At 46.6% G+C, this 72089-nt stretch overlaps 1 protein-coding gene across 1 annotated transcript; it reads right to left on the bottom strand.

Moving 5' to 3' along the window:
- Positions 1–13666: 13666 nt before the first annotated feature.
- Positions 13667–41143, bottom strand: LOC141205568 (SH3 domain-containing kinase-binding protein 1-like). The gene is made up of 6 exons (XM_073664137.1): positions 41110–41143; positions 40924–41036; positions 32130–32255; positions 22546–22799; positions 19468–19531; positions 13667–13708 (listed from the first exon to the last, which is right to left on the bottom strand). The coding sequence occupies exons 1-6, from the start codon at positions 41141–41143 to the stop codon at positions 13667–13669; spliced, it is 633 nt and encodes a 210-aa protein (XP_073520238.1).
- Positions 41144–72089: the final 30946 nt, after the last annotated feature.

Below are 72089 nucleotides of genomic sequence, written 5' to 3'. Positions count from 1 at the left end.
TAGACAATAGATTCAGAGGTTACATTATAAAAGATATCGTCATTGTCAAAGATTTCCATTACCTTGTGCCATAAAGATAAGATCTAAGGCAGCGTGCACTAAGATGCTGGGGGGGTGTAGCAGCCGCAGGTGGAGCTTCCCTCCATTCACTACTGTTAGAAGCAGATGATAGCTGAATAACACAGCCGTCATCTGCCAGCTCAGTTCCCAAGTCCACATCAAAGAACAGGGATGTATGTTATTTTTTTTATAAACATTTTATTTTATTGTTTTACTTTTTTTATTTTAGTCCCTATACAGAACGTGAACCTGGTTGCTTCATTGCGCGATGCTGCGAGGCATGATTTAACATTGCAGCTGTGGGGGCCATTGTGTAGGTTTATTGACTAAGAAAGCCCCCTAACTTTATTTAACAACCTAGATGCCACTGTTACTATAGGTTGCGGCATCAAAGAGGTAAATTAAAGATAACAGCTAGGATCAAAGACATTGACTGCTCAGTTCCTGCAGGAGCCCCTCAGTGATCCAGCTGGAATGGCGCCACCACCGGAGGTGAGTATAGCTGCTATTACTTTACTTTGTGGAAACAGTAATTGAGAAGGGTTAGTCCTAGTAGTGGACAACCCTTATATAGACTAAGGGCTTGATTCATTAAGGGGTTTATGTTGAAATTGTGTAAAACTCCTTAACAGTGATGAGCGAGCGTGCTCACCACTGCTCGGTACTCGCCTGAGCATCACCCTGCTCGACATGCTCGGCGAGTATTTTCGGGGTTGCTCGGGCGGGAGCTCTGTTCCCCGCCATGCATGTTTGGCTCTCTTTAGAGAGCCAATGACCATGCAGGGATTGTTTGCCACACACTGTAATGTCGTAGCCATGTTGGTTGTGGCATTACAGTGATTGGCTGGCCGAATAGCGTCATCGAGTCTATATAAGACCGGGCGCCGCTATGCTCATCAAAGCCTATCCCGGAAACAGGCAGAGTAAGGAGAGGTCCTGCTGTGTGAGGGAGAGAATTGGCGGTGTAATAGTTACATATAGGTAGTGGTACTCCAGGAGTATGTATATATATATATCCATCTGAACTAACAGTTCTTCTGAGGACTAATCCAGCTGCATATATTAATCCTGATAGCACGAGTTAGGCAGGCAGGCAGGGTTTGTGGCAGTGTACACAGCACAAGAGGGTCCACTGCACGTTCTGTCTGCTCCTGCTGTTACAGATATCCGTAGACATAGCCCCAGATATCAGGGGCCAGAGCTATTTTTTTTTATGTTAATCCTGATCATTTGCTTAAAAAAGCAATCCAGAGTACACCATTTTACTTCTCCATTTGCTTGTTAGCACTGCAGAATACAGCCAGATCTTTTCCATCATCAGACGTGATCCCATATTACAGCGATAAAAATTCAGAAATGTGTAGTGAACGTGGAAAATATTATCCTTCATTTACAGTTTGTAGCAGTTTGTCAGTGAAGCTATTCACACGTGGTCGCTGTGAATAATAGGAAACTACAAGCCCGCTATTTAAAACAGTAGGCATCCATCAGACATATCACATATAACTGCGGTACAAATCCAGCCATTTGTAGCGATCGTGTAAAATATTGTCTTCCATTTACAGTTTGTAGCAGTGTGTCAGTTAAGCTATTCACAAGGGCGCATTGAGGAGCATTTTTGTTTTTGGTTATTTATTTTGCCTTATATACAAGTCATTACCTTGGAAAGGATGTTCCTTGACATTTTTCCCACGAAAATCCATTTTGGTTTAGTTTTTGTATGTTTCATTGTGAATCCGTAAAAGTGGGGTAATACTCTGACAACATTGTTCACAGCAGTGACCTGGGAGTCAGAGATGCTTCCAGGGGTCTTCCCCATGCTGTTCCCATGCCATTTGAGCATGGACAGTTTTTGGCCCCCTGCAGACCTCCGGGGTGGAGGGGGTGCCACCGAAAAAATGCTCGAGTTTCCCATAGACTTAAATTAGGCTCATTGCTGGGGTCGAGCACTCGAGCATTCCAATTTGCTTGATTCGAGCAACTAGAACCCGAGCATTTTAGTGCTCGCTCATCACTACTCCTTAATAAGTTGCAATGTTTAGCATAAACGCCAGCTCCACTATTATGAGATAGAATGTGCAGGATATGGACGGGGCGCGGCTACTCAAATCATGATACATTATGCCACTCTAGTGGTGTAACTTACTCCAGAAGTGTACTCCAGTCACTAATTGGAGGACACGTTTGGCTACAGCGCATGCTGGTTATCAGATACACCTAGTCCATGAAGAGTCATACTCTACTTAATGAATAAGGCACATTGTACTCCAGCAAGCCCCTTCATTAAAACTTATGTGCGTAACGCCAGTCTAAATGAATGTGCTTCTAAATGTACACAGAGAAGCCTCAACTGAATAAAACTTAAGGCACCAACAAAAAAGTATAACCAAATTTTAGTTTACAAGCAACTTATTACTTATATACACTATTAAAGGGAATCTGACGGCAGGTTTTTGCTATGTAATCTGAAAGCAGCATAATATAGAGCAAGAAAGCCTGATTCAAGCAATGTATCACTGACTGGACTGCTTGGTACAGTTTTGATATAATCCATGCTTTATCTGCTGTTGATATAGCAGCGCTATAAATGCTGAGCTCGATGTAACCCCTCCCCCACCGCTGATTGGCAGCTTCCTATGTACACTGTACAGTTTCAGAAAACTGCCAATCAGTGGTAGGGGCGGGGTTACACAGATTAACCTGACTGGCCTGCACATGAGACCTAGTCAGGCTGTGATAATCTCCTGCTGATAAATTAATAAAATTCAGTGAAACACATGTGGTGTCAACATGTGCACTATACCTCTAAATTCATTGAACGGTACAGTTTTTTTTAAAATGTGGTCACTTTGGGGGTTTCTGCTTTTCTGGTACATCAGGCGTTCTGCTGATGTGACATGGCACCCCAAACCATTCTGGCCACATACTGGAGATTTGTATTTTCAGGAGAAAATTGTATTATGATTTATAGGGTCCAATTTTTCTTGTCATCCTTGCAAAACGTTGGGGCTAAACCAACATTTTGGTTGAAAAAATGTCATCCTTCAATTTCACCTCCAAGTGTTTAGTGACTTGTCACCCGGCTTAAGATGCTCACTACACCCAGAAATGAATTCCTTGAGGGATACAGTTTCCAAAATGGGTTCAATTATGGGAGTTTTTGTGGGTTTCTCACCTTATGGGCTCTTGAAATGTGACATGTCATCTGCAATCTATTCCAGGTAAAATTGTGAGCCAAAAGTTTTATAGCGCTTCTTCCCTTCTGAGCCCAAAGAGTAGTCTCCGACCACATATGGAGTATTGATGTACTCAACGTTACCCTTGTAAAAATGAAAATTTGTGGCTTCTTCAACATCTTAGTGGAAAAAAACTTTTTTTTTCTTTTTCACAGCCTAGTGTTATAAAATTCTCTGAAATGCCTGTGGGTTCAAGATGCTCACCCCACCCCTAAATGAATTCATAGTGGGTGTAGTTTTTATAATTTGGGTAATTGTGGGAGGTTTTGGATTTTAGCACTTCAGGAGCTCCGCAAATGTAACATGATGTTTATAGTCTATCTCTTCCAAAATAGCTTAACAAAGGCCAAATAGCGCTCCTTTCCTTCTGAACCCAGCTATGGGCCCCAAAAATAGGTTTCAGCCTCTTATGGGATTTCAGTGTACTGAGACATTTGGGGCTAAAGTAACATTTTCATAGAAAACATTTTTCTTGTTCCAATGTTATAAACTTTTGTGAAGCATCTTTGGATCTAAAATGGCCAGCATACCCTTAGTTGAATTCCTTGAGGAATGCAGTAACTAACATGGGGCCTTTTCTAGGGGCTTTCCGTTCTTTGGGCACCTCAGGAGCTCTGCAAATGTGACATGGCATATGGAATCTATTCCAGCCAAAATTGTGCTCCAATGTAAAATTTTGCTCCTTGCCTTTCAAGCCCTGCCGTTTATCCAAAAAGTATCTTCCAGCCACATGTGGGGTGTTGGCCCAAAATTAATTGTCTATTTTCTTCTGCTCCGTTACTGAAATGACAAAATTGGGAGCTAAAGTAACATTTTTGTGCATAAAAAGTAATTTTTCATTTAACAGCATGAAGCCCTGTGGGGTATACAAAATTTCTCAATACAGTTTTGAATATCTTGAGGGGTACACGTGACATAGGCCCCTCAAAATCACTTCAAATGTGTAAAGGGCCCCTAAAAAAAGAGAGTTTGGAAATCTCATTGAGAAAAAGAAAAATTACTGCTAAACTTTTAACCCTTATAAAAAATCCTAACAAAAAAATATCAGTTAAAAATAGAGCGTATTTAATGTAGACATATGGTAAATGTTATTTATTTAAAAAAATTCTGCAGTATGGCACAAAAATAAAGTTTTTAGGGACATAAAAATTTCAAAGTTCAAAAATGGAGATTTTTTCAAAATATATGCATCAAATTTCTATTTCTTTAATATAAATGCCAATCATATTAACCTAAATCTACCACTAACATAAAATACAACGTGTCAAAAAAAAAATTATTACCACATAAAATAGCACATTGGTTTAAAAAATTTGGCCTGGTCAGGAAGGTGAAAACTACCTTAGACGGGAAAGGGTTATTCCCAATATATGTGATAACTCTGAAGTGGAGCAGACTCCACAATACAAGCTGTTCACATTATTACATAGATTTCTTAGACCCGATGAGGCTTGTTTAGTTACGTTGAAAATCCACTTGCTTTTGAGCTGAAGCATTTCCACCTGTTCACATGGGCCAATAAATACACCATTTTTGATGTAATTTTCTATAAAGTGCTACCCTCTTTTTCGCTGACTTATGTGCCATAGCTTGGTGGGTTGCAGTCTGTGTGCTGGAGCCTTTCTTTATGCTTTTCCAGCTCCTTTTTTTGTTAATCTATCTATCATCTACATTTTGTATTAGTAACCATCCTCCAAATCCCCTTGTCCGGCCACTTTCTGAATAGTTTGGATATTCTATTTGGACACATCACGGCTCATGGAAGAAATAAATCACACAATGACAGCACATCCATATAAAAAACATTCTGTTTCATTATGAAGCTTACAACAGAGTGGCAAGTGACAAGACATAAATACCAGAGATATTATCAAAATCCAAGTTAAAAACAGCATCACTAAATATGCAGGGAATCGATTGTACGAGCCAAGAGACTGTATTTTTATTTGCTCAAAATAGGAAAAGGGGAGCAAAAAATGTAAAACATAATTCACACTTAGTTTTGGGTGATGAGTAGTGTTGAGCGATACCTTCCGATATCAGGAAATATCGTATCGGATTGGATCGGGCCGATACCCAAAAAGTATCGGATATCGCCGATTCCGATACCGGAAACCAATGCAAGTCAATGGGACACAAATATCGGAATGAAAATAAACCCTTTCTTTCCTTGTAGGTTAATTCTACATGAAGTAAAACAACTAAGAATAATGTAGAATGACATGAAAAGCCGGCAATTCATCAGCGGCATACACCGGTACCCGACAATTTACAACAGAAAGAATAGAGCATCACACATATATTAGATAGATAGAAACATGTCAGTCACATATATATGAAGTACAGTGACAGTGTTGCTTACTGTACTTGTCATTTAGTGTAAAGGATTTATTAAAAAAAATATTAGTGTTTTCGTGCACCGTCTCTTTAAAAAAGCCGGCCGGCAATTCAGCAGCGGTACCCGACAATTTATAACAGAAAGAATAGAGCTTCACACATAGATTAGATAGATAGAAACATGTCAGTCACATATATATGAAGTACAGTGACAGTGTTGCTTACTGTACTTGTCATTTAGTGTAAAGGATTTATTTAAAAAAATAATAGTGTTTTCATGCACCGTCTCTTTAAGAAAGCCGGCCGGCAATTCAGCATCTGTACCCGACAATTTAGAACAGAAAGAATAGAGAATCACACATAGATTAGATAGATAGAAACATGTCAGTCACATATATATGAAGTACAGTGACAGTGTTGATTACTGTACTTGTCATTTAGTGTTAAAATAAAGGATTTATTTAAAAAAAAATTGGCGTGGGGTTCCCCTTAATTTTAGGCTCTAGCGGAGGTTAAGCAGACAGCTGGGGCAAATGTTTGAAGCCTGGGAAGGGGGTAATACCCACGGAGCTTCCCAGGCTACTAATATCAGCCCCCAGCTGAATACCTAGCCTTTACTAGCTATTAAAATGGGGGAACCCCCCCCAAAAAATAACGTGGGGTCCCCCCTAATTTAATAGCTAGCACAGGCTAGGCAGACAGCTGGGGGCTGATATTAATAGCCCAGGAAGGGTGCCATGAATATTGGCCCCCTCCCAGGCTAGAAACACCAGCCGTCAGCCGCCCCAGAAATGGCGCATCCATAGGATGCGCCAATTCTGGCACTTAGCCTCGCTCTTCCACGCTGCCCTGGTGCGGTGGCAGGGGGTAATAGGGTTGGGGTTGATGTCAGCTTATAATGCCAGCTGACATCAAGCCCAGGTTAGTAATGGAGAGGCGTCTATAAGACACCCCCATTACTAACCCCATAGTCAAAGTTAAAAGAAAACACAAACACCCAGAGTAAAGTCCTTTAATTGAAATAAAGACACAATTCTTTATTGTTCTAAATTAAACCATACTTACCATCACGCCCATTCCAGCTGAAGCCAACGATCTCCTGCAATAAAAGAAAAATAATAAAGCAACCTCATCCTTACCTTTCGATGGTTCCCAGGACAGCTCCAGCTCTGCTACATCGAGATGACAGGATGGACCGCAGCAGAAAGCTGCCATCCAGCCTGTCATCCCGCAGACACTGAGAAGCGCAGGCATGCTTGCGCTCCTCAGTGTCTCTCTGTGACGTCATCCAGATGAGCCGAGTTCATGTCCAATGAACTCAGCTCACCTCATGCACGTCACTGACAGCGTGGGAAAGTTCTCCTGCACTCAGCGCTTCAGCGTGAGAATTCTCCCACGCTGTCAGTGACATACATGAGGTGAGGTCATGTCCAATGAACTCAGCTCACCTCATGCACGTCACTGACAGTGTGGGAAAATTCTCACGCTGAAGTGCTGAGTGCAGGAGAATTTTCCCACGCTGTCAGTGACGTACATGAGGTGAGCTGAGTTCATTGGACATGACCTCGGCTCATCTTTATGCCGTCACAGCCAGACATTGAGGAGCACAAGCATGCCTGTGCTTCTCAGTGTCTGCGGGATGACAGGATGGATGGCAGCGTTCTGCTGCGGTCCAGCCTGTCATCTCGATGTAGCAGAGCTGAAGCTGTCGTGGGAGCCATGGAAAGGTAAGGATGAGGTTGCTTTATTATTTTACTTTTATTGCAGGAGATCGTTGGCTTCAGCTGGAATGGGCGTGATGGTAAGTATGGTTTAATTTAGAACAATAAAGAATTGTGTGTTTATTTCAATTAAAGGACTTTTTTCTGGGTGTTGTGTTTTTTTAAATACTTTACTAGAAATTCATGGTGGTCATGTCTAATATTGGCGTGACCCCATGAATTTTGGGCTTAGGGCCAGCTGATAATGCCAAGCTGGCCTTAACCCCTTTATTACCCAGTGAGCCACCGCACCAGGGCCCTGGATGAGTTGGGTACAGCGCCAGAAGATGGCGCTTCAATGAACGCGCCATTTTCTGGGGCGGCTGCGGACTGCAATTTGCAGCGGGGGTGGCCCAGAAAGCTTGGGTCTCCCTGCGCTGCGGATTCCAGCCCCCAGCTGCATAGTTGTATCTGGCTGGACACAAAAATAGGGCGAAGCCCCAAGCATTTTTTTTTTTAATTATTTCATGAAATTCATGGAATAATTAAGAAAAAAAGGGCTTCCCTATATTGTTGTGTCCAACCAGGTACAAATAGGCAGCTGGTGGTTGGGGGCAGCCCATTCCTGCCTGCTGTACCTGGCTGGACACAAATATAGGGCGAAGCCCCACGTCAATTTTTTTTAAAATAAATCCTTTATTTTAACACTAAATGACATTTGAGGAGTTAATAAAGATGCAGTCCCTAAATTATTATTTATTTTTTAATTAATTTTTCCCAAAACTTTTGACGTGGGCTTCGCCATATTTTTGTATGCCAGCCAGGTACAGCATCCAGCTTCTATGAACGCGCCATTTTCCGGGGTGGCTGCGGACTGCAATTTTCAGCGGGGGGGGGGGGGGGGGAAAGCTTGGGCCTCCCTGCGCTGCAGATTCCATCCCCCAGCTGCCTAGTTGTACCTGGCTGGACACAAAAATAGGGAGAAGCTTCACGTATTTTTTTTTTTTAATTATTTCATGAAATTCATGAAATAATTAAGAAAAAAAGGGCTTCCCTATATTGTTGTGTCCAACCAGGTACAAATAGGCAGCTGGTGGTTGGGGGCAGCCCGTTCCTGCCTGCTGTACCTGGCTGGACACAAATATAGTGCGAAGCCCCACGTCAATTTTTTTTTAATTATTTCATGAAATTCATGGAATAATTAAGAAAAAAAGGGCTTCCCTATATTGTTGTGTCCGGCCAGGTACAAATAGGCAGCTGGTGGTTGGGGGCAGCCCGTTCCTGCCTGCTGTACCTGACTGGACACAAATATAGGGCGAAGCCCCACATAATTTTTTTTTAATTATTTCATGAATTTCCTGAAATAATTAAAAAAAAATTGACGTGGGGCTTCACACTATATTTGTGTCCAGCCAGGTACAGCAGGCAGGAACGGGCTGCCCCCAACCACCAGCTGCCTATTTGTACCTGGCCAGACACAACAATATAGGGAAGCCCTTTTTTTCTTAATTATTCCATGAATTTCATGAAATAATTAAAAAAAAAAAAACGTGGGGCTTCTCCCTATTTTTGTGTCCAGCCAGGTACAACTAGGCAGCTGGGGGATGGAATCTGCAGCGCAGGGAGGCCCAAGCTTTCTGCCCCCCGCTGAAAATTGCAGTCCGCGGCCGCCCCGGAAAATGGCGCGTTCATAGAAGCTGGATGCTGTACCTGGCTGGCATACAAAAATATGGCGAAGCCCACGTCAAAAGTTTTGGGAAAAATTTATTAAAAAATAAATAATAATTTAGGGACTGCATCTTTATTAAGTCCTCAAATGTCATTTAGTGTTAAAATAAAGGATTTATTTTAAAAAAAAATGGCGTGGGATCCCCCATAATTTTAGTCTCTAGCGGAGGTTAAGCAGACGGCTGGGGCAGATGTTTGAAGCCTGGGAAGGGGGTAAAACCCACGGAGCTTCCCAGGCTACTAATATCAGCCCCCAGCTGAATACCTAGCCTTTACTAGCTATTAAAATGGGGGACCCCCCCAAAAAAAATGACGTGGGGTCCCCCCTATTTTAATAGCTAGCAAAGGCTAGGCAGACAGCTGGGGGCTGATATTAATAGCTCAGGAAGGGTGCCATGAATATTGGCCCCCTCCCAGGCTAGAAACACCAGCCGTCAGCCGCCCCAGAAATGGCGCATCCATAGGATGCGCCAATTCTGGCACTTAGCCTCGCTCTTCCACGCTGCCCTGGTGCGGTGGCAGGGGGTAATAGTGGTGGGGTTCATGTCAGCGCCAGCTGCCATGAAGCCCAGGTTAGTAATGATGGGTGTCTATAAGACACCCCCATTACTAACCTACAAAGTGTTAAAAAGAAAAAACACACTACACCCAGAAAAAAATAATTTATTTGAAATAAAACACCATTTTATTTAATTCTTAGTTTACTAAAAAAAAATAGTTACCTGTCCACGTTCCTGCGCTGATCTCCCATGCACAGCTGTCACATCTGGAGATGGTGACAGCTGTGCATGGCTGCTGTAAGCTCACGCTGCCGGGAACACGTCCGCTCCCGGCAGCGGGAGCCACTGACTGAGGTTACCGGAGTGCATTCAGGCAGCGCAGCTCCGGAGACCTCCTTTACGGCAGTGCTGTACCGTGGGAATTTCTCACGATACAGCAGTGCCGTAAAGCAGCTAACCGGAGCAGCGCTGCCTTAACTCTGGTGAACCCTTACGGCCCCGTCATTCTAGCGGCGGCAGCGGTTCAGAGCGGTCACATTCTATGTGGCTGCTCTGAACTGGAGATCTTCGTGGGACACTCGTGGACTGCTACGGAGGGGTAAGGATAAGGTTGTGGTTTATTATTTTATATTTTATTACAGGAGATCGATGGCTTCGGGGAATTAGGTGTCTAGGTGAGTATAGGTGTAGTTTTTTATTTTTTACTTTATTTTAGGTGACGATCGGCGGGGACAGGTAATGTATAAACTAATTTCTTTTAGGTAACCACTGGCCACCAATGACATGTATCTAACATTTATTGGGGACACAGTAGGGCAATTTATATAGCAGGATCAGGCTGATGGGAACTACTGCTCCCATCGAGCTGATCCTGCTGGCACGAGTGGACGGGGGACAGACATAGGCCGATGGGAGTAGTAGTGTCACATCGGCCTATGTCTGCCTGCACGCACAGACACCCCGCACACACACCCCGCACACACACACACCCCGCACACACACACCCCGCACACACACCCCGCACACACACACACCCCGCACACACACCCCGCACACACACACACCCCGCACACACACACCCCGCACACACACACCCCGCACACACACCCCGCACACACACACACCCCGCACACACACACCCCGCACACACTAATCATGACGGGTCTGGGAGGTGAGGCTGACCTGTGCGGCCGTGGGAAAGTTCATGTGAGTTCATGCAGTCAAGCATGAACTCACATGAACCCTCTGAGGGCACCGCGGCTACTTCAAATGAACAGCTGATCAGCATCACCTGATACCTCAGCTGTTCATTTGAAATAACCGGCGGGAAAGCGCAGCACAGAACGGGAAAGCCGGCGGTGAAGTCTTTTCACTGCCGGCTTCCCCGCCCGGGTCCTTCGCTCCTTGGTGCTGCGCTCCCCGCCCGGTCCTAATTTACGATTGGGATTGGAGGTGGCGAGGGGAGCGGAGGATCGGGGTGGGAGGCTGCGGGGAAGCAGTATGGGGCTGTGTGATTGTTTAAAAGCCGGCGGCTTTTTACCGCCCGCCGGCTTTTAAACAATCAGGAGAATTCTCCCACGCTGGGATGGCATTCTGATGACAAGCTGGATCGCAGCTGAGCGCTGCCATCCAGCTTGTCATCCTTCACAGACACTGCAGAGCGCAGGCATTATGGGAACTTCCGATTCCGGTATTCGATATTATAAAAGTATCGGAATTAAGTATCGGAATTCCGATACAGTGAATATCGGCCGATACCCGATATTTCAGTATCGGAATGCTCAACACTAGTGATGAGTATAAATGACAGTGAAGTGGTAACTTATAATAAGGAACATACACTGGTAACACAATGACGTTCCTGTAAGTATAACATGTTGTAATGATGGGACATTCATTCCATGCTATGAGAAACTAGCGTAACTCTCTCAGCAGTAATGTCATCTTCCACCTCTTCACATCGTCTGCACTGACTTGTGGTATTTGCCAATTACGGAAACAGCGAGTGACGGCAAAAACCAGTGCGTCGTTATACCGTGATATACAAAATGGGTCACATCTATATAAACGTCACCAATTCCTTATAACCCCATGCACTGCTCTCACTGAGATCACTTGGTTGCACATTAACTTTACATACAAATGATGAAATATATACATACAACAAAATCCCTTTAATCGGGCATCCGATAGTCCAGAAGTTCTGATTATCTGGCATCTGACCTGTACATTGGACTTTCTTCCTAGAGATTCTCTAGGTAGAGTTCATCCACAACATATACATGGCAGTCCAATAATCCAGTGTATTAGTTCATCTGTCACCTCTCAGGTCCCATCAAAGCTGAATTAAAGACATTTTATTGTATATATACATACAACACTCAAGCACCCAGATTTCTAGGGGTTTGTCCTGATTCTTAGACCCCATGTGGGGTGCAGCTTGAGAAAGGGCAACGTCACATATAAATATGGGAGAGACATGTCACATTAGATTTATCTTCTATACTTTCCCACTTGCGTTCACTCGAGGATGACAGAAAATGAGACATATTCAGCATCTTCTTCATTCTTGCAACCTAAAGAGGCAAGTCTAATAATACAAGTGCAGCAACCGACCTCATGGCAACACCGATACTCCACACAATTGTCGCCTCCAACACAAGAAGCTATTTTGAGTAGAATCTTAACCAGTTTGTCTACGAATATGATTATTAATGCTTATTTTTGGGTTTTGTTATACATTTTTTCTATAACATGTTGGACATCAATACAGTATATACTTATATTGCTGTTTTTGATTTAAACATTTGCGCACTATGCAATTAAAAATATAGTCATTCGTATAACATGTCTTTTACAATTTGTACCACTAGAGGTCTCTGTTGTACTCTATCCAGTGGCTTCAAATACGCTGCACGCAGTACCAAACGTCACCACTAGAGTGAAATTCAGAAATCTCAGCTGCTTGTAAACAAGGGACGCCTTGGCTTTCACAATCATTGTCTTTCTTCATTGCTTCTTATTATTTCATTACTTGGAAAGATAATGTAAACTAATCCAAAGCCCTATCCTAAAATACATTTACGATCCCTTGTAATGCATACTTAACTATTGTAAAGTATTGTCCAATTAGAATTCCATTACTACTGAATCTAAAGAAATATTCAATGTGGTCACTTATTTCTCACCAACCATTTGCATCTTTATTTTACTTTTAGCATAAATCTATAATTCTTCCTCCATTACTAGAATGATAATCGTTTTTTTTTGTATTTTTAATTTGCATCCTGTCTCTTTAAAATAAATGTAACCGTACTTCCTAAATGATAAAGTTTATTTTTAAGTTATTTTATTGCATTTTCTATTATTATAATAGTCCTATTAACCTCCTGTCTCAGGTGACGCCCGGAGAAGGGCGTTCTTACCCTACAAGCTTCGTCTGGCCGGTCCGATCACAAATGTAGTTAGGGCCAACTTGTAACTACTATGTTTCTGCAGGAATCAAAAATTAAAAAAAGGCACAAATTATCTGTAAACGCCATACTTTTCTCTCTTAGGGAACACATTCGTAAAGTACAGTGAAAAGCAAAGCGTTTCATCACATTGTATGAACAGTACTTTGCACATGAACGTTTCCAGTCAGAGATCCAAACCCATATAGTATGTCTCAGAAGGTAACAGAAAGGACAGGAAAGGGTTACTCAGCTGCACAGAGATTTCAGAAAATCCAAGATAAAAGACGTAATAAAAAAGGAAAGAAAAAACAACCATAAAATTATAAAGCTTGTAAACAGACAATTGGAAATACTCTTTATTCATGGAAAAATATCATAAAAAAGTACCACTCTGAAGTAAAACTGCCGGAGTTTCCTTCATGCGCAGTTTCGAGGAGGAACACTTGAGCACAACGTGGAGTCCACCGATATTCACGTGGGTGAGAGCTAGAAAAGTCACCAGGGCGTCCTTGGTAGGTGAACGGCTGTTGTGCTTGTCGCGTTTGAGGCAAATTTTAGATCGTTTGGCACCAAACGTATTTTGGCCTTGGAGGGAAGAAACGTTCATGATTGTAGGACTTCTGATGTGGGCTGTGACATATCCATTGTTCTCATTTGGATTGTAGAGATTTCTTAATTTCATTGACATCCATCTGGAATAAAAATGGATAGAGAATGTTTAGAGCAACAACTGTTTCTTGTACAAAGAAAAGAAGAATCCCCTGGACCTTCAAGATAGTCCTGGACCCACCTCTGAGGCCCACCATCAAGATCCAATGGGACCACTACCTCCACCTGAGGTAAAAAGAAAGGAACTCACCGTGGGAAGCAAAAGCCCAGCGCTGACAGGAATCACTGAAGAGCAGCAGTGAGTAAACTCCCTCTACCCCGGAGCAGCACCGCACGCCTCACTAATGACACGGAGCGCCGTGCCAGCAACAGAGCGGGCAGCGCCAATGTCATTCAGAAGCCGGGCTACTTACCAGCTCAGGAGAAGTCCCTGCACTTGGAGAATCCCCTCTTGACAGACACTAGCAACGCGCCGCAATCACGCTGTTTAATAGCAGAGCTTCTGGATACTGAGCATACAGCGCAGCTCCAAGATAAATGATGACAGGCAAAGATGAGGAACTGTCTGATAATATTATTACATATACTTCCCGTACTGCCCCTATTAATATGGACACATCGTTCACATTAGGTGGATCTCATACAAGGAATAAAAGAAAGAAGCAGGCAAGTGGCATAAAGGGTAACAATGATAATAAAAAGGACTTACACTCATCTGAAACAGATGATGGTTCAGAGGACATATCTCCCAATTTGACCCCCTCTAAACATAGACCTAAAAGGGACCATACAACTTCTCCTGATATGTCTCCTATTCTGATACCCATTAATAGATATAGTGACAACGCAAACACAATTTTAATAAAAGAGAAACCTGTTAATCTTTCTCCATCAGAAAAATACTTGCTAGACCTCCATTCATCTTTCATTCAACAACTGAACATAATTATGGTCAATGGATTCCAAAGCCTAAATACAATACTGAAAAGATATTAATCAGAAAATCAATGACACAAATAAAAAAGTAAAATCCCCATATCTGGCACACAATACGCTTTGGAAAAGGATCATTGTTTACTTAAAAGCAAAGTTAAAACATTAAAATTAAAACTTACAGATTTAGAGGACCGCAACAGGCGGAACAATCTAAAATTTAGGGGAATACTTGAGAATGTTTCCCCGTCACAAATGGTTCCATATATTAAAGACTTAATATATAAAACACTACCATCGGTTCCTAATGCAGAACTGACAACAGACAGAGCCCATAGGCTACCAAAACCTAGTTTTCTGTCAGGAGACACTTCAAGAGAAGCGATTGCGAGAATACATTTCTTCCAGACTAAGGACCGGTCGCCTTCTGGACTATCTAAAGAAAAATTAATATCTACCTCCTCCTTACCAGTCAATAAAAATATTTCTGGACTTCTCAAAAGAGATATGCTAGGAAAATCCTTTGCTGGCATAACTAGCATCTTAAGAGCGAATAACATTTCGTATAGTGGTGTTTTTCTGCTAGACTCATAGTCTTCTTCAATGGAAAAGCCAACCTTATTCAAGACCCAAAGGACGGACGGAATATGTCCGAGAATGGTCACAATCCAGAACAAGGAAGAAAAGTAGACCCTCAGAGTAAATTCATTTTAAAGGTCTAACCATAAGTGGCTACATCATTATTTTATTGCGCAAATACTAGTATTTGAGATGTCCATAAGGCAGTACTTAGAGGGATCCTTATCCAACTCAATGCACAACACAAAAGGAAAACAAAAGAAAATATATAAAAAAAATCACCCAAAAGATTAGCAAGGCAGTGGCAAAACAACAACAAAATCCGACGGAAAAAAACTCACTTTGCCATAATAAGTCTTAGAGCTGAACTTAAATCCAAGATGGAATCAACTACATACACCCGCAAGCTATAGTGGAACAATTTGCTACATTTTATTCTTCCCTATACAATCTGAAAGACGATAAAGAAACTACCCAATTAAATATTAAATGAATAAATAATTTCCTTTCAGAAGAACTCCCGCAATTAAACTCAGAGCAAATTAAATGATTAAATTCCCCTTTCTCTACTAACAAAACTGATATTGACATCAAGAAATTGCAGGAAAATAAATCCCCCGGACTTGATGAATACCCACCGAATATTATAAATTATTTAGACATCATCTCTCTAACCCCCTAACTTCTGTTATATCAAACGACCAACAATGGCCTATTCTCAAATGAATCCCTAATAGCCACCATTGTTGTTATACCTAAACAAAATAGTAATTCTGAGGAGATGTCGAACCAAAGGCCGATATCTCTTCTAAATACAGACACTGAAAATATACGCTAAGCTAATATCTGAAAGATTAAACAAAATTATGCCTATACTAATTCATTCTGATAAAGTAGGGTTTTATTAAGGGAAGACAAGCCTCAGATGACACAAGAAGACTTTTAAATTTACTTATATATGTGGAAAAACAAAAATTGTCTTCCATACTACTATCTTTAGAAGCCGAAAAGACATTTGTTCGCATCAACTGGGATTTCATGGTCGCCACTTTAAACGAATTTGGATTTCAAGAACAAATTCTTAAAACTATTACTGCTCTTTATTCATGCCCTTCAGCAAAGATCCAAATTAACAATTTACTCTCTAAAACCTTTACTATTACTAATGGTAAACGTCAGGGAAGTCCATTATCTCCACCCTTATTTGATCTCATAATGGAACCCTTTGCTGAAATTACCAGAACCAACGACCTCATAAAGGGAATCCCACTTAATTTTAGACAACATGAAATTAGTTTATTTGCGGTTGACACGTTCATTTCCATTACTGACGCTATCAACTCACTAAGAGTTATTACCCAAAATATCAAAGAAATTTCAGCGGTTTCCAATTATAAAATAAATGCCAAAAAAATCAAAAATGTTAATTTTTTTCTTAGATTATCAATTTACAAAATTAATGGAAAAATCCCATAATCGCTATTTTGGAATCAAATTCACTAACCTTTTACATAAAATCCTAGATGAGAACTTAAACATATTGCAAAAGCAAATCCAAATAAGCATTGGCAACTATGATAAATCTAACACTTCGTGGATGAGTAGGAATACTATCTACAAAATGATTATACTACCAAAATTACAATATATTTTCAGAACAATTCCTATCCTAGTCCCAGAAATATGGATTAAATCTCTTCATAAACAACTGTCAAATTATAGATGGCAAAAAAAGTTTCAGAGAATTGCAAAAATGTTACTATTCAAAAATAAAAGGGGGAATTGCCCTACCAAATATCCAGGCTTCTTCTGAAGCGAATATTATTATTCAAAGCAGAAAATAGCAGAAAACGAATCAATTATAGACTTCCTCTCCCTAAAAACTTTTCATAATCTTCCAGAAGAGGAATTGTACAGCCAGACTAAAGAAAGCCTTTGTGGACTACTCTGATTCATGTTGGAGATACTGTGGACAAAAAGCCAACTTACCGTATTTTTCGGACTATAAGAAGCCCTTTTTTCCTCCAAAATTTTGGAGGAAAATGGGGGGTGCGTCTTATAGTCCAAATGTTGGAGGGGGGGGGGGTTGTATATATATGTGGGGTGTGGGGGGAGCAGCAGCGGTGGAGGAGCGGGGAACAGGAGGCAGCAGCCGCCCGCTGCAGCCTACATTGTCCCCGCTGCTAAAGAAAATGAATATTCAGTGCTCCCCACGCTCCTTACTAGCAGCACACAGTATAGACGCAGCGCTGCTCCTGCTGTTGCCAGAATTGCCTGTGCTCGCTGTTAAAGGGCATGAATATTCAACCTCTCTCCACGCCCATGGGCATGGAGAGGGGGTGAATATTCATGCCCTTTAATAAGCAGGATCACGCGGTAGCCCGGCAGCAGCAGGAGCCGCAGCGCGGCTACGCTGTGTGTCGGCTATGAAGGAGCATGAAGTCACTGCTCCCCGTGCACACAGTACCGGCATTGGGAGCAGTGACTTCCGGCAGCTGATCTCTCCTTGCGCATGGTAGTGACGCCATGCGTGGCTCACATGGAGAGATCAGAGTGGGCAGGCACGATGAAGCGCTGGAGGAGAGAAGAAAGGTGAGTAGGAGTGTTTTTTTTTTAATGTGCAGCATGATAGGGATTAGGGGTACCATGCATACTAGGATAAGGATGAGGGGGCCATACATACCAGGGTAAGGATGAGGGGGCCATACATACCAGGGTAAGGATGAGGGGGCCATACATACCAGGGTAAGGATGAGGGGGGCATACATAACAGGATAAATATGAGGGGGCCATACATAACAAGATAAATATGAGGGGGCCATACATACCAGGATAACGCTGAGGGCGGCATACATAACAGGATAAAGATGAGGGGGCCATACATACCAGGATTAGAATGAGGGGCCATACATACCAAAAGAAGGATGAGGGGTGCCATGCATACCAGGATAGGGATTAGGGGTGCCATGCATATCAGGATGGGGATTGCTGTGCCATTCATACCAGGATAGGGATTAGGGGTGCCATGCATACCAGGATAGGGATTAGGGGTGCCATGCATACCAGGACAGGGATGAGGGGTGCAATGCATACCAGGACAGGGATGAGGGGTGCCATGCATACCAGGATAGGGATGAGGGGTGCCATGCATACCAGGATGGAGGGATGCCAGGCATACCAGGATGGGGATGGGGACCACGTATAAAAGGAAGGGGAGAGACATATATACCAGGATGGGGGATATTGTCAGAATTGGGGAACATTACCCCTATACCAGTGTCAGCAGAAGACCCCCTCCCCCTTAAAAGTGCATCATGAACACATTTTTAGCTTAATTTTTTTTTTTTCCTCCTCTAAAACCTAGGTGCATCTTATGGTCCGGTGCGTCTTATAGTCCGAAAAATACGGTATTTCATATCTTTTGGACATGTTCTAAAGCTGCATTAATATGGAAAGAGATCTTTAAATTGTTGAATAAAATCAACAACTCTACAGTTAATATTTCACCACAACTAGCCCTTCTATCTCTTGACTCAAATTTACTCCCACAGAAGATAAAACATATTTCCATTCATATATTGGCTATAACAAAGCTACTTATTGAATCTAAATGGAAGTCAGTTAATGTTCCTACTATCTCAGAAATTATAGATAAAATGTTAGTTCACAATTCTTTAGAACATTCCTATGCGTTAAGAAACAGCTCTCTTAAGAAATACTATTCTATATGGTCTTTCTGGATCTGGATACTGGATACTTTTCCCTGAATAAGAATACCTCTCCAAACAAATAACATCTTTTAGCCAGAAAGTATACAAATCATTTATTATTTTAACATAATTAAACTGAAATCCTGTGATGCCATAACAAGGATTTATACTATAGATGATCTATTTTGTTTTCACCTCCCTTTCCCCTGTTTTCCTCATTCATCCTTCCCTTTTTTCCCCATCCCATTCCTCTCTCTCTTTCCTTCCTTTCTTTCCTTTCTTCCTCTCCAGCTATCCTTTTCCAGATTTTTCCTCCAAGTTAAAAGTTTTGTTAGGATGATGTAACTGTTGTAATACTACTATACTGTCTTTATCATATTTTATTTTCCCTTTCCCTTCTTTTGTAAAACATCCCTTAATAAAAAGTATATTATTGAAAAAAGACAACTGGATTTTCTTTACACCGTTTTAATGAGTAAGCCTATGATTGATGATGTACTAACAGGACTCTGAGAATTTCAGACTTTTATCATATCACTGGAACCTGTGGTCAGAGCACAACTACAGCATACATTTCCAAACTACTATTTCGGAAGGGCTTCAAGTCAAATATTGTGTACCTGTAATCGAAGACGAATCTTCTTTTCTTCATCCAGCTCGGACAGTAATTGTTTTATTTCTTTTCTAAAATAAAAATACAAGAACGATGGAATTAATTTTCTGGGGTAACCTCGAGTATACTAAACTATACTTTAAAAGGCAGCAAAGTGAAGAACAAGGACAATGAAACATGTGGAGAATCCGAATAACCAAATAGTTTGAGTAGGAATCTGACTCCTGAAATACTGCTTGGGGTAAGCTGTGCTGAGATCTGAGATGATATGTGCTCCACAGATTATCTATTTCACAGTCTTCTTTGCATATACTGAATAATACATAGGGAGAAGCATCTTATTTTCAGATAATTTTCATCTAATATATCACCCTGTGCTTATATTGGACACAGACAAATGTTCACCAGAAAAGCAACAAATGTTCAGATGACAAATGCTCATTTGCAAAAAAAACAAATATATATAAAAAAATAACAGTCAGCTGATGTGGACACATCATCCTGGGTTCCACATCGAGCCTCTTAATAATCCTAGGCCTACATATGTTTAAGCATAGAGCCCATGAATTTACTGCTTACGCATGGACCAATGTTTCAAGCCTAGTCTGGACAGGATCTGAATAATTCTGATGCTGAAGCCTCAAATTCATAGTTGAGCTCTCACCCCATTGCAAGATACCAGTGGTACAACCTACACCTACCACCTAAAAAACCCTTCATCTTTGGGTTGGAGTTTGGTTTGTTTGGCTTGCGAGACCTCTGAGGCTGGAAATACCCAAGGGGGCAGGTTCTGAGGAGACATGGCAGTGACAGTCCACAAAAGGATTACCCACTATGATGATTGTACTGGATCCCTAGGAGGAGATGCGACACAGTATTCATCTCCAGGAGAGACTCAGACAACCAAGTGAGAATCAACTGAACCAATCAGTTATGTATTTATGTGCGTCCACTATAATCACACCTAGGTCAATCCCTGCTGTGCCATAGTTACATGTGCTACCCTATCATCTCCTCTACTCTGCTGCCAGATACACCAGGCTCCTTATTGCTGGTCTGGTGATATGCTCAGTGACTATACGACCTGCTTCAGACACTACATCACATTAGCCAAGAGACTCCACTGTCTTATATTTCAATTTACTCCATCCTTCTCGCATTTTAATATGGCACTAAATATAAAGACGTTTTTGTTCCACTGACCATCCATTTAAATTATTGAAATTAATTACTTTGGTGCTACCTATCGTTGGCAAATAGAACTCACAGATTGTATAGATTATAATATATCATGCATCCCAGAATTTCACTACAAGAAAGAACTAGTCTGTCCCAAATGCTCCACCATAGTGACGTCTACAGTCACTACCATCAAGAAATCTACCCCCCCTTTGCACTCAGGCCTGAGTAATTCTAGATCAGTGATCCCCAACATTTCTTACCTTGGGAATCGCATTCAGCTCTGAGAGAGGGTCATGAGCAACAACCAGAGCCCCCCGACTAGTGACATCCAGATCCCGCTCCCTATCCCACAGTAGTTACACCCAGAGCCCCATTACTGGTATAATAACAGCCAGAACTTCCCCATAGAAATAAAACCAAGGCAGTGTGCTTACATACAGGGGTTCTCACCGCACTCATATTCGGTATTCTCGCAGCAGGCACTCCCACCACATTATTGCATCCAACTTCAAGCAACCCTTTAACTAGCAGTATCATCTTATCTCCAGTCTCATCTCCAGACTTCATTTATCTCTCCAACTCTTAAAGGGGTTGTCCACTACTAGGACTAGGACACCAGTATTGATATGGTGCAGGGCTCACGTGACATAACCGCACGAGAGCCCCAGAATGTGAGTGCCGACACCACTGGAACTGCGCCAGCACGGGAGGTGAGGACAGGGGTTTTTATTTTAACGAGGGCAAACATTCAGAGTGATAAAGGGTTGTCCTAGTAGTGGACAACCTCTTATATATGAGCATCTAGACCTGCTCTTCTGTATGGGGTTATTCACAAACGTCAGGAACTAGAGACCTGCTCTTCATATCTGTTTGTTAGACATGGTGCTAAGGCAACAAGCTGACACACAGCCGCGAGCCACACATTATAGGTCTGCGAGCCACAGGTTGGGGAGCCCTTTTCTACACCTTGTACTGTACAAGATCTCATTTTTCTTTTTCTCCTCTTAGAGCACTGTCCCAATGTTTTAGATTCCCAGTGGATCTCACTATATACCAGCAGAAGAAAGATAGGTACATTCACGGAACTTGCAAACTGGGATGTACTAAATGTAAAAAAGTATGAAAAACTATAGCAAAAATATAGTCATATAGTCACACAGTCTGAGGCTTTATTCTGCCCTGTCATAAACAGCATCTCAACTCATTTCTTTTAATGCTGGAAGCTAATAGTAAATGGACCTAAGTATACGGCTGTACATTTGCTCACTGCACCTTTAGATCCATCTAGAGAAAAGGTCCATTTTCTGAACGTATAGCAAAATTGTCTGCTTCCAATGTGCTGAATGAAGTCTTATAACATCCATTACAGGCTGTTATTAGATGAGTGTGAATAGTTTGTGTTAATTACTTCCTATTCTCTGCTAAATTGATATTTTGGAACATAATTGCAGATTTGTTTTTCGTCTTTTGCACATTCTTCTTTTAGCCAGATGGAAATCACTGACTGTGACAATTATAGTGTCTCTTAGCACCGATCTGATGAAAATAAGCTCCGACTGAATTCACGCTCAGAGAAAAAATGGTATGGATTAATTATTAAGGCGATGAAATAAACAAATACTCCATAAATAATACAATGTATCATGACATTTTAAGAGTTTCTTTCATCAGGAAAACCTGTTAGAGAGGACAACCTCCAGGGAACCTCTTTTTTGAGCCCTGACAAGCAGCGGCTCTCCATCTTGTGGACTCGGGCTATCTATGTATGACATGATAGCCATTCATTTGGTTTGCACATTATAAAAAAGTCATCCATGACATTTTTGAAACTTTACACAAAAACATTAAATCAGAACAAGTCCTTTAATTCCCGGCTGCCGGCATCTGGTATAATAAAGCTTACTTTTGCTGGTCCTTCATTGTCTCAATGATGCTTCGAAGCTCCTTGACTTGTGCCTGCAGCTCTTCTAGTGATGACTGGCCATGCTCAACTGTGTGTCTTGCATCGGAGCTACCAAAGGACGGAGAGTTTGACCTGTGACTACTTGAGGTGACAATGTGAAATGCTGATGGGGCTCCAGGAGCGCCGTGTGAGAAACTAACACTTGAAATCAAGCCTCCTGGTTTGGGGGGCAATGCAGCTCTGTTCTCTGGTACCTACAAGACAGGAATACAGCTCAGTCATAGGCAATGCTCTGATTAAAGAGAAAAAAAACACAAAAAAAACACTTTCATTTAATATTCTAATGTATACAGTGACCCCCATAGATGGTACAGAGCTGACTTGGCTAATGCAGCATAAGCTATCTATTAGATAGGGGATAAATGTAAGATTACTGGGGGTCTGTTCACTGGGACCTCCACCAGTCATGAGAACAGGGGTCTTATTTCTGCAATATGGAGCAGCAGTGCACCACAGTGTGTGACCACAGCTCCATTCACTTCTATGGTTTTGTGGAACAGCAGTATGTGTGACCACCTGTGCCATAGGCAGTCAACAGAGCGGCGGTCATGCATATGCCCTAATGCTCCATTCACATGTGAAATACAGTCCTCAGGATTGGTGGGACTCCCAGCAGTTGGACCCTGCATCATCATATAATCACCTGTTGTTTGTAGCACTGGTGTATATGACGCGCCCCTGGGCCTGTGTCGCGCTGCGTTGCGCACGCGGGAGCTTACCCGGAGCCGGATCTGTTTAGGGTTGTAGTCTCGTGGCGGTGACCCGGTCCGTGCCCAGGGAGTCAAACTGGACGGCAGTCTGTTAGCGGTAGAAAATGGTTGATGACTACGCCACCCGTTGAATGCAGCCAGGGGGCTGCTGCTGCAGGGCAGACCGCTGAGGCCGGTGGAAGGATGGTGCAGCGTGATAGTATAACCCCCAACGGGAGGGGTATGGCCTCAGGGCAGCCGACGTGGATGATGGGGGTAGCAGGAACCACTCAGAGACGGTATGGTAGCGTTCAGGGTCTTTACTGGTAACAACGATAGACCCTCCCGGAGTACTTGCTAGCGAACGGGGCCTGGTCAGTCCTTGAGCAGATGGGATCTCCCCTGGCCAGGCGTAGTTGTAGGCCTCCCAAGCTGACTGTACTCTTCTGGCTACCTTGCTAGAAGCTGATGTAAGTAGCCCACGTCCCTGAGTGTACCGTGTGGTGCTCACCCGTATGGCCGGTGACTCGGGGCCTTCTAATGGCTTCCGCTCCACGATGGCGGTGCTGGTCCCACGCGTGTGACCGGGCCTTCGGGCTTCTGGGCCAGGGGACCTGAAATCCCCTGCCTGACGGATTCTGCTGCTGGGTAGAAGTTAGTCCCCACAGCCTCGGACTCCGGGTCCGGTAAAGAATCTTCTTAGTCAGGGCGAGCTCTTTAGCTGCCAGCCCCTGACTCCTTGTGACTCTGCTGCTTCCTATGCTGCTCTTGTCTCTACTCTTCCTGGACTCACTAACCCTGCCTCAGCCCCGGGTTTATACAGGGGAAGTTCTTCCCCTCCCAAGGCTGGGCAGGAGGTGTGGCATGCACAGGATCCCTGACCAAAGGACCTCCCACCTGCTCTCAGACGTAATATCTCTATCACTGTGACAACCAGACCCCTGGGGTGTCACACTCCCCCCTAGTGAAATTTAGTACTCCGGGACTAAACACTTTTTAGAAAAATATAACAAGGTATATCAAAGAACAATAAAATGCAATAAGGAAACACAATAAGATGGTCACGGATGTCCGCAACCGGGTGCAGTCTTTGAAGAAAAGCAAAGGTGTCCATTTCACCAACACAGGGAGACGTAACCAGGTAGGGGTCTGTCCTACCCCGAGTCCTTATCAGTCTCTAGTCCATCCTGGGTTACGCTCCAACTATATACAAAGGATTCCCGGTAAATCCACCGAAGACTCCTAAAAACAACTAGAAACACAAAATTACACACAAGCAACAATAAACAGGTAAACATTGTAAAACAACTTAAACATTTAGATCCTCCAACGTGCGGGTAACTGGCCTCTAGTGGCCCTAGTGGACCTACGGAGCTGACTGTCTGGCCCTGAACTACAGGGTGTAGGAGCTGTCAAGGGTAAACTGGGCAGCTGTCTACCGGCTCTTTGTCTCACTAGGGGTACGGCAGGCTCACTATAAGCAGAGGGTGGATTCTCCTGTTCCGCTTGGGTGGAGTCTTCTGCCTCCTGGACCGGCTGCTCTTCCAGCTCTACCCGTTGCTCCGTAGGTTCTTGGGATGATGGTTGGAGGAAGGTGAGTACGGGTACCACAACTGCACCATTGACTTGAGTCCAAGACCGAGGGAAGTCCCCGAGCACGGTACTAACCATATCTTCCCTTTCTTCCACGGGTCGATGGTCTTCCTGTTCCTCCTCAGGGTTCCTCAGTTGTTCGGGGCACTTCTTCAGGTGGTCCCGGGATACAATGGCTGTGGTTTCCCCTCCGTCTTTACTGATGGTACAGACCTTCGGGTTCTCGTGGCTTGAGGGCAGTACGGTGTACGGGTCCTTCTCCCACTGGTCGTCCAACTTGTGGAGCCGTCTCTTCCTCTTCAAGACCTGCTCTCCGGGTACCAGGGGAACAGCGGGAGCATACTGGTTGTAAGTCTTCTCTTGTCTTTCCCTAGCCTGACAGAGACTTCGCTCCACGCTCTCCTGTACTTTCCGGTACTGCTGCTGCCTCTCTGTGTCCCAGTCTGTTTCTGGTGAAGTGTCCTCGGGCGTCAGGACTCCCATTTCCAGGTCAACAGGTAACTTACCAGGTCTTGCCCTCATTAGGTAAGCCGGGGTACAGTTGGTGGAACCTACCGGGATGTGGTTGTATAGGTCCACCAGATCGGGCAACTTCTCAGGCCACAGACTGCGTTCTTCCAGGGGCAACGTTTTTAGAAGATCCATTACCACCTGGTTCATTTTCTCACAAAGTCCATTAGTTTGCGGATGGTAGGGTGTCGTCCTTATCTTCCGGCAGCCATACAGATTGCAGAATTCCTGGAAGACCTCCGCTTCAAAGGCAGGTCCCTGGTCCGTCAGCACTTGGTCCGGGTACCCGTGTGGACGGCAAAAGTGCTGCTGGAAGGCTCTAGCTGCTGTTCGAGCCGTTAAGTCCTTGATGGGGACGACAACCAGAAACCGGGAGTAATGATCCACGATGGTTAACGCGTAGACGTAGCCACTTCTGCTGGGGGTCAGTTTTACATGATCCAAGGCTACCAGTTCCAACGGTTGCCGGGTGACGATGGACTGCAGGGGAGTCTTCTGGCTGGCCCGGTCCTTCCTTCTCAGATTGCACGGGCCACAGTCTCTGCACCACTTCTCGATGGTTCCCCTCATGCCTACCCAGTGGAACCGCTCGCGCAGCAGGAACTCCAGCTTTTTCCACCCGAAGTGTCCAGCTCCGTCGTGGTATGCCTCCATCACCATGGCTGCGTCTCTTCGTGGCACCACTACTTGCCAGAGTAGTTCATGCGTCCTGGAGTTAACCATTCTGCGGCACAACTTCCCCTTGTAAAGGAACAGTCGACTCTTCTCTGCCCATAGTTGTTTGGCTTCCTCTGGAGCGTCTGATTCCAGGCTAGCCTCCGGGCGAGTCAGCATCTCCTTCACCAGTCGGACGGCAGGGTCGCTGTCTTGCGTTTCCGCCCAGTTGTAGTGAGGTAAGGGGTTCAACGTAGCAGCCTGCTTACTCCTTACCCGGTGGGAATACTGGATTGTCCCATGACGGTGGAACGCAGGGAGTTCAACTTCTTCCAGTCCCTCCGGATCTTCTCCTCCGTCCGGCAGGTTGGGCATCCTGGACAGGGCGTCCGCGTTGGTATTGGAGCGCCCTGCCCGGTATTTAATTGTGAACTCGTAGTTGGACAGACGGGCCATCCACCTCTGCTCCAGGGCACCGAGTCTTGCCGTGTCCAGGTGTGTCAGCGGGTTGTTATCCGTGTATACGGTGAACCGGGAAGAAGCGAGGTAATGCTTAAAGCGCTCGGTGACTGCCCATACCACGGCCAGGAACTCTAGCTTAAATGAGCTATAATTCTCGGGATTCCTTTCGGTGGGTCGCAGTTTTCGGCTGGCATAGGCGATTACTCGCTCTTTCCCCTGCTGAATCTGGGACAGTACGGCTCCTAGCCCGATGTTACTGGCGTCGGTGTAGAGGATGAAGGGCTGGCTATAGTCCGGATACGCCAAGATTTAATCCCCCGTGAGGGCCATCTTCAGCTGGCGGAAGGACTCTTCCTCTAGCTCTTCCCATTTGAAGGGCGGCTTCTGGTTCTTGGCCTTCCGGGACTGGCCTATCAGGAGGTCCTGCATAGGCGCCGCCTTTTTGGTGAAACCGGGAATAAACCTTCGGTAGTAGCCTACCAACCCTAGGAACTGCCGCACTTCTTTTACGCTGGAAGGGCTTGGCCATCCTTTGATTGCGGTGATCTTATCGGGGTCGGGAGCCACTCCGTCAGCGCTCACCACGTGTCCCAGGTATTGCACCTTTGGTTTCAGGAGGTGACACTTGGAGGGTTTCACCTTTAGGCCGTAACTCGCCAGAGCTTCGAACACCTCCGCCAGGTGTTTCAGGTGGTCCTCATAAGTTTTGGAGTATACGATGACATCGTCCAGGTACAACAGGACCGTCTCGAAGTTTCTGTGGCCCAGACAGCACTCCATTAATCGTTGGAAGGTTCCTGGGGCGTTGCAGAGTCCGAACGGCATGCAGGTGAACTCGCTAAGTCCCATCGGGGTGGTGAATGCGGTCTTCTCCCGGTCCGCCTCTGCTACAGGAACCTGCCAGTACCCGCTAGTGAGATCCAAGGTAGAGAAGAAGTTAGCAGATCTTAAAGCAGCCAATGACTCCTCTATCCTTGGTAAGGGGTACGCATCCTTGTGTGTGATACGGTTGATTTTCCGGTAATCTACACACATCCTCATGGTGTTGTCTTTCTTTTTGACTAAAACTAGTGGGGCTGCCCAGGGGCTACAGCTATCCCGGATTACCCCAGCCTCCTTCATGTCTCTAAGCATCCCCTTGGCGTGTTGGTAATGTGCAGGGGGTACGGGTCGATACCTCTCTTTTATGGGAGGATGATCTCCCGTGGGGATGCGGTGTTCTACCCCCTTGACTCGCCCGAAGTCTAACGGGTGTTTACTAAACACTCTCTCATACTCTTGAACCACCCGATAGACTCCTTGTTTCTGGTGTGAGGGAGTGGAGTCAGTACCCAGATGTAGTTGCTGACACCAGTCCTCCATGTCTTTCTTAGAGCCGTTACCTTCCTCCGGGTGAGATGGAGGCAAGGGTTCCACAGATTGTATAGAATTTTGATTAGTGGTATATAATTTGGCTAGCGTGGCATACCGGGGCAGGTACACTTCCCTCTCCCCGATATTTATTATGCGAACGGGCACCCTCCCATGGCGTACATTGACCACCCCCCGTGCTGTCAAAATGGTGGGCCTACTGTCTGAGTAAACTGGTTCTACCATTGCCTGGTAATCTCTACCTCTCAGACCAATAGCTGCCCGGCACCAAATCATCATTTCACTTTTTGGGGGCATGGCAATAGGAAAAGGGTCACACATTCTTACGCTACCAATCTCACCGCCGGAGAGTTCCACTTGTTGCCGTTGCATCAGTGCCCGGATCTCTTTCTGGAGCACCCGCTGCTCGCCGGAGCTGGCATTCTTGGCAACCTGCTGTAAAAGGAAAATCACCTCTGCAAGACAATTTTCAATTACATTAGTTCCTAGAGTTATTTTTGGGTGACTCTCATGTTTGTCAATATCTACAATGATCAGTCCCTGTGCGGCCAGTTCGACTCTACCAATTTTGATGGTCACCTCTTTAAATCCGATCTGTGGCACGGGCTGACCATTGCTGGCGATGATACTCAAGTCGTCGTCAGGGTAGCGGGTAATATCCGAGTCATTCCAGTACTGCTTGAAGAGCACGTACGGGATGGTGGTGACCTGTGACCCGGTGTCCAGTAGGGCACTCATGGGAATGCCATCCAGTACCACAGGCAAGACTGGACGTCCTCCCACATATCTGTCGCGCCAGTTCGATGGGCCTGGTGATCTTTTTCCTGGGGGTTGGCCCTCTACCCCAGGTTGTGCCCGTTTAAAGAACAGTACCTTTCCATATGTCCGGGTTGATTGCAGCGGCGGCAGATGGGTCGTCCGTCCTCGCTGTATCGGTCACTGGGTCTTCCTCTGGCCGGTGGGGTCCTCCTTGGTCGACGCCACGGGATGTCCTCCGGTCCGGATGCCAGCTGGATCTTCCCTGGAGTGGAAACCTGTAAAGACTGCACAGTTCGGGTTAGCGCAGCAACGCTTTTAGCTAGCTCTTGGACCTGATGGTGTAGGTCTGGAGCCGGGTCATTGTCCAAAGCCTGCGCATCAGCTCCCACAGGCCCTGCTGACAAGGGCGCCGCCTCCTGGTAGTAAGTGGTAGTGGGGCGTCTGTGGGTCACAACGCCACCTGGTGCCGGTTCTCGGAGCACCCGGATGGCTCTGTCCTTGAACTGTGCAAATTCTAGATGAGGGTCCTGTAAGGCCATTGCCCGCAACTGGGTGCGGTGGGCATTGCAATATAAACCCTCTATAAATTGTTCGGTCAACAGCCTGTCCTCGTTTCCCACTCCATTAGGGTCGGTCTGCTTAATGGCCCTCAGGGCCTCTTGTAGGTTGAGTGCATAGTCCCTTATACTCTCATGCGCTCGCTGCTTGCACCCGTAGAATCTAAGTTTAATCTCGGCTGAGGTGCGGGTATCAAAGGTGTCCTTCAGCCGGGTTAGTATCCCTGCGACAGTCTTCCTCCCAGGTGGCCAGGATTTTACTTCCCTTTTGGCTGCCCCAGTTAGTTGGGCCACCAGGATGCTCACTTTTTGCTCTTCTGTGAGGGGGTACACCTGGAAGAGGCTATCCAGCTTTTCTCTAAAGTCATGCAGGGTATGTGACTCCCCTGAGTACTGGGGTAGCCAAGCTGCTCCCGGGATATAGGGCATGGTGAAGGGCATAACTGCAACAGCGGTAGCGCTGGCGGGGGTTGAGGCAGTGGAGCTCCCCTCCGTATCCGACATCTTCCTCCCCCCTAGTGGACCGTGGCCTACCTTGCGATGATCCTGTTCCGTAGGCCGCGGCTCCGCAGTGGATCGTCAGGGTTGAGGACCTTCCGTCGCGCTCCTGTGACGTCGGCGTCTGCTGGGCTCCTTCCAGGACCTTACGCAACGTCCGGACGTGAGGCGGGGCTTCAGTTCTCGCGCGCTTTCGGAGTCCACGCCCCTCTTCTTCCCGCGCGGCGTCCTCAAGATGGCGTCGGATGGCGGGAAACTTCACCGATGGCGGGAAGAAGGCTGAAGATGGCGCCGGATGGCGGGAATCTTCACCGATGGCGGGAATCTTCACCACTGGTAAGTTTGAACAGTCTTTGCTTTTCAGGCACGCAGTACCCGGTGGTTGCGGGCACGTGATCCTGCCGACTACGCCAAAGTTGACGCGCCCCTGGGCCTGTGTCGCGCTGCGTTGCGCACGCGGGAGCTTACCCGGAGCCGGATCTGTTTAGGGTTGTAGTCTCGTGGCGGTGACCCGGTCCGTGCCCAGGGAGTCAAACTGGACGGCAGTCTGTTAGCGGTAGAAAATGGTTGATGACTACGCCACCCGTTGAATGCAGCCAGGGGGCTGCTGCTGCAGGGCAGACCGCTGAGGCCGGTGGAAGGATGGTGCAGCGTGATAGTATAACCCCCAACGGGAGGGGTATGGCCTCAGGGCAGCCGACGTGGATGATGGGGGTAGCAGGAACCACTCAGAGACGGTATGGTAGCGTTCAGGGTCTTTACTGGTAACAACGATAGACCCTCCCGGAGTACTTGCTAGCGAACGGGGCCTGGTCAGTCCTTGAGCAGATGGGATCTCCCCTGGCCAGGCGTAGTTGTAGGCCTCCCAAGCTGACTGTACTCTTCTGGCTACCTTGCTAGAAGCTGATGTAAGTAGCCCACGTCCCTGAGTGTACCGTGTGGTGCTCACCCGTATGGCCGGTGACTCGGGGCCTTCTAATGGCTTCCGCTCCACGATGGCGGTGCTGGTCCCACGCGTGTGACCGGGCCTTCGGGCTTCTGGGCCAGGGGACCTGAAATCCCCTGCCTGACGGATTCTGCTGCTGGGTAGAAGTTAGTCCCCACAGCCTCGGACTCCGGGTCCGGTAAAGAATCTTCTTAGTCAGGGCGAGCTCTTTAGCTGCCAGCCCCTGACTCCTTGTGACTCTGCTGCTTCCTATGCTGCTCTTGTCTCTACTCTTCCTGGACTCACTAACCCTGCCTCAGCCCCGGGTTTATACAGGGGAAGTTCTTCCCCTCCCAAGGCTGGGCAGGAGGTGTGGCATGCACAGGATCCCTGACCAAAGGACCTCCCACCTGCTCTCAGACGTAATATCTCTATCACTGTGACAACCAGACCCCTGGGGTGTCACATATACAGACAGAAAAGGGCCCGGGTACAAGAACAATATATGGGCCCTTTGCAGTCCAAGAGCTCCTAAGAATGCAAAATTGCACCTGCTTTGGAGGTAGAAATGGGCCCCCTTATCTCTTGGGCCCCTGTGCGGCCCCATAGGTTGCACCAATGATATGTCCGCACCTCGTTTGTAGGATAATTCCTTTGAAGGAGTTGTCCCAAGTAGCAAGTTACCACCTATGTACAGGATTTGAATGATGGCTGTGCATGTGCACTGCTGCTCCATTCAATTTCTATGGCCTGCCAGAGTTCCACAGACAATGAATGGAGTGGTGCTGTGCTCATATCTTGAGAGTGTGGTAATCACAGCAGTGGGACCTCAAGCAATCTGCAATAGAGATGATCAAAAAGATTTGCGGGATCCTTGTTCAACGACTACTTCAGTAGTCAATGGCCGCCGGAGCAGAGCTCTGTGAACCTCCTTTTAACGGCCAGGATCCCTGGTGCTTGTTCTGATCGGCAGGCCTGGCTAAGTGTCATGTGTGCGTTGTACCAGAACAATGACAGTGAGCCAGGCCTACGGATCAGAAGAGACACTGGGAACACCAGCAGGTAGGAGGAGGTTCACAGGGCTCTGCTCTGGCAGCCATGGACTACCAATATGGCAGCTGGACTAGGGTCCTACAAATCTTTTTGATAATTTCTAATCAACAAATTATCACCATTCCATGCATGTATGGGTAATAACTTAGTCAAGTTGGACAATGCCTTAAAGCATGCAATCTATGATAAACTGGTAAAAATCTACTTCTAGAAAAAGGTTTTCCCACAATTACTTATTTAGCTTTTATAAGGGAAGAGAGTACACCCGTGACATTAGGGACCATCAGCGCAGCAGGAAATAGAGCAGCTACAGTAGGCAGCTATATTGCTATACTCCCCGATAAGCATGGATCATCTACACCTTTCCTCCATGGTAAGATTACACATTGACTTTTAACCCTCCCAGTCCTAATTGTATTGATCCACAACAGAGAGCACGCTCCCCTTACTTACCTGTGATGTAAGACTACGTGGGGCTTTCTTGGATGAGTCTATAGGTCTCTGTGACAGGTGATTGATATCATCCTTGTCATCTTCTGGACTTGGAGAGTCAAAGAAATCAGGACTGGAAAGGGAGGACTACAAAAGATCGTAGTGAATAAAAGTATACTGATTGTAACAATATTTCCTACATGACAAGAAGATGCGTAATAAGCCAGCCATCTCCATTCTTACCAGCACAGCTATAAAGAGACTCTTGACCGTGTACGGCCAACCCGGGTTCCATTGTTCACATTCCCCCTCCCCTTTTCACCCATACCAAATAAAACACTGCACCTGTAATTTTCTCTTTGGATGAATTTGGCCACAACCCCCCCACCCGCCACAAACGAACAGCCCTGACCACCTCAGGCTCGTGAGCGCCCCAACACCGCCAAAGCCCTTTCAATCCCGCCTTGTATGGCCAATGCCCATAAATCGATGCGTATATCATTCAAATGCACGCCATCCTTTGCCCAAAATTCTCCAACTCCCGCTTCCAGATCAAGATGCCGTACGCTTACTCCCCCATTCCTGTTAACAAAAGCTGATATGGCTCTGTTCAACTTTATACGTGCCCTATTAATTCCCTTCAATGATCTGGCCTCCCTCCATGTTTTTCTGGGCACCACCTCAGACCAAACAGTCAACACCTCAGGAAACGATCTCCATAGCCTTAAAAGATCAATTTTAATGTCCCTCATCAATTCCCTGACCGGTCGAGCCCCCAAATCATTCCCTCCCATGTGCAGCACTAAAATATCCGATGCCTGATCCAAATGAGCTGCTTTATGGAACTCTGGCAGTACTCTTCTCCACACCATCCCTCGGAAACCCAACCACAGAACCACGGCTTGCTCTCGGCTGAAGCCCAATTGCCTACCGTCGGGCCTCACGTCCGCCCGCAGTGCCCCCCAGTGGACAAAAGAGTGCCCCATAATCCACACTAACAACGGGACTCCACCTGCAACAAGACAACCAAAAATATTTAAAACCAAAAGATAATTACATTAGACCGAATGCCTAATTCCTTACATAAGACAGGTATCGATCGGAACTCCATCTCCCAATGCGTTTTATCACTTCCTTGCCTAACCCCAAACCATCCGCTTCCGATGACGTGCCAATTCTGAAGGAATGTGACCCATATACCTCAGGGCTAAGGCCCAACTCAGCAATACCCTTCTTAAACACTGCTATAAACTGGAAACGCGATAAAAATTCACCATTTTCATGACACAATAATGGGCCCTTCCTCCCTGACCAAACCTGCCAGTAAGCCATTAAACATGTCCTAGGACAAATCAAAGATCCCTTAACCTCACCTAAGACCACACGTTTTCCTCTGCCCAATTGATCTGTCATCCCCCGTCTTATCCAAAATTCAATGCCCCCATCTCGACCGCTCATATCCTCAGCAAACAAACCCCCAACCTTATTCTTGCTTAGTGCCACCAATTCACCTACCCTTAGTGCACCAAAAAATGCCAAAGCAAAAGCCAATCTAAACAATGTGGCCTCGAAAAATGAACAACAAATCCTATCCATTACCAAACCCAAACGTTCCAAGATACTAAAGGTTACCGGCCTACGTTTATCCAACACTTTACCTCCTTTCCTAAAGCCCTTCAAAGCTTGCTTCACCAAAAAGGCCTTCGTAACATCCTTCGTACCCAGCAATTTAAAACCAAATGCTAATCCTGCCACAAACTTGCCAACTTTTGAAATCGACTATCCGCTCTCTGCCGCCCTTTCCCAGCAGAAACAACACAGCCGTCTCTCTATCTACCTCACTCTCCACTCCACCCCACTCCCGAATCCAACTTTGCCATACTCGCAACGATGCCTCGTATGATGCCCAGGTCTGCCTTGTGATAGACTCTTGTATTAACCGTCCCACTCCTCCATAACCATCTGCCATAACCGCGAAGGGCATTCTTGACCCACGTCCTCTGCCTCTGGTGCTAGTGCCCGAAAACGATCCCACTGAAAACGAGACAAGGCATCTGCTATGGAATTTTTTACACCTGGCACATGGACTGCTGTAATCCAAGCATTCAACTTAAGACAACAAAGTACAAGTTCCCTCAGCAACCTAATCACAGGCGGCGACAAGGCCGACAAACTGTTGATGACCGATACAACTCCCATGTTATCGCAGTGAAACCGAATTCTCCTGTTGGCAAAACACTCCCCCCAAATATTCACCGCCACAACAATAGGAAACAACTCCAAAAATGCCAAGTTCCTCGTAAGACCCCTCTCTTTCCACAAATTCGGCCACTCACCTACACTGCACCGCCCTTTCCAGTATGCCCCATAACCAGCACCTCCTGCAGCATCCGTAAATATCTCACAATCATAACTGTTCAAAAACTCCTCCTGTATTAACGATCTTCTGTTATAATTTTGCAGAAACAACTTCCAAACTTTCAGATCCTCCTTGTGTTCTTTATTTAAGCGAATAAAATGATGCGGAGCCCGCACTCCTGCTGTTGCTCCAGCCAACCTGCGACAAAATATTCTACCCATTGGCAAAATCCTGCCCGCAAAATTCAAACGCCCTAACAGTGATTGTAACTCCTTCAGTGTCACCTTGCGCAATCTCCCGATCCTATCGACCTCCTGTTTAAGCAAAATCAATTTATCATCTGGTAACCGACACTCCATCCTTTCAGTATCAATTACAATGTCCAGGAAACTTAGGGTTGTGCAAGGGCCTTCCGTCTTTTCTACTGCCAAAGGTACGCCAAAATGCTCTGCCTCCCACTCCATAGTACCTAACAAATTCCTACACAACAATGATTGCGGGGGACCTATAAACAAGAAGTCGTCCAAATAATGAATGACCGACTTCACAGAAGCCAGGTCCTTCACTACCCATTCCAAAAAACTACTGAAAGTTTCAAACAAAGAACACGAAATTGAACAACCCATTGGCAAACATCTATCAACATAATACTCCCCTTCCCAAAAACATCCCAACAACGGGATGCTATCCGGGTGAACTGGCAACAACCTAAAAGCAGACTCAATATCAGTCTTAGCTAGCAACGAGCCTGGCCCATACCTCCGTACCCATTGTGCCGCCGCATCAAAAGATGTATATTGGACCGAACACAACTCCTGCGCAATGCCATCATTCACTGAAAGCCCTTTAGGGTATGACAAATGCTGAATCAAGCGAAACTTATTCACCTCTTTCTTGGGCACAACTCCTAACGGTGAAATAATCACCTTGTTGCTAGGCAATTCCTGAAACGGTCCCGCCATCCTGCCCAATTCAACCTCTTTAGCTAACTTCGTCTTAACCACCTCTGGATAACGGTGAGCCGACATTAAATTTTTAACCGAAAAAGGGACTACATGATCAGGAGCTGGTATTCTAAAACCATCCAAAAACCCATCCTCAATAACTTTAGCCTTCAACTGATCCGGATACCTATTTAGAAAGGGGGCCATCGCGTGAACCCTCACCGGAGTAACCCCCTTGACCGGTAACCACCGACGGCTTTCCTTTTCCTCTCTTAAAGCATTTTGATGCTCTATGTGAGCTTCCATTACAATGGGAGCACACATGCTTGAATTTACAGGAGTTCCCGTACTTGCATTGGCCATCATTAAATTGCCAGCAAGTTCCCGCTTCCTTTTTAATGTTTTGCGCCCCCTTACTACCTCCCCCATGTCCCGCTGATTGATTCCCGCTACTGTTGTTCCCATGAAAGGACTGCCCATACCTCACTGGAGCCATAACCCTCAACCACAACCCAATGTCTTTCTGATCCCATCTGATCTCCGGTCGGACTGCTTTTCTCTGCCGAAATTGCTCATCATATCTTAACCACGCCTGACCCCCGTAAGTCCTCTGGGCCTCCCCGATAGCATCAAGCTAGCAGAATAAGCCTGAGCAATTATCAGGAGCTTTCTCCCCAATAACACTAGCCAATATTGCGAAAGCCTGTAACCAATTTACAAACGTCTGAGGAATCAACCTCCACCTACGCTTCTCCTCCTCCTCTTTTCTACTCTCATTCCTTTTTCCCTTATCCAGGTTAAACTTTTCCAATGGAAGAAGGGAAAAAATCTCTACGTACTCATCCCGCCAAATTTTTTCCTTTACCTCTTTTTTTAGGTGTGCCCCCAACGGCCCCTCAAAGCACACATAAACTTCCCCTTTTGCCCTATCGCCCAGTCTTACATTATCCGCCTTGTCCTTTTCTGTCTGCACACAAACCGATACCCCAGAAGGTATAATGTCTGCACTGACCCCCGACCTGCCCATCTCGCTTCCCACCTGCAAAGACACCGGTTGACTAGGCACCCACGTCGCTGCCGCGGATGCCAATCCACCCTGATTAACTCCCCCCACTATCTATTCTAGCCAAAAATTGCGACATATTAAACAAAATGTCTCTAAGACCCATTATATCAGACCCGCAACCTCCCCTAATATTTTGCCCGCTGGGCCCCGCCGACTGCCTATCAACTCCCTCATACAGTAATGACCCAGCGGGCGACAAACAAGACATAGAAGCAAACTCACCCAGCTGCGCAGGTGCTGTGTCCCTGCCAGCCAAAATTCCTGTGTCCTGCCGACGCCTGGATTCACCTCTATCCTCCCCACTCTCCGATCCGTCCGACTCCTGCTGCAGCGCAAGGCCCGCGCCCCTGTCCTCCTCGTCACCAGGGGGGACCTGAGCACTCGCCGCCGTCTGCGCTGCTCGTCCTCCGTCAATCCTGGCTCTGGTCCTTCCTGCAGTCCGTGACCTTCCTTGATTTCCAGACCCCGACTCTCGTGTCCGGCCTGTCGTGTTCCAAGTTTGACTGCCAGGCATCCCAGTGCTAATGCCCGCCGCTCCACCGCCTTGAATGTGTTGCATCGAGCCAGGCAGCAGATCTTCAAATTGCCGCTGCCTGCCCGTGAAATTCTGCTGCTGCATCCCTGTCCCATTGTTTCTAGCAGGCACCCCGACTGGAGCATCGCCACGTGTACCTGCCGTGCAAATGATCCTTCTGCTGCTCCCCCCGCTACGCGTCCTCTGTGGTCACGGCGCTTTGAATTGGTGCCTTTTCTTGAACTGGGGGGCATGTGCATATCTCCGTCGAAGACTTCCTGAGTAGCCCCGTCACGTGATGCCGGTTCCGGAAGTGACGTTGCTAGCACTTCCGGTGATGTCCTGCCCACCGGAAGCTGACGTGGCTGTATCGTGGGCATTGCTTCTGGCGCGGCCCGGGCCCTGGTATTGCGGCGTGACACCGGAGCAGGCTGCAGCACAGCCGACCGGGTTCTTTCAGTTGAGGACTGCGATACACTGCAGATGGAGCCCGCAGGGCGGCTAGGCGGATTCCTGCCGCGGCGGGCATGCTGACGGGGAGTTCCAACAACACGCTCACCGGACGCAGGGTCCCCTGAGGGGCTCCGCGGCCTGCGCCTGCTGCCCGCACTAACCGTGTCCGGAGAAATCCTAACGGGGGGCCTCGTCCTCCTGCTGGCCCTTCCAGATCTTGATGGAGGTGCTTCTGCCCCATCACTCCCCAGCAATCCAGACAGCTGGGACTCCAGCCACCCTCCACTTCTGGATCTTGCAGCCTCCCTCAGTCTTGCGCTCAAGGAATCTACAGTTTCCATATTCTTGGTAAGTGTCTTCACACAAAAGGACTTTCTCCATTGTTCTTGTCTCTGGGACTTTTCCAATGCTTTCTTCTCTGAACTGACCGTTTCTCACCCCACCCTTTCTGCTTTATCTATCCCCCCCCCCCTCAAATGCCCGCCCTTCAACCTATATCCAATCCCTATCCTTTTAAGTTCAAATTACACCCTCCTGTCCCCTCCCGGTCATGTGGGGCTTCCATCTAGGTTCCTTGCCTCCAGCCCCCTTCTTTAGTGAAAATGAATTGACTAGAGAACAACACTAATATGTTAGCTAAGTGCTGTGTTGCGCTTTTTATTATAGTCTACCCTTTGGGACCATTTGAGTTTCCTCCATCCCCAGCTTCCTTCTTATTTTCACAGCATTAAAGTGAAGGTGCCGCAGTTGGTTTTTTTTTGTATTCATTTTTTGTTTCATCTGGTCTTATCCTTCAGTCACCTCCAGAACTGCACTCACTATTCTGCTGTTACATCTTGTCTTATCCTCCAGAGCTGCGGTCACTATTCTGCTGTTACATCTGGTCTTATCCTCCAGTCACCTCCAGAGCTGCACTCACTATTCTGCTGTTACATCTTGTCTTATCCTCCAGAGCTGCGGTCACTATTCTGCTGTTACATCTGGTCTTATCCTTCAGTCACCTCCAGAACTGCACTCACTATTCTGCTGTTACATCTTGTCTTATCCTCCAGAGCTGCGGTCACTATTCTGCTGCTACATCTGGTCTTATCCTCCAGTCACCTCCAGAGCTGCGGTCACTATTCTGCTGTTACATCTGGTTTTATCTGCCAGAGCTGCGGTCACTATTCTGCTGTTACATCTGGTCTTATCCTTCAGTCACCTCCAGAACTGCACTCACTATTCTGCTGTTACATCTTGTCTTATCCTCCAGAGCTGCACTCCCTATTCTGCTGTTACATCTGGTCTTATCCTCCAGTCACCTCCAGAGCTGCGCTCACTATTCTGTGTCATCATGTAACAGAATAGTGAATTCTGATCTGGAGGTGACTGAAGAATAAGACAGCACGTCTTATCCTTCAGTCACCTCCAGAACTGCAGTCACTATTCTACTGTTACTTGTCACTGGTACCTAATCCATAACATGAGAGGTCACATGACCAGCGACCCTTTATATTTGCATTAATAATGAAAATGCAAATTACTAAATAAAACTGAAACATTTAAATACATTATATACAAAATAAATAGTAAGAACACAAGGACAATATTCAGTCCAGGCCTGGGCCGCAGAGCTGACGCTCTAATATCAGACCTCAGTGACCGCTCTGTACTATATACTCCTGTATATCCAGGCCTGGGCCGCAGAGCTGACGCTCTAATATCAGACCTCAGTGACCGCTCTGTACTATATACTCCTGTATATCCAGGCCTGGGCCGCAGAGCTGACGCTCTAATATCAGACCTCAGTGACCGCTCTGTACTATATACTCCTGTATATCCAGGCCTGGGACGCAGAGCTGACGCTCTAATATCAGACCTCAGTGACCGCTCTGTACTATATACTCCTGTATATCCAGGCCTGGGCCGCAGAGCTGACGCTCTAATATCAGACCTTGCTGCATAAGGATCTGCATGTAGTTGTGTGCTGGTATCACTATGTGTCTACGGCTGTGTGCACACATAGCGTTTGAGAGTTTTTTCCGCGTAGATTACGCAGCGCAAAGACTTGAAAAACGCTAGTATATATGCCCCCCATGGTCCCCTATGTGAGAACGCAAGTCATGAGCACATGCTGTGTATTATCACTGCGTAAAAACACGTAGCATGTCCATTAATTTTGCGGTTACGCGGAGTAATCGCCGCCTTATGCGTATGTCCATGCCCACCATGTGTATATTGTGCGCTTCAATATGTGTATGGTACCCGGGTCTGGAGGAGAGGAGACTCACCTCCAGGCCCAGGTACCATAGAACCTGTTGTAAAAAAATAATGAAAATAATAAATATCAATATACTTACCCTCTGTCAGCCCACAATCTCCTCACCGCCGCTGCCTCCGAACCCAGAGATGCATTGCGGCAATGGCCTGCGATGACGCTGCGGTCATGTGACCGTGAGGTCCTCACAGGTCCTGCTGCTCTGTATCTATGGGAACAAAGCTACCGGGGAGGAGCGGTGAGGAGACTTATTATTTTTTACATGCATATGCAGCATCAATAGTAAAAAGTTGGTCACACTTGTCAAGCACTATGCAGTGTGACCAACCTGTCAAGCACTTTTCCAAGTGATGCTAATATCGCTTGGAAAGCTCTTGACAATGTGCATGCTAAAATGCATGCAAAAACGCTGGATTTGCGCTTGTGTTTTGCAGGAAAACGCATGTGAATTAGGCTTGTGCTTTCCCGCAGCAGGGGGATGCGGACATGATGCAGAAATTTCTGCTTAATTTACGCAAAGTGGGCACATAGCCTAATATCAGACCTTGCTGCATAAGGATCTGCATGTAGTTGTGTGTTGGTATCACTTTGTGTCTACAACAAAATGGCTCCTCACTGTGAGAGATCCTAATTCCTAAACTTCATTGTCTCTTATCCATTTGTAAACACCCAGAAAGGGAGGGGGGAGGAGGAGACATCAGACATGGAGCAAATCCAGCCCAGATTTTCAGCAGTCGTAATGCATGCCAGCTCTACACAAGGTTTTCATGCCAAATTTCAGTAGCGGCTCCCCCTAGTGTTTCAAAGTGGAACATGTCAAACTTTTTAAATTATTTTTCATATTTTACTCCATTAAAAAATAAGATAATATTGGAGAAACGAATCAAAACAATAATACTTTACGTTTTCGCAAATGTTGAAAAAAATTTTTTTTTGATGGCACCTTCCCTTTAAGGCATCTGTACTCATGAGAAGTCTTTACACTCCTTGAAAATTGCACGTGTCTATACATTTACCAGCTGGGTTCAGGAGAGTGACGACTTATAACCAGGACAAACAGAATAATGAGAAGAATGTGTAAGGCTGGGTCTGTCAGTGGTGTAAAGTGATCCCTGCCGCTCAGGTCTCCTATTCTGTAGGACACTTCTGTAGATTGCATTATAGGCCGTCCCTTAGTCATGAGCAGCATTTAGTTGTGTGGAGCATGAATTGCGGCACATACATACGACGTCAGAGACTGGGAAGGTGGACGTCTCCCGCTGGATTTAGGCCTTGAAGCAGTAGGAGGACTAAGTTTCTCTCCAGTTGACACAAGGGAATCAAAGCCTTCAACATCTAACAGATAAAATACAGATATGGCAACAAATCTATCAACTAAGTGACATCTCTTTCTCTTCAAGTTGGATACGGTCAAACAGCTTCTCTGTCTTATACACGGCCATTTATTCTTTTCATCAGTATTATAAGTACTCAGTCGACTTCCCCAGAAATATAAAGAACCAGGAGGAACTTCTGTTCTATGATGAGATCGGCCTCGTGTTATAGATTTACTCCATTCAGGAGCAGAGGTTTCCCACAACGTAGTGATCTACTGCCATGAAGCTTCTACACTATTCTAATCATTGTATCCTGGGTTTTTATATGTATTGCTTGTATAAATAGGATTTCTAGTTGTAATGATGTACGTTAATCTATAACTGCTGGGCTACCGATGACCAACACAGACTAAAATACATCACATGCCGAAATTTCAACTTATTATCTGTCCCATCTACCCAGTTCTTTGCACAAAAGAACACAGCCAATAAATGGCCAAGGATGGTAAAAAAAGGCAGAATTTTACATTTGGCCAACAGTTTCTGATGCCAATTTCAGTGGGCTAAAAACCACAAAGCACTTTTATAAGACGTGATTTACTGTCATTCATAAGAATTTGCAAATAAAATGGTGAGCAAAAACAGATTGAAACTGAATGAGAGCGGCACTCACCACTAGTACATGAAAGTACAGCACTTTATTGTGGTTGTCACATGAGGAGACATAAAGACATAAATAAGCGACAGCTGTTTCACGTAAACTACGCTTTTTCCGGCTGAGCCTAAAGAAGTGTAGTTTATGCGAAACAGCTGTCGCTTACATTCCTCTTTATTCAGGCTCGGACTGGCCCATAGGGCAGCAGGGAAATCCTCTGGTGGGCCCCAACTCCACTATATGGGCAGTACTAGGCATAATTCACTTGGAACAGAAAAAAAAGCAGCATACCATCATTCATTCACCAAAATACACAGTTTATTATTATATAGAGGTATAGGGAAATTTGTGAACAAGGGTAGTGTAATATTTGCATGCAGTTGAAAAGTGGGTCCCCCAAAGTCAATGTTACTGGTGGGCCTTTGGCACCCCAGTCCGACACTGTCTTTATGTCTCCTCATATGACGACCACAATACTGTGCTGTATTTTCACGTATCAATTGTGAGTGTCGCTCTCATTCAGTTTTTCATGCTGTTTTTGCTCATAATTTTGTACTGTTTTATCTCAAGATGAGCACCACTATATCTGGCAATCCGCTAGTTATGCTTGCCCTAATGCATTCCTGGAGAGTGTGTTAGCAGCACCCGAAATTCTGCTAATCTGTTATTTATTGGTCAAATAAAATGGTGCACAACATAAATTGAATTAAAGGGCTTGTCCCGTGATTTATTTTCAGGAGCGCACCGCTCTCCAGGCTCACAGCTACCTACTTGCTAAGAAGCAGTGCGCTCCTGCTTGATTGACAGTTCAGGCCAGATGTGAATCTAGCGCTCCCTGATGTTATATGAGGCAGCATTAAAGAAGTGCAGTGGTACTGAAGCTGGCCAGAATCGGAACTAATAGCAAGTTCCAAAGATCCTGTCCAGTTTCAGTGCAGTGCTTGCAAGCTCACTATGTAAGAGCTTGTAAATGCATCTTTAGCCACTGCTACTGTCTAGGCTATGAACAGTAAACAATAAAAAAAATGCAATTTTAATTATCAGGGGGCAGGTATTAAAGGGAATCTGTCAGCCCAATCTGACATTATAAAACAAAACCCTGTAGGGGATATAGTCACTCGAAAAATTACACCTATAGTTCCAAATCCTGCCTCTATTCTGCAGTAATTGAAGCTTAATCAAATAAGCAAATTAGGAAGCTTGATGCATCCTTAGTGTGACCAAGAGGCTCTGCAAACCGATCTCCCACTGATTTTGCACCCTCACTGGTGACTGTCAGCCTGAGCTTTTTCTGCAGACAGTTCTAGCTCCAGGCAAGGCAGCGCTGTCGATCACTAATGAGGGAGGCGGGGCATGCAAAACCAGTGTACGGAACGGTGCACTGAGCCTCTAGACCACTCTAAGGGTGCACAGTGAACTATAATAAGCATATATGATTACAGAGAATCTATCAGCAGGTTTTTGCTACGTAATGTGACAGCCGCATGATGTAGGAACAGAGACCCTGATTCCAGCAATGTATAACTTAGTTACTGGGTCCAGCACTTATGATAGAGTCACAATTTTCTCTGCTAAAGGTCTAGCAGACCTTGAAATGTTGAGCCCTATGTAATCCAGCCCATACCACTGATTGTACACAGAAAGCTGCCAATGTATATTGACAAAAAGCTGCCATTCAATGTTGGGGTGTGTGGATGGCCTAGGAGGCATGCGGGCAGCTTGTCCTATAGTGATAATCTCCTGCTGATAAAACTCTGTACTGAAACAGCAAAACACAGTCCAGTAAGTGACACATCGTTGGAATCAGGCTCTCAGCCCCTACATCATACTGCTCTCAAATTACAGAGCAAAAACAGGTGACAGATTCCCTTTAAACTTCAGTTTCTCAAGAAAAGAGGCAGTGATTTGTACCACTAAATATATCTACCCGTCTATGTGCTAAGTTTATATTGTCAGCTTGAGCCGCATTAAATAAATAGTAAATTAGAAAGTTGCTTGTTTTTACAAGCGCTTTCCAATTATACCTGACTTTGAAGATGGGAATAACCCTTAAAATAGATAGAAGTTAATACTTGTGGTTGATGCTATATTTTAAAACATTTTTAAAGGGTTCATTATTGCATGAATGTAGGATTTTGTATGTTCTCCCTGTGACGCCTCTTCTCGGAAGCCCTTTTCTTTACCCTGGGAGATGGGGGACTCGGAGTCGGGTCCTAAGATGGAGAGATGGGGTGCAGCCGTGGCCCGGACCCGCTCCGTGCTCAGGGCCGTCACAATTTAAAAGGGATGGTATGGGCACATCCGGGTTGAGTGGCTGATTACAACTACGCCACCTGTGGCACCTGGTGAAGGCCACCAGCGCTACCGCAGTCCGCTGAGGCCTGGTGTTAGGGCAGCTGGCGTTGTTACTACTCCCCACAGGCGGAGCAAGGCCTCAGGGCAGAGAGACAGGACGGAGGCGGGGTAGTAGTCTAGAAAGTCTGTGTCGTGCGGTGTAGCGCCGATTAAAGAAAGTCCGGAGGCCATAGGGGTGAACTTCCAAGGCTTTACTCACATAAGAGATGGCAGAAGGAAGGCGACTCCCTGCTCCTCGCGGAGTTCTGCGGCCACCAGGGACGGGGGTCCGACAACCTCCGAGCAAGTCCAGTGTTAAATCAGGATTCTGCACCAGAGTTTTCCTAGACTTCAGACCGGGTCCTTTCCCGTCTGTGTGTGTGTGGATAGGCCGGGTCTCCCTCTGAGCTCCTCTCAGAAAAAGGGTACGGGTGGCAGCTCCGCTCCTTCTGATACCCGGTGGGATCCTCAGGGCCTACCGGGCTTACCGACCAGGATGTGGAGTAGCAAGGTCGGGTGTCGGGGGCCGGTACCCCTCTTGCAGCCGGAATCCCTCTGAAAATATCAGGTGGGCGAGGACAGGTGGCGTCTACCGCTCCGTCTGCATCCTCCCTAGGATCCATTTGCTATGGAGCTACACTCTTAAGCTCCGGGCCTTCTTGGTCATGGTCCTTGACCGGGCTGAGACGTTCATCATCTCCAGCCAGCCCCTCGTCCCAAGGCCAAGGTACGAGGGCTGTGTCTCCATCCGCTGCAGGTCCACACAGGATCCACACTCAGGGTGGGAGATCACAGTGTTCACAGTTCCAAGACTGATCAAAGACCAAAGGACCTCCCAAAAGACCATGAACCAAGATGGCTTTTTATTAAATATGAAATTTAAAGTGTCACTAAAATGTGAGTCCTCCACCCTCACCCACTAAATGGTTCCCCTAACTCTTGGTTCCCCAATCTCCCTGTAACCAGGAGGGCAGCACATAGTGCATTCTAGCCCCCTCTGGTGGGAGAAGTGTGGTGTTGGATGTGAAGGAAGGGTCCTGACCATCACACTGTTCTTACCTCAGAGGAGGAACACTACACTCCATTAGAGAAGTGCAGCATTCCTGTGGCGGTCGAACCCTCAGGGGCGCCACATCCCCGTGTTCGCATGGGTTTCCTCCCACACCCCAAAGACATATTGATAGGGGATCTAGATTGCTAGCCCCCAATGTGGATAGTGTTGATAATGTCTGTAAAGAGCTGTGGAATTAATGACGCTCTATAAGTAAAATAAAAAAAAAGTTCACATGTTGCAGCTGCATTGCATTTCTTTGCCATTTCTATCTCGATTGCAGCAACAAAAAAACGAAGAAAACCCTGCAAAAGCAAAGTGTGAATGCAGCCTTAAATTCAAAATCAATGTCAGCTTTCACATATCTACAACAATCTTGCATTCAAAAACTCATATCCCCAGATAAACTTCTCCTGTTTCACAGAATATACCCATATCTTGTAAAATGCTACAGGCAATAAGAAAGCAAACCAAAAACTATCAGCAAGGAGGGGGCTGGAGACAGCACAGCTAGGGGGAAGCCACCCATGACTGGGATTGGTCTAGAGGTTTCACCCCCCCCCCCTTTTGAATGAGGCAGCCTTGGGGATTGGATAATGGGAAGTTGGGGGGTGGGTAGTGGGAGAGGCGCATATATAGGGAAAAGTGTGGGAAAACCGCCATTCCCTGAGGAGCAGCAGAGTGATTTACCCAGAAATGGCGTCCGTCGAATCCCTGGTGGGCCAGCTCAGAGACGTCGCCATGACACCAGGGAGGCAAGCATCTGCGGGCAGGCAGCAGTCCAGGGAACCACTGCTGCCTGGCTCACATGGACGACGCGGAAGGGAAGGAGCGGCGGGTAGCGACACCGCTCTGCCTGGCAGCGTCCAGGCCTGTGCGTCTGGGTCTGGTTGCCGGAGGAGGCCCAGAGCTGCATCCAGGAGTGCAAGACGGTCTGGCGGGAGGCGATCGTCAGGGAGAAGCCAGTCTGCAGCATCCGTGACCATTCAGGTCCCCCTGGTGACGCGGAGGCCAGGGGCGCGGGCCTTGAGTGGCGAATGGACACAGAAGGATCCGATTCCAGGAGTGATCGTGACGGAAGAGGTGATCGTCAGGACTCAGGAATTCCGGCTGGCGGGGACACAGCACCTGCGCAACTGCGTGAGTATGATTCTATGTCTTGTTTGTCGCCCGCAGGGGCTGTTTTGCTAAGGGGAGGTAGCGGTCAGTTTGTAGGGCCAGGGGGGAGGAGTTTAGGTGGTCCCGGGGGTGCAGAGGTATCGGGGATTAGGGATATCTTGCATAGCATGTCACAGATTTTGCTTAGAATGGAGAGCGGTGCAGCGGGTGGGGCAAGTCCATCCCCCGTAGGAGCTTGGTTACCAGGCCAGGAGGTGTTGCTGCAACCCAGTTGCGTTACGGTAGGGTCTGCGGCGGGCACAGAGGTAGCATCTACGGGCGTTTCAGTATCGGTTCAGACGGAAAAGGACAAGGGCGATACGGTGAAGCTGGATGATAGGGCAAAGGGTGAGGTGTATGTGTGCTTCGAGGGGCCACTGGGGGCACATTTAAAAAAAGAGGTGAAGGAGAAAATTTGGCGTGATGAATATGTCGAAATTTTCTCCCTCCTTCCCTTGGAGAAGTTTAATTTAGACAAGGGGAGGAAGGATAATAGCAAAAAGGAAGAGGAGGAGAAGCGCAGGTGGCGCTTGATCCCTCAGACTTTTGCAAATTGGCTTCAAGCATTCGCTATATTGGCTGGTGTCATTGGGGAAAAGTTTCCTGAAAATTGTCTATTCTGTTACTTAGAAGCGATTGGGGAAGCGCATCGTACTTACGGGGGACAAACATGGCTGAGGTACGACGAGCAATTCAGGCACAGGAAGGCGGTGCGGCCTGAGATTAAGTGGGACCAGAAAGATATTGGCCTTTGGTTAAAAGTGATGGCCCCTGCTAGATACGGGCAGTCCTTTCACCGGAGCGGGGGAAGCGGGAGTCAATCGTCGGGACAGGGGGGAGGTAGTCAGGGAGCACAGGGAGGAAAAGAAAAGTCGGGAACGTTCTGGCAATTTAATGATGGCTAGTGCAAATAAGAGAACGGCTGTAAGTTCAAGCACGTTTGTTCCCATTGCAACTGGAGCTCCCATGGGGCTGCAAAATGCTTCAAAAAAGGAAAAGGAAGGATGTCGTGGGTACCGGTCAAGGGGGTGACTCCAGTGAATCTGCTAGGGATGGCCCCCTTTCTAAGTAGATATCCCGATCAATCGAAGGCCAGGATTATTAATGATGGTTTTTTGGAGGGTTTCAGGATCCCGCCTCCTGACCATACGGTTCCTTTTTCTGTTAAGAATTTGAGGTCTGCTTTGTTGCATTCAGAGGTTGTCGGTGTTAAGTTAGTAAAGGAAGTTGAGTTAGGTCGTATGGCAGGGCCTTTTGATAGTCTACCGGTTGAAGGCGTGATCATTTCTCCTTTGGGGGTAGTGCCTAAGAAGGAGCCAAATAAATTTCGCCTGATCCGGCATTTGTCGTACCCAAAAGGTTGTTCGGTCAATGACGGTATAGCGCCGGAATTATGTTCAGTTGAATACACATCATTTGATGCGGCTGTGTCATGGGTTCGTAGGTACGGGCCTGGGTCACTGTTAGTGAAAACTGACATTGAATCAGCTTTTAGGCTACTTCCGGTTCACCCGGCTAGCATTCCGCTATTGGGTTGTTTTTGGAACAAAGGTTATTACCTAGATAGGTGTTTGCCTATGGGTTGTTCTATTTCATGTTCATTGTTTGAAACTTTCAGTACTTTTCTGGAATGGGTGGTCAGGGATGTTGCAGGTGTGCAGTCCGTTATTCATTACCTGGATGATTTTTTGTTCATAGGTCCCCCAGATTCGTTTGTCTGTGGTAACTTGGGTGTTGCATTGGGGGGCGATAGAGAGTGACGAGGATAGGACGTTGGCAGTCTTGTTTTTGGTTGGTAAGGCTGCGGACTTAGGGTGGTCGGCATCTAGAATTAGTAAATTTGTTGCTGGGCTCGCATTCAATTTCAAGTTACAGGGTTTGACTGATGTTACTAAATCCTTTTTGGTCAATCAGGCACTTAGAGGTTTTCGAAAAGGTAGCAAGAGTTTGGATAAGCGTAGGCCAGTCACGTTTAGTATGTTGGAAAGGTTAGGTCTGGTTTTGGAAAGGATTTGTTGTTCTACTTTTGAGGCGGCTCTGTTTACGTTAGCCTTTTCCTTAGCTTTTTTTGGGGCGATGAGAGTAGGCGAGTTGGTCGCCCCCAGCAGGAATAGGGCGGGAGGTTTATTAGCCGAAGACACGAGTTGCTGGGCCTGGGGTATCGATTTTTGGATTAGACGCGCAAAAACTGATCAGTTGGGTAGAGGTAAGCGCGTCGTTTGAGGTAGAGTGGACGGGGCTCTGATGTGTCCAAGAAGGTGCTTGGAGGTTTATTGGCAAGTGTGGTCGTGTAGATCCGGCCTACTGTTACGTCATTGCAACGGGTCATTTCTTTCCCGTTTCCAGTGTATAGTGGTCCTAAAAAAGGGGGTGCAGGAGTTGGGCCTTAGCCCGGGTGTTTATGGTTCACATTCCTTTAGGATTGGCGCAGTGTATGAGGCTGATAGGCGCGGTTTGGGGGCGGAGGTGATAAAGCGGATTGGAAGGTGGAGTTCGGACCGTTATTTGACGTATGTTCGCCGTTAAATAACGCAGGACTTTGTTCATTTGTGAGTTGTTGAATATGCTTGTTTATTATTCTTTTAGGTGGCTTCCCCGTGTTAGCTTGGATTTTCGGACATTCGTACGTGCATTGGGGGGCGCTGCATGCTGACGTAAGGCGTGACGGTAGGCAGTTGGGCTTTCCGAGGGTACAAGTGGTTATAAGGGGGCTAGGTTTTAGAGGGATGGTATGGAGCCGTTTTTTGTCGGAGTTTCATAAAGCGGCCAGATTGGACAGAACACCGGATATTCTGGTTGTGCAGTTGTGAGGGAACGATTTGGGGGCAAGGCCCGTGAGAGAGTTAATTCGGGATATCCGTTTTGATTTTTTGAGATTGTGGACTTCGTTCCCGGGGGTTCTGACGGTTTGGTCAGATATAGAGCCCAGGAAGAAATGGCGGGTGGTCAGATCAGAAAAAGGTATAAACAGAGCAAGAGTGAAATTAAATAGGGCCGTGTCTAGCTTTGTGTCAAGGAATGGTGGGATAAGTTTTAGGCACTTTGAGTTGGAATCGGGGGTTGGTAATTTTTGGTTGAAGGACGGTGTTCATCTCAATGATATCGGTATTGATCTTTGGGCCCTTGCAATACAGGAGGGGATTGAAGGGTGTTGGTAGCTTTGGGGCACTCACGAGCCTAAGGTTTCAGGGCTGTTTGTGGTTGGCGGGGGGTGGGGTTCTTGGAGTTGGTACCGAATTGTCGGTGGAAGGAATTGGGAAAATTCCAGGTCGTTTAAATTGAGTGGGGGGTGATCTGGCAGTCGGTTCTGGGCTCTGGACGGGGCTTTACCTCGAGAGCATTTAGTTGGTTGGTCTTTCACGGAATGTGGAAGTTTTTGGTGCCCTTGAGCTGGTGCTGAACGGCTGAGGGTAACATGGCGGTTGATTTTTTAAGTTAATTTAAAGCCAGATCTATTAGCTCCAAGAACCCTCCCTCCATATATATATATATATATATATATATATATATATATATATATATATATATATATATATTCCATTGTTATTTTGTTTGTTATTTGTTGTTTGTTAATAAACGGCCGCTGTGGCCAAATTTATTCAACGAATAACAGGTTGTAGAGTCTTTATTTCAGGGACGGGATCATGGGATCCCTTGGTATGTTGGGAAGAGGGAAGCCATCAGGTAGGAAACCACATTGGGCGTAACAGGTCATGCGTAGTTATAGTTGTTCATTAAAGTCAGATGCTTCCTAATGAGTCACGATCACCCATGGGTCAACAGGTCAATAGCAACAATGCCAGAGTGTTAAATGATTGCACACAGTCCTTATAAAACAGCATGGAGCCGGCCCCCCGAATCATCACCGAGGTATTATACACTTTACAAGTCACAAAATATAAGTCCAGCCGTAAGTGGCACAGTATAATGTGTTGGCAAGTAAAGTGACAGGCAAAGTAAGATCAAAGCTGGTGGAGATTATCCTGCAAAACATTATTGGAATTTGGAATTTAGAAGTTAAATTAAAGGGATTCTATCAATTCTGACATCCAAATCAAAGTCATCACAGGTCCTTGTTGGGGTTCTTGCACTTAGGCCATTAATGACATCAGTGTGCAATCAGTGTGTGATCAGTGTGCGATCAGTGTGTCATCAGTGTGTGATCAGTGTACCATAGTGTGATCAGTGTGCCATCAGTGTGCGATCAGTGTGCCATCAGTGTGTCATCAGTGTGCAATCAGTGTGTGATCAGTGTGCGATCAGTGTGCCATCAGTGTGCGATCAGTGTGCCATAGTGTGTGATCAGTGTGTCATCAGTGTGTGATCAGTGTGTCATCCGTGTGTGATCAGTGTGCCATCCGTGTGTCATCAGTGTGTGATCAGTGTGTCATCAGTGTGTGATCAGTGTGTGATCAATGTGTCATCAGTGTGTGATCAGTGTGCCATAGTGTGATCAGCGTGCCATCAGTGTGCCATCAGTGTGTCATCAGTGTGTCATCAGTGTGTCATCCGTGTGTGATCAGTGTGCCATCACTGTGCCATTAATGTCATTGGTGTGTCATCAGTGTGTGATCAGTGTGTCATCAGTGTGTAATCAGTGTGTCATCCATGTGTGATCAGTGTGCCATCAGTGTGCCATTAATGTCATTGGTGTGTGATCAGTGTGCCATCAGTATGTGATCAGTGTGCCATTAATGTCATCAGTGAGCCATCAGTGTGTGATCAGTTTGCAATCAGTGTGCGATCAGTGTGTCACCAGTGTCATTATTGTGTCATAGTGTATGATCAGTGTGCCATCAGTGTGCGATCAGTGTGTCACCAGTGTCATTAGTGTGTCATAGGGTATGATCAGTGTGCGATCAGTGTGCCATCAGTGTGTGATCAGTGTGTGATCAGTGTGCCATTAAAGTCATCAGTGTGTGATCAGTGTGCCATCAGTGTGTGATCAGTGTGTCATCCGTGTGTGATCAGTGTGTCATCCGTGTGTGATCAGTGTGCCATCAGTGTGCCATTAATATCATTGGTGTGTGATCAGTGTGCCATCAGTGTGTGATCAGTGTGCCATTAATGTCATCAGTGTGCCATCAGTGTGCGATCAGTGTGTCATAGTGTATGATCAGTGTGCCATCAGTGTACGATCAATGTGTCATCAGTGTGTGATCAGTGTGCCATTAATGTCATCAGTGTGTCATAGTGTGTGATCAGTGTGCCATCAGTGTGTGATCAGTGTGCCATCAGTGTGTCATCAGTATCATTAGTGTGTGATCAGTGAGCCATTAATGTCATCAGTGTGCCATCAGTGTGTCATCAGTGTGTGATCAGTGTGCCATCAGTGTGTCATCAGTATCATTAGTGTGTAATCAGTGTGACATTAATGTCATCAGTGTGTCATCAGTGTGTGATCAGTGTGCCATCAGTGTGTCATCAGTATCATTAGTGTGTGATCAGTGAGCCATTAATGTCATCAGTGTGCCATCAGTGTGTCATCAGTGTGTGATCAGTGTGCCATCAGTGTGTCATCAGTATCATTAGTGTGTAATCAGTGTGCAATTAATGTCATCAGTGTGTCATCAGTGTGCGATCAGTGTGATATTACTGTCATCAGTGTACCATAGTGTGTGATCAGTGTGCCATCAGTGTGTGATCAGTGTGCGACCAGAGTGTCATCAGTGTGTGATCAGTGTGCCATTAATGTCATCAGTGTGTCATCAGTGTGTGATCAGTGTGCCATCAGTGTGTCATCAGTGTGTAATCAGTGTGTGATCAGTGTGTCATCCGTGTGTGATCAGTGTGCCATCAGTGTGCCATTAATGTCATTGGTATGTGATCAGTGTGCCATAGTGTGTGATCAGTGTGCCATCAGTGTGCGATCAGTGTGTCATCAGTGTGTCATCAGTATCATTAGAGTGTGATCAGTGTACCATTAATGTCATCAGTGTGCCATAGTGTGTGATCAGTGTGTCATCAGTATCATTAGTGTGTAATCAGTGTGCCATTAATGTTATCAGTGTGTTATCAGTGTGCCATTACTGTCATCAGTGTGCCATAGTGTGTGATCAGTGTGCCATCAGTGTGTGATCACATGACCAGCGGTGGTGCATGCATGATGATTCCATATGAATTGCACTGAGTGACAGTTGGAAGAGACAGTTGGAATTGCCCAGCGACAGTGGAGGAGATGTCGTCTGACCCAAAGCAAAGCAATAATATGGATGCAAAAGAGGAGGAGATTGTGGTGAGGAGAGAAGGAGTGAAGACTGGAAGACCTTCCCATGACACATCTGATGATGAGAGGAAGTCTTCAGTCAACAGGACAAAACCACCAGTCCAGAAGAAAGAAGTAGTAGAGGAGAACGTGGTGAGGAGAGAAGGACTGAAGACTGGAAGACCTTCCCATGACACATCTGATGATGAGAGGAAGTCTTCAGTCAACAGGACAAAACCACCAGTCCAGAAGAAAGAAGAAGTAGAGGAGAACGTGGTGAGGAGAGAAGGACTGAAGACTGGAAGACCTTCCCATGACACATCTGATGATGAGAGGAAGTCTTCAGTCAAACAACCAGTCCAGAAGAAAGAGGAAGTGGAAGAAAAGGAGGAGGTAGAAAGTCAGATGATGGGAGCCAAGAAGAGAGGAGCCATCTTCATCTCATCGGGGGACAGAAAGGAGAAGAAAAGAAGAAGGATTACATCAGGACAGAAAGCCATGGATCTAAACCAGAAAGCTGAAGAAGCTGAAGGAAGCAGCGGTGTTCGGCCAACCGGCTCCAAAAGCACAGTCTCTGATACTGATACCATCAAGAGGAGATTATTATTCCATCATGTGCTTGGCCAGGGAAGTTTTGGGACGGTCCTGCTGGCGGAAGATTCATCTACCCGCAAACATTTTGCTGTTAAGATCATCGGCAAAAGAGCCCTGCTTGCTGAAGGTGATGAGCGTGTGATGGTGGAGCGACGGGTTTTACAGCTGGCATCTGGGAGCCCCTTCCTTGTCCACGCAGACTTTGCATTCCAGACCAAGGTACAGTATCGATTGCTGGATATTAGGAAATGTCACACGTACCACACACTGCTCTGCCTCATGGACCCCACTGATATCATCTTCTTACATCTCAATGTAGCATGTCCCAAGGTAACCACAGAATATAAGGTTAATGTGACACTTATACACATGGGATATTGTGGCCCCTACTGTTATTAATATAATTCATTGTGGAGCGCGGTACATTGGGAATCATTTATTAAAAGCTTTTACTTTTCCAGGTCAGTTAAAACAATCTTAGCTGATCTCTAATTGGTTAGTATGGGTAACTAGTTTTCTAGTAGGCAGATTTATTAATGAGGCCCAATGTCCCCCACACTTTAAATTATTGAAAATATCAGATGTTATCACAGAGGTCAATGACCTGTAAAAATTCACTTCCCCCGGATCTCATGATTCTAATTGGGTGACTGGTAATATTTGTATCATTTACAGTATTAGCTGGGCATTATCTCGTTCGTAGGCATCAATGTCATGTAGTAGTCTATGGACATTTATATCCACTCTGTGATCAGGGCTGTTACAAAAGAGGCTCGATATTCTTTGTAATATTCAACCTGCTGCTGCAGAACCTCTTCCTGCCGTCATCACCTTCTTGATATGACTTATACATTGCTCTGAAGGAAATTTTTTGTATAAAGTAAAATATGTTTATATGTTTTTTTTGGACTCTATGCCATTTCTTTGACACTATAATTTTGCATATTATTATCTTGTATAGACATGGGATTTCAGAATAGATTAAATGTATTTAATGTTTGTTATTTCCTGGATGACATTGTATTTTGTGTATACCATGTGGGGGACCCTGTGTACACTATATGTCAGGGCTATTGACTTTTGTGCACTTTATATACAATTTGAAAATGTGTTATTTTTGTATACAAGTATTATCTGTATCTTAATAAAGTTTTTTTAATTAATGGTGGGACAATGTTATGTACTTGGGGTCACTTTTTTTTCCGTCACCATGTTTTCTATGTATGAATATACTGTAATAAAGTACCAAATCCACTGTCTTTGAGTGAAACTTCTTCTAACTTAACCAACTAATGGAAAAAATGGTATTATATTGAGCAGGGGCGGGCTGGGCCAGGGGGCAGAGGGGCACATGCTCACCGGGCCGGCCACCGAGCAGCTGTTGAGGGCCGCCCAGCCATCTGCTGCTTTAGAGAACGCAGGGCGGCCCTGTATATGTAAATGTGTACATGTGCCGGCCGGGCGTCTGCAGCGCAGCACAGCAGGCACTGCTCACATTCTTCTGCCTGCCGGAGAGAAGCTTCATCCGCTGAGCAGTACCGGAGAGCAGACATCTTTGATTCTTATAAGTCTGAGCTCCGGATAGCGCTGGGACAGGAGATTTATGCTTTTTGTAGAGTGTGGAAGTGGCAGGACGCTGTTCACCTCCTGACAAGTCCAGAGGCCGGATCCTGAATGTGATCTATGGACGTTCTGCTGATGATCAGAAAGATTTATTGTAGCAGATGGACCCTTCATGCAGGTTGGGGTCGCGCTGTCAGTGTGAGGTTATCGCCCCTCATCTGTATGAATGTTCAAATCACATCGGACCCGAGATAGAGACCCTGCAGACCTGACTATAAAGACCCCTGCCCAAGACTGATCCTGCACCGACTACAGGACAACACAGATTATATATATATATACCGCCATCTCTACAAAGTGATGTCTTGTAGTCGGTGCAGGATCAGTCCAGGGCATACATGATCTAATGTCAGTGCACAATATAGAAATATGAATATCAAAAGACTGACCGTCACTTCCAAACAGAAAACAGGTGTGTACAGGCATACCTCCCAACTTTGGAAGAAGAGAAAGAAGGACAGATCGGCAAATTTGGCCGTGCCCCTGGCCACACCCATTTACCATTTCTTATTCCCAGGGCTGGCTCCAGGTTTCCGCAGGTCCCGGGCCAAAGAGTCTCAGTGGGCTCCTTTAACACATACCATGATACGTGACCCACAGATATGGCAGAGAAATCCCTGTGCAAGCCCCCAAATGACCCTTTTCCTGTGCAAGCCCCCAACATTACATCCTACCCTGTGCAAGTCTCTCAACATGACCCCCTTCCCTTTGAAAGCCCCCAACATGACCTCCTACCCTGTGCAAGCCCCCAAATGCTGAGACTTGTAATCCTTATTCCTCACTAAGACTATGTTAATACTAATGATGACAGAAAAGTAATAGTACTTGTAGTGCCATACCCTTTCCTACTTCCATTTGCCTGATGACAGAGCTGCTGGGACTTGTAGTGCCCGATCCTACCCGGTAAATAACAGCACATTATAGCCCCTCTCTATATACTAACCCCTTCCTACTGTACTTGCATGATGACAGAGCTGCCTGCATGCTGGGACTTGTAGCTCCGCTCTCCACCCTGTACACAATGCTAATCTTCACCACACCCCTATGTAATAACAATATTACACTTCTGTCTCCCACATCTCCCTGTCAAGTACGAAACTGTATTCCCCGGCAGCCACATAAAACCACATCTAGGGAAACAGGAAGTTCAAGGATGCAGTGTATGCTAGGAAACGTAGTCCTAGTCCAATCTATATACACCCACTATGCACTTAGCATGCGGTTAGAGTCAGCCATCTTCTCAGTGCACAGTGACAATGCGCTCTCTCACCAGCTGTGGTCAGAAGTAATGAGACGGTAACAGAGTGCACTGTCATTACACATTGTAAGTAAAAAATTAGACAAGTGTCGCCCCCACAAGTGATGTCAGATTAGAGATTCAGCAGCCAGGTATCAATTAACTGAATGCTGGACCAGAGTCCCACATATCGATCCGCTCACCTCTGGTTATGTCCTTTCTTTGTAGTAGACCTAGATACATTTAAAAATGTGGTGCAAATTTTGTTTAAGGTCATGTGCAAATGTTGCATGTTTGATGCATCTTTTTCAGCACAAATTTGGCACTGAAAATATGCAACGTTTTGTTGTCCCAGCAAAGTGAATGCAGACATCGCTTATTTTTTTCCTAGCAGATTTGCATCAGATTCAAACCTGAAGCATGTCAATTCTTGCAGCTTTTTTCACCCATGCTAATGAGTGAGGAAAAATACGCAACAAAAATGCAAGTAAAAAACGAGGCAAAAACAGGTGTATTTTATGAAGAGTTTTCCCTGCCAAGACATCAGGATTTGCAACAGAATTTTCTGCTGCAAATCCTGAATGTTTGCACAGAACTTAAGGTTATATGCACACGTTAAGTATTTGCTGCAGATGTTTCTGCACCAAAAATGTGTCCATTGGCAGAAAAACCGCTGCATAAAATCCACACGTTTTTGCTGAAGTTTTTTATGCGTTTTTCTCCACTCATTGGAATGGGGGAAAACACTGAAAGAATGGACATGCAGCAGATATGAAACTACTTCAAATCTGCAATTAAGAAATAAGCAACGTGTGCATGAGATTTCAGATATCTCAATCACTTTGCTGTATTTTTTGCAGCAAAAAAGTGGGGAAACCGCAGCACAAAGGCAACGTGTGCACATACCTTAAGGTGGTTGTTCTTGTTAAAATCTAAGCATTAGCTAAACGAGTGCACATTAGAAAAACCACAGAAGGAATTGAGAGGCTGCGCTCTGCAGAGCCATACACTGCACTAGTCAGTGTTACCTAGCCTTATGACTAGCTTTAGGCAGCGCACACGCTTTTAGAGGTGCAGTAAAGCAAGGTACGCTGTGCTGTTCTACACCCCTGAGAAAAACCTATGCCAGGAGTAATGGTGGTCACACAAGTATAGGGGTACTACAGAGTTACCTAGAAATGTCGCTTTTTTTTTTGTGTGTTTTTTTGCAAATCTACACACTCAAGCAAGTCACAATTGAACTCAACAACATGAAACGGGTAAAAGTATATTATATATGACTAACTTATTATGCTGTATATACCAGTATATATCAGTATTGCACATACAGTATACAGGATATATGTCTGGTATATATTATAGTATGACAACAGACATCAGATATTACACTATCACATATTATCTATATATAATATCTAATGTCTGTGCACTTAGTATGTTGCATACAGTATACAGAGGAATATGTGACTGGTGTGTGATATACAATGTGAACAGACACCATATGTCTGTACGCAAAGTATAAGGCCTCATTCACACGTGTGTCCGGTACGTGTGGTGACAGTTTTCACACGAACTGGAGACACTTACACATGTAGACCCATTAAATGAATGTGCCTGTGCACATGTCACTGTGTTTCCACGGACCATGTGTCCGTAGGCAAAACATGCTGAAATGTCCATTTTTTGCACACCGTACGGGTCGGAAGATGTCCAACACACGCGCGCACATCTGTGTGTCATAAGTATGACACGTACCGGCGCCTGGGAATCAGCGTACTGTTAGCGCTGTTACGAAGTGCCGGATGCTGGAGGCATCTCTCATCATTGTCCCCTGCTTGCGCTGAGATCAGCCAGCAGGGGACAATGTTAAGAGTAGTATTCTGCTCCTTCTGTCTCCAACAAGTGTAAAAATAAGAATAAAATAAAAAACACTTTATACTCACCTGTCCGAAGTTGAAATAATTCAGTGTTCCACGATGTAATCCATCTAACCGACATTTGTTCATCAGCGTGATCGATGGCTTAAGGCGATCACACATGCTGAGGAACAGAGGAGAATGACTCGCTGCAGCGAGCGGGCCCCTGAACTGCACTGAGTTCACTGACCAGTGTCCTGTCACTCACTAAGCTCAGCGCAGTTCAGGGGTCCGCTCGCTGCAGAGAGTCATTCTCCTCTGCTCCTCAGCGCGTGCGGTCGCCTCAAGCTACCGATCACACTGATGAAGAAATGTCGGTCAGATGGATTACAGCGTGGGACACTGGATTATTTCAACTTTGGACAGGTGAGTAGTGAGTATAATGTGTTTTTAGAGCTCGTACCTCTTCCATACAAATTATAAAATACAACTTTTAATATCTGTATTAAAATATTGACAGCCATAAAATAACAAACCACAACATCAGTGCACAATAAGAGGAGGGGATAGTGCCTCACCCTATTTAGGCCCTATTTCACCCTACCTTGCCGCGGAGGTTGGCACCCTATTTTCCTGTACAATGGCACCCCCGCTCAACGATGACTCTCCCTGGGATCCCTATAACACCCTATATTGACGGCCAGTGAGGTACAGGGATTCTTAGTGGAGAACACACAGTTTCTTGTGACAAATAGAAACAATGCAAAAAATGCTCAAAAAGTTTTTATATATCTGCAGCCCTGATCAGTACAATTTGACCACAGATACAGAAGGCTGCATGAATATAATCAAAGCGCATAACATGGATCAATTTTTAAAATCTTGTTTGCTCTAAATCATGCCACATAGAAAGGGGAAACGCCTTGAGTTGTACAGGCATTGAGTCATATATGCACCATATATTTTCATTCATGACATGTAATCTTAGTTGTGGAGGCATTAAGTCATATATGTATAGATTTGGTAATATATTTTGATTCATGACAGTTAAACAGTGGCCATGAGCTACATATGAATTGCCTTGAGCTATTTGGGCATTTAATTGTGGTTACATCTACTAAGCAATATTTATTTGTATTAAATGGATCCCTGGTCCAGGACAATTTATTAACTGAGATCATGAGCTATATATAAACTGATCGGGCATTGAGTATTATCTTGAAACTAGACGGTGGCCCGATTCTAATGCATCGGGTATTCTAGAATATGTATGCGGCCGACCGGGCGCGACTAATCAGCGAAGCAGTGTTTAAATGGGTTGTGCACTACTTTAAATTAACCCCCCAATGCATCCTCCCGGGGCCCCTAATGAATTCTGTGCTAGTGAGGACCGGGGAGCGGCGCTGCCTGTGCGGGTACTTCCGCAGCGAGCAGCTGACCTCCGGCTACATCCGGTACTTCCGGCTACATTGCGCTGACCTCCATGCGGCTACCGTAGGCAGATCAGCGGCTAGGGCCCCTGATCTCCCGACGGCAAGTGTGAAGGAGGGGTGCGGCGCCGCCTTGGCCGCCGGTCTGGGTACTTCTGCTGCGAGCAGCCGGGAGATGACCGGCTAGCGCCGGTCATCTCCCTGCTGCATCGCCGCTGACCTCCATGCGGCAGATGAGCCGCTAACAGCCGCCATCTTGTTCTGAAATCCCGCGTCGCTGATTGGCCGTGGCCGGACCAATTAGCGACGCGGGATTTCCTGGACAGACAGACAGACGGGATAAGCCGATTATATAGTAGATGGATCCTCTGTCCATGTCATGGAAATTAAGTAGTGCACTTTAAGATTTATCCTTCTATGTGGCATGATTTCGAGCAAGCAAAAAAGATTTTAAAAATTGATCCATGTTATGCGCTTTGATTATATTCATGCAGCCTTCTGTATCTGTGGTCAAATTGTACTGATCAGGGCTACAGATATATAAAAACTTTTTGAGTATTTTTTGCATTGTTTCTATTTGTCACAAGAAACTGTGTGTTCTCCACTAAGAATCCCTGTACCCCACTGGCCGTCAATATAGGGTGTTATAGGGATCCCAGGGAGAGTCATCGTTGAGCGGGGGCGCCATTGCACAGGAAAATAGGGTGCCAACCTCCGCGGCAAGGTAGGGTGAAATAGGGCCTAAATAGGGTGAGGCACTATCCCCTCCTCTTATTGTGCACTGATGTTGTGGTTTGTTATTTTATGGCTGTCAATATTTTAATACAGATATTAAAAGTTATATTTTAGAATTTGTCTTGAAGAGGTACGAGCTCTGTGAATTGTTAGATTTGTTGGTACCGTAACTACACTGCTCAAAAATATAAAGGGAACACTCAAATAACACATCCTAGATCTGAATCTGAAACAGCCTTCCATGTGCTCGCCAGAGGTAGCCTGACTGCCATTAGGTACCGAGATGAGATCCTCAGACCCCTTGTAAGACCATATGCTGGTGCAGTTGGCCCTCGGTTCCTCCAAATGCAAGACAATGCCAGACCTCATGTGGCTGGAGTGTGTCAGCAGTTCCTGCACGATGAAGTCATTGAAGCTATGGACTGGCCCGCCCGTTCCCCAGACCTGAATCCGATTGAGCACATCTGGGACATCATGTCTCGCTCCATCCACCAACGTCACATTGCACCACAGACTGTCCAGGAGTTGGCAGATGCTTTAGTCCAGGTCTGGGAGGAGATCCAGCAGAAGACCATCCGCAAGGTCATCAGGAGCATGCCCAGGCATTGTAGGGAGGTCATTCAGGTACGTGGAGGCCACACACAATACTGACCCTCATTTTGACTTGTTTAAAGGACATTACATCAAAATTGGATCAGCCTGTAGTGTGTTTTTCCACTTTAATTTTGGAGGTGACTCCAAATCCAGGCCTCCATTGGTTAATACATTTGATTTCTATTGATGATTTTTGTGTGATTTTGTTGTCAGCACATTCAACTTTGTACAGAAAAAAGTATTCAATGAGAATATTTTATTTCATTCAGATCTAGGATGTGTTATTTGAGTTTTCCCTTTATTTTTTTGAGCAGTGTATATAGATCGTTTACTGTGATTTTATAATGTGTGTTTAATTTTATTCTTATTTTTACACTTGTTGTAGACAGCGGGGGCAGAATACAACTCTCAAAATTGTCCCTTGTTCGCGCTGATCTCAGCGCCAGCAGGGGACAATGATGAGAGCTGCCTCCATCACCCATCGCTTGGGAACAGTGCTAACTATACCGCTGATTCCCAGGCGCCGGTACGTGTGTTCCTGCTGTGGCATATGGGCAGCACATGGTTGCCACACGTATGCCACACAGGGAGACACGGACATCTCCGGTACTGTTTTTTTCCAATACAGGAAATATCAGGACGTGTGAAAGAGGGCTAGCACATACAGAATAATATATTACTTGCATATAGTACTGTTATACAAACATCAGATGTTATACAGGATACACATTGTTGTATGTATATTCATATATCTGACAGTGTGTATACTGTATAACATCTCATGTCTGTACACAAAGTATAAGGGTATGTGCACACGTTTAAGCACCACTCCAGCGTTTGCTTGTTCTCAGCACTGGAGTGGCGCTTTAAGTGTAAGCCCCCTGCCCCTGGTCATATACTCTTCCTCCAGCATCTTCCCCGGTTTTCAACACCGCTCCGGTCCAGCGGCGCCATCTTGTGAGTGCAGCTTCTGAGTGTTCGGAAGTCAGAAGTTACGTCACAAGCTCTCAATACAGGTCTATGAGAGCCAGAACGAGGCTCACATAGACTTGTATTAAGTTGTGACCTCCAGCGCACTCCTTGAAATACAGGAGCTGCAAGCAGGTTACTTTTCACAGGAAACAAACGGGTGCGGTGTCGAAAACTGATGAAGGCTACAGGTGGGTATCAGACAGGGGGCAGGGGACTTACATTTAAAGCACCACTCCAGCAATGCAATAAAAAAATGCTGGAGTGGTGCTTTAAGTATTTGGTGCAGAAACTTCTGCACCCTTTCTGCATCTCTTGGCAGAAAAAATGCTGCATATAGTAGACACGTTTTTGATGTGTTTTTTTTACTTGCGTTTTTATTGCAGATTTTTCACCACTCGTTAGTATGGGTGAAATCTGCAGCAAAAATACTTAAAAAATTTACATGCTGCAGATATTTTGCCCTTCAAGTTTTGTGACGAATATGTTAAGAAAAATCTGTCATAATTTTGCAATGTGTGCACAGGTCCTAACACACAGGATAATATATGACTTATACAGTATATACATTGCTGCATGTATATACAGATATATCACAATGTGTATACTGTATAACAGCTGATGTCTGTATTATTCTTTATACTATAGTGGTATACTATGTGCAAAGATATACAATGAACTATGCACTGGACTGATCATTCCTGCACCTGGCACAGGATATACTGTACAAGTGCTTCTCACAAAATTAGAATATCATCAAAAATTTAATTTACTTCAGTTCTTCAATGCAAAAAGTGAAACTCATATATTATATAGAGTCATTACACACAGAGTGATCTATTGCAAGTGTTTATTTATGTTAATGTTGATGATTATGGCTTACAGCCGATGAAACCACAAAAGCCATTATCTCAGTTAATTAGAATACTATATAACACCAGCTTGAAAAATGTTTTAATGTTTTTAAAATCCGAAATATTGGCCTACTGAAATGTATGTTCAGTAAATGCACACAATACTTGGTTGGGGCTCCTTTGGCATCAATTACTGCATCAATGCTGCAATGTGGCATGGAGGCGATCAGCCTCTGGTACTGCTGAGGTGTTATGGAAGCCCAGGTTGTGCTGATAGCAGCCTACAGCTCGTCTGCATTGTCGGGTCTGGTGTCTCATCTTCCTCCTGACAATACCCCATAGATTCTCTATAATAGATTCTCTATGGGGTTAAGGTCAGGCGAGTTTGCTGGTCAATCAAGCACAGTGATACTATTGTTTGTAAACCAGGTATTGGTACTTTTGGCAGTGTGGACAGGGGCCAAGTCCTGCTGGAGAATGACATTTCCATCTCCAAAAAGCTTGTCGGCAGAGGGAAGCATGAAGTGCTGTAAAATGTCCTGGTAGACGGCTGCGCTGACTTTGGTCTTGATAAAACACAGTGGACCTACACCAGCAGATGACATGGCTCCCCAAACCATCACTGATTGTGGAGACTTCACACTAGACCTCAAGCAGCTTGGATTGTGGCCTCTCCACTCTTCCTCCAGACTCTGGGACCTTGATTTCCAAAAGAAATGCAAAATTTACTTTAATCTGAAAACTATACCTTGGACCACTGAGCAACAGTCCAGGTCTTTTTTTCCTTGGCCCAGGTAAGACGCTTCTGGCGTTGTCTATTGGTCATGAGTGGCTTGACACAAGGAATGCAACACTTGTAGCCCATGTTCTGGATACATCTGTGTGTGGTGGCTCTTGAAGCAATGACTCCAGCAGCAGTCCACTCCTTGTGAATCTCACCCAAATTTTTGAATGGCCTTTTTTTAACAATCCTTTCAAGGCTGTGGTTATCCCGGTTGTTTGTGCACCTTTTTCTACCACACTTTTTCCTTCCACTCAACTTTCCATTAATATGCTTGGATACAGCACTCTGAACAGCCAGTTTCTTTAGCAATGACCTTTTATGGCTTACCCTCCTTGTGGAGTGTGTCAATGACTGCCTTCTGGACATCTGTCAAGTCTGCAGTCTTCCGCATGATTGTGGAGCCTACTGAAACAGACTAAGGGATCTTTTTAAACGCTTAGGAAGCCTTTGCAGGTGTTTTTTCTAATTTACTGAGATAATGACTTTTGTGTTTTCATTGGCTGTAATCCATAATCATCAACATTAACAGAAATAAACACTTGAAATAGATCACTCTGTTTGCAATGACTCTATTTAATATATGAGTTTCACTTTTTGCATTGAAAAACTGAAATAAATTACATTTTTGATGATATTTTAATTTTGTGAGAAGCACCTGTATATAACATGTGATGTCCAGTGTCCATACTCAGGGTTGATCAGTCCAGTGCAGGATTCTGTATTGTGTCTCTGGTCACTCTGAGGTATAGGGACAGAGATTTATTGCAGCAGACTGAACTTTCCTGTGGATCTGATGACGCTGGAGCCGATGAGCTGACACTGACAGAGCGACCCTGAGGGTTCAGACTCCTGCAATAAATCTCAGGGGAAATCATCAGATCGGCCACAGACACAATCCAGGACCCCACACAATACAGGTCCCGGCCCTGTATTTATCAGCAGGTGAGCAGCGTCCTGCCATCTCCTCACCACACAGAGAGCTGAAGTTCGTACTCACAGATGCCCCCTGTCTGTCCCGCCCACATGCTCCTCTCCATCAGTAAGAAGATGCAGCCACACTCCCTCTACTTCAGCAGACGGACGCACACACCATTCAGTGGACGTGTTTGCTCCACTGTGATGCGACCGGTCTGCACTTACTGTATACAACAGCATCAACCCACCAGTGGCCTTAATCAGCTGCTTAATGACCGGCCCTGTGGCATATGCCCCTCTACCCCCTGACCCAGCCCTCCCCTGCTCACATATGAGTGAAGTGACTGTGTGATGACTGCTGGAACCTGCAAGTGTAGCACCCTGAGGATTCGGCTGCTACAGGGGTATTGCACCTCGACCCAGAGGTGTGGTATTCCACTCCCGGGTAAGGATGGAGTATGGAACTGAGCTTAGTAGGCTGCATGCACTACATACATCCCATTTCCGGGGGACAGAACAATGGTACTCCCACCAGTATATGTGCAGGTACGACAGCGTCTGTCCCTGGCTGGAGTGGGAGGGGGGTGGAACATCCCAGTAGTGTAGGGGCAGATAGGGGGAGTAGTCTGGGTAAATGTAGGAGCTCATTGGGTGCTGGTCACCTAAGCTCACACATAGAGGGAGTATATAAGGTGGGCACCATCTTAGGACAGGGTCAGTCAGCCAGTCAGCGAGTCAGCAGTAACTCCAGGAGAGGAGAAGGAAGAGGGACCCAGAGGCGCAGGACGAGAGGGGACCCCAAGAGCCCGTATGAGAACTGATAAGGGTGAAGGGTCGGCAAAAGGGTACCGGATCCCAAGCTGGCGGAGGCCAAAGCAAACCTTAGCCAGGAACCGGAGGTCGTGGGCAAGATTTGCCACGACCCTCACCAAATCCACCAGAATGGCACACCGAGCATAGGGTCAGGGAAGCCAGAGAAGGTTCAACCACCAAGAGACCCGAGGGAGCCGGACACAGGTGGATCCCTGGTGGGAACGGCCAGAGAGAGAGAAGAAGGGAGCTCAGGACCATACTCAGGAATTGCCCGGGAGTTGACCGAGTCCCGCACCTGGTGGACGCAGCACGGCTTGGGAGGTCACTGCTGTACAGAGTGACCCGAGCAACACCAGTGAGTAAAAACCCTGAACTGCATTTCATGCCTCTGAGTCTCCTTGCTGCACCTTCACAACCACCATCCTCCACGTCTGACCCCCTGAGGCTATACCCCTCCCGTTGGGGGTTATACTACCACAGCTGCACACACACCACCAGCCTCAGCGGACCATTCTGCAGCGGCGGCCTTTTGACCGCAAATCAACGGGTGGCGTAGTCGACACTAAGAACATCTGCAAGGACTGCCGCACACTAAGTTTGACACCCTGGGCACGGACCGGGTCACAGCCACTCGGAGACTACAACCCCCATCTGATCCGGCTCCGGGTATCCCTAACAACATGGCCTAGGGGGCGCGTCAACCTTTGGCGTAGTCGGCAGGATAACGTGCCCGCAACCACCGGGTACTGCGTGCCTGAAGAAAAGTTCATATTTACCGTAAAGAGAAGTCTCCCGCCGATTCCAGAGGGTCCCCGCCATCGGACGCCATCTCGGATCAGTTCCCGCCATTCGCCCGTCATCTGCAGTCTTTTCCCGCCATCTGCAGTGTTTCCCGCCACTGGGAGACGATTCCCGCCATCAGAGAAGATTTCCCGCCTTGGCAGAGCGGACGCCATTATGGGCGTGCCAAAGGATGGCAAGAGGCCACCTCCCATCGTGGGCCAGGACCGAAAATGGCGCCAAAAGTGGAAACCGCCCCCACCAGCAGAGACTGTGATGATTGATATGTCCATCAGCGTGAGGGAACTGCCCCTGGAACTGGCAATCACAAAGTTGCCCCAGGACGACCCCCAATGTGGGCGGATACAGAACAAAAGAAAGAAGATGGGAGCAGCCTGGAAGAGTCTAGAGAGAACACACCCGGAGATGGAGGGAGAGTCAAGCAGCACCGACCCTGTGGTCAGGAGCCTGTTGCAGGCCGCCACTCCAGAAGGCCTGCTGGAGATCCTGGCGCAGCTCCCCGGAGATCGGGAGCGTGCACGGACCGCACTGGAGGGCTTGGCTCAGAGGATGGCCCGAGTGCAGCGAGACGTACTGGCCGCATGGAGCAGAGAGATGGCCCAGCAGGCTGGAGCCCGCCAGCGAAGCACACCACCCGCAACGAGGAGCACGCCTGCCCCTGAAGAGGATGCAGAAGGGACTGAGGCCGGAGACGACGCCACAGAGGGAGCTGAAGATACGGAGGCAAGTAAAGGGGACGTCACTACCCCAAGCCCGGCCACCGTAAGCCTACCCCCGCTCCCCGTCGCAGAGCCCGAAATCCCACCGATCGTGCCTGTTGCCGCTCCGCTACCGCTCCAGACTAGGCCTCAAGCAGGGGCCGCGGCCACGCCTCTTGTGACGTCACGCGCCTCAATCCTGAGCGCGGCCAAGCAGGAAGCGCCATCGGCCTGGTCACAGGGCAGAGTACCCCCGGGCGCCGCAGTACCAACAGCGCCCTCTACCTCTGCCGAGCCACCGGCCTGGTCGCTGGGCCAAGTAACCCCGGGCGCCGCCGTCTTCACGGTGCCCTTCACCTTCAGGGTGCCCCAGGCCTGGTCGCAAGGCCTGGTGAACCCGGGCGCCGCTACCACCACCGCGCCCTCAACGTCCACAGCGCCACACCTGGGTGAAGACCTATTTGCCCAGCGCACTTGCCCGGATGGGCAGCCCCCTGTGTGGCCACCAGAGTACCACCATCCCCGACTCCGGAGGGAACGGCCTCTGGATGAGCCCCTGATCCAGGCTCCGGCGCCCGCCAAGATCACCCCACTCTCGTTGGAGGAGGCGCAGTTCGCGTGGGACCCCACTGGAGAAGACCTCATCGGGTTCACGCAAGAGACCCGGGCGGCCGCAGCCCAGCGTGCAGAGTGCTGCCGACAGCAGTTAGAGGTCTTCGACAGAGAAAGGAGAGAGAGGCGGGTCCGCGAGGAGCGGCTCCAAGTGAAGAGCGCCGAGCAGAAGAGCCGAGCCCGCAGAAACCCCCGTGCTGCCCACGGTCCCCGTGCCAGCGGGACTGTAATAAAATTCCAGTTGGAGCACGGGTGGGGTTTCATCCGGGACCACAAGACCCCCGGCGACGTCTTTGTCACCCGCAGAGACGTTGAAAGTCATCTGCCGGAGGGACACAGAGGTCGTGACCTATACCTGGGTGATGAGGTCACCTTCACCCGGCATCAGTGCGCCAAGGGCCCGTATGCCCTGCATGTGCATAGACTGACTGAGGAGGAGCTACGGGGTGAGGAGGATCAAGAGGACCCGGACGGGTCTAAAGATTACCCTCAGCCAAGAGCACACCGCCACTGATGAACTGTAAATAGAATATGTAAATAGTTACCCGTGTGGGTACCAAAAACTGCTGCTACCAAAGTGTAGTCCCCGTCGGGACCAGCAAGTGAATATCCGTGTGTCCCTATCCCCTAACAGGCTGAGGACTGTGAACAGCCATTCCTTTTCCCCACTGGCCGAGGACTGAGAGCGGCCATACCTCCCCTTGTATATAGTTGCGCTTTCTAAGGCACCCCCTACTGGTTTTGTAAGGAACGGTGTTTTTCCAGAAGAGACTGTTGCACTTTACCCGGTCACAAGTTGCACCGTGGCCGGAGGAACAAGAAGGTTTATATGAAAAGTTTATTGCTGCTGATAATATATATAGTGTTCTATATGTTTATGTTATGAAAAAAAATTGTATGTTTGTGGATGTTTTTATTCTTTTACAGCCCGAGGACGTGCTGTGATTTACCAGGGGGGAATGTAGCACCCTAAGGACTCGGTTGCTACAGGGGTATTGCACCTCGACCCAGAGGTGTGGTATTCCACTCCCGGGTAAGGATGGAGTATGGAACTGAGCTTAGTAGGCTGCATGCACTACATACATCCCATTTCCGGGGGACAGAACAACGGTACTCCCACCAGTATATGTGCAGGTACGACAGCGTCTGTCCCTGGCTGGAGTGGGAGGGGGGTGGAACATCCCAGTAGTGTAGGGGCAGATAGGGGGAGTAGTCTGGGTAAATGTAGGAGCTCATTGGGTGCTGGTCACCTGAGCTCACACATAGAGGGAGTATATAAGGTGGGCACCATCTTAGGACAGGGTCAGTCAGCCAGTCAGCGAGTCAGCAGTAACTCCAGGAGAGGAGAAGGAAGAGGGACCCAGAGGCGCAGGACGAGAGGGGACCCCAAGAGCCCGTATGAGAACTGATAAGGGTGAAGGGTCGGCAAAAGGGTACCGGATCCCAAGCTGGCGGAGGCCAAAGCAAACCTTAGCCAGGAACCGGAGGTCGTGGGCAAGATTTGCCACGACCCTCACCAAATCCACCAGAATGGCACACCGAGCATAGGGTCAGGGAAGCCAGAGAAGGTTCAACCACCAAGAGACCCGAGGGAGCCGGACACAGGTGGATCCCTGGTGGGAACGGCCAGAGAGAGAGAAGAAGGGAGCTCAGGACCATACTCAGGAATTGCCCGGGAGTTGACCGAGTCCCGCACCTGGTGGACGCAGCACGGCTTGGGAGGTCACTGCTGTACAGAGTGACCCGAGCAACACCAGTGAGTAAAAGCCCTGAACTGCATTTCATGCCTCTGAGTCTCCTTGCTGCACCTTCACACCCACCATCCTCCACGTCTGACCCCCTGAGGCTATACCCCTCCCGTTGGGGGTTATACTACCACAGCTGCACACACACCACCAGCCTCAGCAGACCATTCTGCAGCGGCGGCCTTTTGACCGCAAATCAACGGGTGGCGTAGTCGACACTAAGAACATCTGCAAGGACTGCCGCACACTGAGTTTGACACCCTGGGCACGGACCGGGTCACAGCCACTCGGAGACTACAACCCCCATCTGATCCGGCTCCGGGTATCCCTAACAACATGGCCCAGGGGGCGCGTCACAAGCAGAGCTGAATCCTGACAGTGAGTATATTACACACTGTTAGGATTGGCATGCTACAGGGCTTCATTTTATAATTAAAGGGTTTGTTCAGGTTTGAGATGAAAGTCTGCAGTCACAGCACATGCAGTACACACTTTTAGGAGTCTCCCTTGCACAAGTATGCGATTTGTATACTTCTGGCCACATTCTGACTAGACGTATCCATCCTCACTCAATTCATTTTCATTGAGTTAGGCCACACATGTCTAGTCGGCATGTGACCGCATGTATGAAAATCGCCGGCACAAGAAAATCCTGACAGTGTGCAGTGCACTGTTAGAATTCAGAAGCCTGCAGTCACATAGAGTGACTGCTGACTCACCACAAACTTGGACAATCCTTTTAATGCTTCTAACATAAATAAAAATATGAGAATCAGTACTGAGTTAGTATCACAAATAACATTTACATCCAGGTACCTTATAGATGATGTTGTTTCTAGTCGTTCTCTTTCTTTTCTTCTTCATCTTGTCCAGACTCCATGATGAGTTTTCTCATCCAAAGCTCGTCTCTGCAGACTTCTATCTTCTCTGATCTTCTGCAGCACATCCCACACGATGCCCTTAAAGATAACAATGGCATTATAATGCTCCTGAATAAAAATGTGTCCTATGCTGAACCCCTGAATAAATAATTGCCCCTCACTATATTCCCGGCATGAATTATCACCCCCACACTGTCCCTCCTATGGTACATGCTCTGTACACTGCACTCTCCTTTCCATACTGGGCCCCTTCTTCACACTGTCCTCTCACACTGTGTCCCCCTTATAGGGCCCAGTGTCTATACTATGCCCCTGCACCATACTCTCCCCCTCCTTGGCTTACAATCTCTTCCTGGCTATGTCCTTACACTGTTCCCCAATGCTTACCCCCAACTACTCAATCTCTATTCTGTGCCTTCTCATCACACTGCTCATCCCCTCCTTGGTATACTGTCCCCTCCTGGCTGTGCTCTTACACTGTCCCCCTATGGTACCCCCTACACTACTCAGTCTCTATTCTGTGCCCACTCACACTTTTATCCCCCCCCTTACTGTCTCCTCGCACTATTCCCCTCAATAGTCTCCTCACTTATTTACCCCTTCCTCCTCATACATTTACCCTCCCACTAAACAATACTGCCTCCTCACACATCTCCTCAACTCCCCAAACCTTGTCTGAACCCATCCCATCACCCTCACTGTCACGCCAGGTGTGGGAAAGTCTAGTGCAACACAAAGGGAAAAGGGAAAGGGAGTCCAGACTCTAGGGAAAAGGGGGAAGGGGAGACCTCCTAGTATGGTCTAGTGTCACCCTGTCTCAACTACCCTCCCTATATTGGCTCTTCATCAATCGCTACACGGGTGCCTCGCCCTGACTTTCCCTGGCGTATGGCTAAGGCTAGGGACGGGAGGAGATGAGCACTAGTAGATCTCCACTAAACTCTATAGACAACAAGGGTAGTCAAACACGGGGATATTGCTTAGCTTTTGACGACTCCAGACAAATGCACACATGGCCTCAAGCTCGAGAGAGGACGAAGTACTGCTCTTGCTAAAGCCTCACAAGTCGTAATGAATATCGCTGGCACCTCCCTCTCAGACACACCAGGTATTTATACACCCAGCCCAGGGAGCTAATTAGCCAGAGGGAGGTAGTCGCTGGGTCCTAGAGACAGCCAGCCTCTAACAAGATGTCTGTAATGCCAAACGTAGAGATCTCCTGCAACTAACTGCAGGGCGACTGTCTGTCACCTCTGACACACCCGTGACAGTACCCCCCCCCTCTACGAGTGGCCTCCTGGCACTCAGGACCGAGTTTCTCAGGAAAAGAGGTGTGAAATGAGCGAACCAATCTGGGAGCGTTCACCTCTGATGCTGAAACCCACATCCTCTCCTCTGGACCATAGCCTTTCCAGTGCACCAAGTATTGTAGAGAATGACGTTGGACACGAGAATCTACAATCCTCGAAATCTGGAACTCCAAATTAACATCAACCATTACTGGGGGCCTATGGAACATGTTGTGGAATTTAAGGGCCTGAGGAAGTTCAAGACGAAACGCTGCTGGGTTAATGACGGCGGTTATTTTATAGGGACCAATAAACCTAGGTCCCAGCTTCCAAGAAGGAACTTTCAATCTTATATTCCTGGTAGGCAACCACACAAAGTCATTCACATTCAGGTCCGGACCTTGCAAGCTTTTTCTGTTAGCCATACGTTTATACCTGTCTCCCATGATCTTTAAATTACTCAGCACACCCTGCCATACCGAGGAGAGCGATGAAGTTAAACCGTTCTGAAGCTTCTCCCCCACTAAAGGTATCAAACTGTGGGCGATAACCGTATGCACCGAAGAACAGTGACATGCCAGTGGATTCTTGACGATGATTATTAATGGCAAATTCTGCCAGCGGTAGGTAGGATGCCCAATCCTCCTGATTTTCGGAAACGAAACACCTGAGGTAGGTCTCCAAATTCTGATTGACACGCTCGGTCTGTCCATTCGACTAAGGGTGGAAGGCAGAGGAAAAGGACAGCTGCACCACCAGTCGAGAACAGAATGCCCTCCAGAACATGGAAACAAACTGGGTCCCCCGATCTGACACCACATGGGAGGAAACCCTGTGAAGCTTCACAATCTCATTTATGAACACCTGAACAAGTGTATTGGCATTTGGAAGTGCAGGCAATGCGACAAAATAAACCATTTTACTGAACCTATCTACTACCACCAAATCCACCGTTTTGCCTGCAGAAACCAGTAGGTCAGTAATAAAATCCATGGACAATTGTGTCCATGGCCTACTAGGGATAGGTAGCGGAAGAAGAGTACCAGACGGATGGATATGCGAAACCTTAGAACGCGTGCAAATACTACAAGCAGCTACGTGTTCAATTACATCCTGATGCAACCCGGGCCACCAAAAACGACTAGCGAGGAGGTCTACCGTTGCCTTACCACCTAGATGCCCAGAAAGCAGAGTTATGATGTTCCTTAATTACTTTGCAGCGCAGATTGGATGGTACAA

The sequence above is a fragment of the Phyllobates terribilis genome, unplaced genomic scaffold, assembly GCF_046119375.1.
Source record: "Phyllobates terribilis strain yellow unplaced genomic scaffold, ASM4611937v1 Scaffold_142__1_contigs__length_4687701, whole genome shotgun sequence".
Taxonomy (NCBI): Eukaryota; Metazoa; Chordata; class Amphibia; order Anura; family Dendrobatidae; genus Phyllobates; species Phyllobates terribilis.
Note: the sequence above shows the minus strand (reverse complement) of the source record. Positions and strands in the feature narration are given on the sequence as shown.

Coding starts and splice junctions, on each gene's coding strand:
- LOC141205568 (XM_073664137.1), bottom strand. CDS start 41,143: ATGGCCGTGTATAAGACAGAGAAGCTGTTTGACC. Junction 32,256..40,923: donor CCCAGTCTCTGACGTCGTAT/GTATGTGCCGCA, acceptor GATCTTTTGTAG/TCCTCCCTTTCCAGTCCTGA. Junction 22,800..32,129: donor CACGTAGTCTTACATCACAG/GTAAGTAAGGGG, acceptor CCTGTCTTGTAG/GTACCAGAGAACAGAGCTGC.